The sequence below is a fragment of the Rosa chinensis genome, chromosome 2 (genome assembly GCF_002994745.2).
Source record: "Rosa chinensis cultivar Old Blush chromosome 2, RchiOBHm-V2, whole genome shotgun sequence".
Lineage (NCBI taxonomy): Eukaryota > Viridiplantae > Streptophyta > Magnoliopsida > Rosales > Rosaceae > Rosa > Rosa chinensis.
This window is the reverse complement of record NC_037089.1, coordinates 82,803,720-82,875,808: the sequence shown is the minus strand read 5'-3', so window position 1 is coordinate 82,875,808 and position 72,089 is coordinate 82,803,720. Positions and strand designations below refer to the sequence as shown.

Below are 72,089 nucleotides of genomic sequence, written 5' to 3'. Positions count from 1 at the left end.
CGATGAACCTCTATTTGCTCAGAGATCTTCACACTCACTCAGCCCCTAAATTCTACCTGCGTCTCTTACCCAAAACCTCACCTCCTTCTGATTAACCGCCGTCTCTGCCGCTAGGCCTTAGGGTTCTTTATTAGTCTACTTTGGTAGCCAACTAGCGATGAATCCAAATCCATACCAACCTACAGCACCTCCACCTCCTGGGCCTCGAATGCTGCCGCCTAGCCTTCCAATGATGCCACCAATGCTATGGTGCCGCCCAACCCTCCGGTGACGAGCACTTTCTGGGAGATCACAATTGTGCGTGATCAATTCAAGAACTTGCAGGACGCTCTTGGTGGGGTGAGGGGAAGGAGGGAGGAAGCAGAGGATGGAGGCGTACCAGCGGCGGAGGGAGGAGAGGCCTCGAAATCGTCGTCCAGCTTTAGAAGATGAACATGAATGGAGGATGAGGAATGGCCGTGCTAGCTTCTGTACTCTAGCAAATGCGCTGCTCAGAAAGAACTTAACTTTCCAGGTCTCTCTCTCTCTTCTTGTTTGGGTTCAAATTTGGTTTTTTTATGAAATGAAAGAGCCTCCAGATTTCTGGGTTTGCTTGTTTTTGTGCTTTTCTTTCATTTTGGTACATAAAGATCGATTCTTTGGTTGCTTTTTTTGTCAATATGTTACTTTTCTGGGTCCATATCAGTTGCTAAATTATAGTGATACAAAGATTATGTATTGGTTTAATCACCCAATGTTAAGATTCTTGTTTGGGTTCAAATTTGGTTTTTTATGAAATGAAAGAGCCTCAAGATTTCTGGGTTTGCTTGTTTTTGTGCTTTTCTTTCATTTTGGTACATAAAGATCGATTCTTTGGTTGTTTTTTTTGTCAAGCTGTTACTTTTCTGGGTCCATTTCAGTTGCTAAATTATAGTGATACAAAGATTATGTATTGGTTTAATCACCCAATGTTAAGATTCGAGTTATGTAATTATGTATGTTCTTTTATGCAGAAAAGGAATATGAAACAGAATGTTCGGCTTGTTTCAATCCCAATTTTGCCATGTATAATGCTCCTTCTCATCCATATTTTGGTCAACCATGAACTGGACAAGCCTAAGAATAGGTGTGGCTGTGTTTGTGTTGAAACTGACGGAGACGGCGAATGTGAGAAAGTTTGTGGATTGGAATACTCAACTGTGGATCAAGGGTTCACTTCTCTCCCAAAATGGGTCTGTCCAGCTTAAGAATATGAACATGAATGGGTTCAAGAACATGAACAATTGCTAGGAATTCTTTTGCTTTTTTTTTTTTGCTGGGTTTAAGAAGATGAACATGAAATTCCTAGGTTCAGATACTTATTGGATTGGGACTTTTTGTCTTTTTTAGAATGTATTTGATTGCGATCTTGATTAATAGAAGAAAGAAAAAAAAATATCAACTTTTATTTTTAATATAATAATTTATTCAGTTTTTATTTTGAATTTTGAATTTATTCTCTTTAATGTTTAATGGAGTGAAAAAGTCTTTTTTGCCCTCATTTTCAGCCTCACGTGCGTCACATGTGATCAAAATGGACGGAGGCATGGGGGAAAGTTGACGTAGGTACTACGTTGACAACCAATTATAAGTTCAGGTATCACATTGATAACATTCAGAGTTCAGGTATCATTGTGAAAGTCACCAAAATGTCCACACACCGTTGGTGAATTTTTCCCTACCTCTAAAAGCAGCAAGTTATGCAGTTGATCATTCTTACCTTGGTAGCAAACTCCAAGTTGTTGTGCTCCACAATTTCTTTCATATAACGCATGATGAAATAACCACAGGTGTTAGAATCAGTTTGCTCGAGAATACCCTAAAAATAATAAATTAAGATTAACCATCGGGAAATATACCATACCATATGAGGAAGTACGACTTAATGGAGACTACAAAAATTCCAACCAACTTACAGCAAGATTCTTCCATTAGATTATTTTCCTTCATTTCCTACTCTTTTGGGCATTGAAGATTTTAATGAAGCTTGAAAATGATGATCACAAAAATTATAATTAGTAAGTAGCAAGTTCAGTACGTGAAGAAACAACATCAACTGATCAATATAGTAAAAAAAAAATTGGAAAGCAGACTTACTTGTCGACAATAGTTTTCCATTCACCGGCACTTTCGTTTTTTTAGTGGATCTATGAAATGCATGACTTCTTCATCCGGGTTCACCACCAACAACATCCAATGAGCACTATAGGAAAAGATGTTAAAAAAAATTTTTTGAATAAGTCCATTAAATCTATACATAGAAGCTATCAACAAGCAATATAACATGCCTAACATAATACTGATTACATACCTTGAGTTATATAGAACCAAAAATATTTGCCCCGGTTTCCCTAACATGTACAGATTTGACATAGACCGTGCCCGTTCAGTGGGATTTCCACATCCAATTAAATCGGTGGGTGCAGGGTCGATAAAGCCAACCACATCCAATTCTATAACACAATGAAACATGTTAAACCATAACTATAAAATTTCAATAATTCATGTGCTTCCAGAACAGAAAGTTCACAAAATTAAAATGAAGAACGAACTCTGTGATGATTATAAATACTTACCTTCAATTTGTTTAAGTCAGAGCTAAGCCAATCATCTGCTTTCAACGCTAGCCTAATGAGCCTAACTCCAACCTTTCACTACACAGCACGAACAACAACAAAAAAAAACATGATCAACAGTATGTAGTATAAAACAAGTTCATATTGCACAAATAGAATAAAATAAAAAATGATGGACGTAACCTATGAAGCACGGATACATGAATTTGGCCTCGTATCCCGTACCGATACGGGATCCGGGTACGATACGCTCAGATATGTCCGGATACGCATATCTGGATTTGGATACGGTTTGGATACGTCCGTATCCTAAGCCGATACGTAAGTATGCAAATAAATCGGATACATAGGGGTAATGTTGACTTTTTACCCTGAAAAACAAAAAAATCAACCCAGATCGAGATGAACCTAATCTCAGATTTTCTCAAGCTCTGCGTTTCTTTTGTTCTGCTCTTCTTCTTGCTAAACCCATATCGAGACAACCTTCTCTGCTCAAGACTTCTTCTCTTTCTCATGCTTTGCGTCTGTTTTCTTCTGGTCTTCTTCGTAAATTGCAAGCCTTCTTGCTCAACCCAGATCGAGACGACCTTCTGCTGAAATTCACTTCGTTCTGCAGCCGATTCGGTTGGAGCTTGGAGCTTCAATTTGTTGCTGCTTCGGGTACGTTTGTTCTACATCTTCTGCTCTTCTTCTCATATTTGTTCTTCAGTTTCTAGCTGCATAGAGTTTCCTCTCAGTTCTCACATTTGTTGAAGCGGGTACATATTCTATACGGCATGTGCTTCATATTTGTTTGTTGCTTCGAACGTTTTGATTTCCAACCCGGAGACTCTTATTCGTGGTGGAGTGTGACTGCCAGCTGGAATGATAACGCGGTGCTAGTAATTTGCTATTTTATATATATATATATATATATATATATATTTTTTTAATTGACGTATCCTTCACGTACCCATATCCTATTACATTTAAGATTTGCCATATCCACGTATCCGCTCGTATCGTATCTGGATACCCATACCCATATCGGTGCTTCTTAGGACGTAACAAAATAGCTTAAGGGAAAGATATATTTTTATTTGGATATCCATATGAAAGGGAGAGCTAACTAGAAATTTTAAACATAAACCTTCGACCATTCTGGAAGGCCACAGGAGGTGTCTACGTTATTGTTACTTCATTTATTTACTTACAGGCCCTCAGATAGCCTGGCAAACTTTTCAAGGAGCGTCATAGAAATAGTACAAAGAGGCATTTTGCAGTTTGCAGTATGCATTACCTCTGTCTACACTGAAGATACTAGTATTAAACAGTATTATGGTACTGGACTACTAGATACATGAATTCAGCAAAAACTAGTTCGGCCTATACTAGGAAAGTAGTAGAGGACCAAACTTTATTGTTTTTGTATAAATGAATTGAGATATTTAATTTTGCTGCCCCTTACCTAGAAACTTTTGTAGTTATACAGATATATAGAACATTCCCATGCTTTGCATAAAAACATAGTAATAGCAAAAGCCAATATCAAAATGAAGCTAAAGACTCAACATTTGCATAAAAACCCATTATTAAAGAAATCCAACATATGAAACTTCACATTCTCCTACCTAGCATATGTGATAACTCATTCAAACCCAAAAAAGAGTATCAAACATACAAATCTGAGAACAGATTAGAAACGTGTCCCCTAGAAAGCTAGGATTGGAATAAGTTTCAACAGAATCTTTACTTCCTCTACTTGAGTCACAGTGCAAAGCCTCCAAGGACTTGGGTCTACACCGTTTTCCTTCAGCTGCAGAACTGCTTTGTCTAAACATCTATAATGCCGAAAAATGGGATTTAGCTTGGAGAGTTGGATATTAAAACTGATGTCACGTATATAATTCTAGAAGAGTAGTAAAATTTTAAAAAAGAGATACATAAAATCGTTCAGATTCGGAATGCAATTAGATTTGCCCAGAAGAAGAACCAGAAGTAACGAAGTATTGAACCAATGTAATTACAAAAAGAGCCAAACACGTTCATGTATACATGAAAAATGATAGAATAGAAAGACAAAGAAAAAAGAAAGACAAAGCATGACAGGAAAACACTCATAAAGCAATTCAAATATGATGACCCAGTTAGTTATGCCATTTAAGTACATTTATTTTCCAATTTCATATGTTCCACTGATTTGTTTGCAATTATAAATTGCCTCCTTTTACACACAACACAATGCACACATTGCTGAATAACAAGCTCTACCTAATTTACACTAATTTGAGACACCAATTAAAACTCATCTGTGTATATATGATAAAGTTAACTTCCTGATCCTAAATTTAGAATTCCAATTACTTGTCTTTCCACTTCGATACAACTGGAATAGGGGATATCCATTCAAAGTAACCCAGTGCACAAATAGGCTATACTTTCCACTCCACAATTTGACATGCAATTAAAACACAAGATAAACGAAGAGTAAAGAAGAAATAGCATACCATGATTCTCTTTTAGTTTTCTCTATCAAACCTCCATCAAACAGAAAAAGAACACCAGCAGATATCAGATGCAGCATCACAAATGCAGCTTTTAAACCCAAAGCAGACCTCCGAACTAAACCCACCAACCAAACACAAAAAGGAACAGTATTCCCATGTAAGAATAAAGTCAAGCTCTAGCAAAAAACAACAACACTAACAAAAAGAAACGATGTTTAGCTGAGTTGGGATTCAACAGAACTAAGAAACAGTAAAGATTACGTTTTAAATTTTTGGCTTTATGAAAAATCCAAAAAGGGTGTTGAAGAAAAAGCTCACTTGAATTGGAGAGGCAAGGAAGACACTGAAAACTGGAAAACATAATCTTTGAAACTTCACTTAATTAGCAAACTTTGTGATGCGCTCAAAGCAAGTGCATAATTTAACCCTAAAAATATCATAGTAGTATAAGCAAGTAGGGATCGTTCTATTCCGGGGATTGAGGGTACATCTGTCATTGTCAAACAATTAAACAATTAAAATTAAAACAAAGTATAATATTCACAAAGATATTCACAAGTATAAACATTATTTACGAAAAAGGGGGAATTTGTTTTTGGTTTTTTCGAAAATAAAACTAAGTTAACAAAATAATTAAAATGCAAAAACATAAAAATACAAATGGAGTGAGAGAACAAAGATCAAAAACCGAAACATATGATTAAAATTGATTCAAACCCTAATATTGTTCATCCAAGTCATGAGAGAGGAGTTGATCATGTGAAACGTTAAAAGCAAACAATTTCCCATATTTTACTTTTCAATGCTAATTAATCTAAGTGAAAGCACCTAGATTAATCCTATTAAACATGCAATCAAACCCTAGAAAGCTAGTCAATCATGTCATGTTTAACGCATTACACATAGAGAAAGGCTATCAACTCAAGTGTACAACTTAGTATGGAAAAGTCCACCTAATTGCAATCCTCTTTAATTAAATTCGGTCTTTGCACAAAACCTTTACTACTTTGATTCAAGTTTACACAAAACGAAAAGTCAATTTCATGTTCTTAAACCTAGCACCATTCATATCAAAACCCTACGTGTTTGCAACCACATAAGATTAAAATACAAAAGTTATCTATAACGCAAATTTAATTAAACAAACTCACATAAGCAACTCTCGAATCACAATATATGAATCTGAAAATTCTCAATTAATCATAAAGCAACATAAAAATCAACATATAGAAATCACAACTTTATCTCAAAACATATAAACGGGCTTTAAACTTTGCCCTTAACATTATTTGTTAACTAGAATTCATAGTTCTACAAATCTAAACAAAGAAAACCAAAAGAAATTACAAGGAAAAAGATAGAATTACACCATGAAGGGAGTGGATGATGAAGAGCTTGAGACATTGATCTTGAATCTTTAAAGCAAGACTTCACTATCACGGCACAAGGTGGATGATGACGGCTAGGAGGCTTCATGGCTTCTTCTTCTCTTCTTCTCTTTGCTTAAAAATGCAGAAACTTAAAACTAGATAATGGAGAGAAAAATGGAAAGGAAATGGAGAGACAAAGAAGATGAGATGGATGAAGGAAGATGTTTTAGAGTGAGAGCAGAATGTATTTATATAGGGAAGAGAAAGAAGAGTGAAATTGGAAAAGATGGAGTAAATTAGTGTGAGTAATGATGGAGAAAACATGATGATTACACCCTAAAATATGGAATGTTTTTGGGTGATGATGATGGTGGATTAGTGTGAGAAATGATGGAGAAAACATGATGATTACACCCTAAAACATGGAATGTTTTTGGGTGATGATGATGGTGGATTAGTGTGAGAAATGATGGAGAAAACATGATGATTACACCCTAAAACATGGAATGTTTTTGGGTGATGATGATGATGGATTTCCTACTCATTTACTTCAATTTTATCTCCACAGAAAGTTTAGATTCTGCCCAAGACTTCTTCATAACAAATATTCCCCCATGAATGTAGATTACTGTGGTAAAATTTCAGAATGTATTGCCATGTGGTTGGGCCGGAAATGCTGCTGGACCTCTTACAGGTCCAGTTTTCCAGTTTTGCTTCTGTAGAAAATTGGGCTGATTGTTTGAAGGCCTTCCACTCATAGTTTGCTCTGGCATTCTTCATAAGAAATGATCCTTGGGCTTTCTAGAATGAATCTGGAAAGTTTCAACTCATTTGAAGTTCGGATGGTTAGTCTGCCACTCCTCATTTCTTGTCTAGCTCGCTTTCTCATTGGCTCAATTTCTCCAAGACACACTTTCTCAGGCCAAAATGCTCATTTCATCATCATCTACTCCAATGTACCTAAAAAATAGAAATTGAGTTAAAAATCGATTCGTTAAGGAATTAACTAAGCAAAATGTGAGGAATTAACTATTAAAATACCGCATTAAAATGCTCCTATCACTTTGCAATCGACCTGAAAACTTAACATGAATAACTAGAGAATTTAACAACCTGACTAAACAAATTGAGATTCATATAAACCAAACTCGCAGGTATAATCCCAGACATTCAAATTGAATAAACAAGCTCACAGACTCGCATATATAATCCAAACAATTAAACAATCAACAATTGTTTAAGTAAAAGTCAAACAACCATCACTCCATTAACAAAGCATCAATTCCAAACAATAAGCAATTGCAGTAAGCCAGCAACCATCCAATCAATAAACCCAAACATAGATTTCATATACCCAATGTCCCAATCAATAAAAAGTAAAAATTTCAAAAAATCAAACAGAAAAAACGAGGAACTGAATCTCAGGCATCTGAGATAGAGCCATGGAGGCTGAAGATTGAGAGGGAGGAGCATTATTGGAAAGGAGTCAGAGCCTTAGATTCTGATTAACCATAAACCATCCCAAATCGAAATGAACCATAAACCATCCCCAAATCCATAAACCAGAATAAAACCCAATTCTATTTCAATCACCCCGTCTCTAAATCATTATCCCAAATCTAATTTCAAAGGAAACCCCCAATTCGATATCCCAAAGAAACCCTAAAACCCCAAATCGATATCCCAAGGAAGCCCTAAAAGCCAACACAAATCAAGATCGAAACCCTAAGACGAAGAATAAGACTTACCGTGAAATCATTTGTGAAATCGAAGAACTCCACCAACAGTGTGTTCTTGACCTATATCGGGGAGAGGTTGATGAGACTCTTCTGTGTAAAAAACCTAGATCAGGGAGAGAATAACCATAATTGGGAAAGGGAAAGAATGTCTCTGATCGGGTGACGAGAACCAAAATGGGGAGCTGCAGTTGCTCAAGGTCTAGCTTAGGGAGAGGGAAAGAAGGTTTCTGTTTTTTTTACCAAGTGTTGAGAAAACTAGGGGTACGTTCACATTAAGTTTTAGTTCAACCAAAAACAAGTTTTTGTCCAGATAAGGGTAAATAATTTTTAATCTGTTGTCTGAATTTTCTAAATTATAACAAACTTGAAAAAGTTGAATTGGTGTTGATTTTGATACCATTTAGACGACATAAATAGTTAAAACTGTTGTCTGAAGGCATTCAAAAAAATCAGACAACGGAAAAAACGTCTTCTATCGTCTAAGGGGTATGGTATGAAGCATTTTTTGACATAGTGCATGGTGTGATGGTTTCAGTGGGGTGACGACAAACGGAAGCCATCTGGACTGGTGCTTAGGTTTTAGGTGCGTGCAGCGGCACGCTTGGGTCTTTGTCTCTAAATTCTAGGGCTGGGATTTAGAACCGTAAAACCGACAAAACCGCACCAAACTGGACCAAAAAACTCAGTTCAGTTCGGTTCTCGAATATATTTACTTAAGTTTTTTTCGGTTCGGTTCTAGAAGAAGCAAGTTTGGTTCGGTTCCGGTTCTTTTTTTTTTTTTTTGCTGGGAACCGAAAGACATATGTCCTTGTATCATTGGAGGTTTGACCAAGCTTATTTCCCTAAAATAAACTCTGCTATAGGAGATCTCAGGCCTATTTTATATACAAAAATGAAAACTTTCTCTACTTTTCAGCTTTCTCATCCCTTTCTCTTCGATCAAGGTTCAGAACCCAAAAACTCCTCTCAAAACTCATCTCTCTCTCTCTCCAGATCGCAGCCTCCGCGACACAACCGCATCGGCTATGCCTTCTCACCGAAGAAAGAGCAGATCTTCATCCAACCGTCGCTAATCGCCCACGTCGGACAACACGGCATCGATTTGGTCCCCGTTGATGTCGTCAAGGCCTTGACCCAGCAGGGCCCATTCGACTGCATCATCCACAAGCTCTACGACGACGACTGAAATCAGCAATTGAAGGAATACTCGTCTCTCTATCCCCACACCGTCATCCTCTACCCGCCCAAGTCCATCACCCGCCTCCACAATCGGGTCTCAATGCTCAACATCATCAAAGCCGCTTTCAAAGCCCCGCGAGTCGAGAATGTCGGGGTCCCCAAGCAGGTCTCCAAATTAAGTTTCTGGGTTTTTTTTTCAACTTCATCAAGGAACCGTTGAAACCCGAAAACCGATCCGAAGGTTCTTGGTTCTGGTTCCCGTCGGTTCAGGCACTGTCAACTACAACAACCGAACCTAAGTTCATTCCCTTTCCGGTTTCAGTTCCGGTTCCGGAGAATTTTTGTATTTTCAGAACCGAATCCAGCCCTACTAAATTCTTTCTGACTCCTTTACCATCTTTATATTAGATAGTTGAATTACATGGTGAACAAAGGAAGTCGGCCAAATTGAAAAATATAGACATTACCACTTAAAATTAGGCAGCTTTCTGTCCAAAAACAAAAAACAAAAAACAAAAAAAAACCAAGCAGCTTGTGTATATGATCACATTTCACTTGATGATTATGCAACCAATTGTCGACAGTTGTTAACATCATTGTATTTGTAAAACCAGCAAGCCTAGATCAAGTAGCTAGAAACACGCAGTTCTATCGTGAAGACAATCAATGCGATGGTTTTGAGCTCATATTATGTCTGTCCCACTTCGAAAAGATAGATCGAGATGAGAAAAGAAAAGTTAATTAAGAGTAAATGTACATGTACTGATCTCTTTTTCATTTCCGAGTTCTGTTTTCTGCAGAAATAAGAGTACTGCAAAACCTCGTATATCCCCAAGATAATTTGCTGTAACCCTGAGCAAAAGCGGTGGCTCTTTTCAGTTTCTGAGATAGGGTTTCATTATAGAAAGGAAAATATAAATTAGGGTTTGTGCAACTAGTTAACAGTGCATTAGAATTAGCACTAATAAAGCGATAAATAAGGAATATCAAAGATAGAGATTGTTATAGAGATAGCCTCATATATACAAGGACCACTAAGTCACTGATGCATAAATCTTTATGCTGCAATTGCATATTATTGCGTGGTCCTTCATTGACGTGCAATAAGTGATTCAATTCTTTTTCAGATTACATCTGTTTTCCAATGCTTCTTCTTCTTCTTCCACCTAGCTTTATCTCGTTGTACACTTAATTATATAGGATGTTAAATGAACTATGAAAAGGATATTAACTAAATACTAGTGGTTTTCGGTTCGTTAAAAAGTTTAAAGGAAACAAAACCAAAAATCACATCATGATGGAGCTGGCGAATATATCTGCTTGCTAAGCTAATTGTGCTAATATCAAGCAAGTGGAGTGAAGGGTCTTTTTTTTTGTTGGATTATATATGATTAAAGGTTTGATAAGTTGCACATATTGCTTTCTTAGCCTCACTCTTCTACTCTTTTATTCTTTATTTTCCATGATCTTTGATCTTCGATCATATATTATATCCCTATAGAAAGGTATTTTGTTTAGCTGAGGATATGTTAGCCTCCAATCACCATCGATCCAATGGAAATAGAACATCATAAGCTTGGTAACAACTGTGCAACCACCACAACTTTCAAAATATTCCTCACGCTAGGACTGGGATCCCAAACCTCCGTCTTTTTATCTGATCGATCTCAAACTTACTTCTCCTCTCTCAATTATTATGTACTCTTATGTTTAGATTACTGCAAAATTTCTACAGTTGTACGTACTTAAAATTTGATTCCATTTCTTATCAAATTGTAAAAGCAAAATGTACATGTTGGCAGACCATTAATTTGAATGATTAATTTCAGTTTACCCCCTTAAACCCAAATTTGTAATCATGTCATCCCCTCTATTCTAAATTTTGAATTTTTACCCCCTAAGCTTTCCAATTTCAATCAGCCGTGTCCAATTTCTCCTAGGATATTGGATGTTAACTCTGACGATTGAACCCACTTTGATGGCTAAAATAGTCATTTCAAGACAAAAAAACTATATAAAAAATCTTTTTTTTTCCTTCTATTTTTTAGTTTTTTTTTTTTTAATTTTGACTTCAACCTATACACCACAAGTTATAATAGGTTTATAAAAACAAAAAGATACTCTAGGCAGTTGAAAGCCACTCGCTGGTCTACAATTAGAGGTGGCAAACGGGCCACAAAGCACGAGCACGGCACGGGCCCTGCACGCTTAAAAGCTGCCCGGCACGGCCCAAGTCTGTTAGTGGCCCGGCACAACCCAAGCACGTTAGAATAACGGGTCGGGCTGGCCTAAGAATATTGGCCCATTGGTCCGGCCCGAGCACGACATATTGTGGGCCAACCCGTTACAAACAAAAAATTTCATTTTTAATATTAAAAAACTACAATGATGAGATTTGAATATGAGACCTTTTTATTTAAAATCTCATGACAATTGTTTTTTCTCCTCTTTTTAAAAAAAAAAAGATGATCAAAGGGTTTCACTCCTGCTCCCATGGTGACTCGAACCCTGACTTCGTACATAGGTAGTACGTAGGTGCTCTAACCACTGAGTTAACACCACTTTTGTCAAAATCTCATGACAATTCCACCAATACTTTCTTTTATATTGTCAAATCTCATGACATAAGTATTTTTTCTAAATATTAAATATATGTTTATTAATAAAAACTAATCTCATAATAATACAACTATAGAATGAAGGAAAAAATAATAGATACTAAATCTTCATTATATTAATAAAAATTAATCTCACAATAATATACTAAAAACAATATATTTTGAGTTTTTTCTTTCTTTCTTTCTTATAGTGAAATATAAAAAATTATTACAAATCTAATCTTAAAAAGCTAAGATTAAGAAAAATGTTGTAGAACTTAATTTATTTTAATTTTCTAAATAGTTAAATAAAATTAATTTTTATTTGTTCAAATTAAGATTTTAAAATCGTGCTTTATAGTGGGTAGGCACGAGCACGGCCCGGCACGATATGGGCTCGGGCCATAGGCCGGGCCGGGCTTAATGTTTAAGTAAATAGGCCGGCACGAGCCCGGCACGATAATAAATGGGCCAGCCCAAGCACGGCACGAAGCACGACTAAGACCGCTTAAAATGAGCCGGGCCGACCCGTTTGCCACCTCTATCTATGATATTTGTTAGGGCTGGGCATCTGAACCCGAGAACCCAACCCTAACAGATCAAAAAAGCCATATTCGGTTCAGTTTTGTGTTGGAAAATTTCGGTTAGGTGCAAAGCCCGACCGAATTACAGTTTATCGGGTCGGTGTCGGGCTTGATATTTTTCGGGACTGAGAGACCGAGACAAACCGATTTCTCCTCCATCTCAGCCTCTCTCACTCTCCTCCCAAGCCAGCTCATCCTCCTCATGAACCTTTCCGGCATTTGCAAACCTAAATGCTCCAACGACTTGAAACAGCAACCCATCAACCACAGATGGTGGGTAAAAGAAGGTGATGGGTGGGTAAAAAATTTGGAAAATGAAAAGAAAAAATCTGGGCAACAACCACAGATTGCCATGGTACCGATTTGAAAAGGAAAAGAAAAAATCTAGGCAACAAGATCTGGAGATGAGAGATCGTGGGTAAAAGAAGGTGATGGGTGGTGAGGAATAGGTTAGAGAACATTTGGGACTAAGGTTCAGAAAGAAAATTAGGGCAAGATGGAAGGAGAAGGGAACGAGACGGAGAAAAAAAAAGATGAACCAAGAGGCAAAAGCCTCAGATCTGGGTTCTGTTTTAGTGTTTTGTAAGTTTTGTTTTACTTCTACCGCCTAGGACGAAATAAATATAAATTTTGGAGATAGTATGTTGAGAGTGTCTCGTGCCCCAGTGGTCGGGGAGCAAAGCTTTCGTGTAAGTGGTCGGGGGTTCAAATCTCGCCTCTTACCGAATTTTGACTGTATTTTGCATATTACTGGACTTAGAGCTGGGAAACTTGATTTTGGGCCCGAAAAGCCCGAAGACCGAACTGGCCTGTTTGGGCTCAGTTTCTGTTGGTTTCCATTTTTGAAAAAGCCCGAACCTGCCCCGACCGATTATTTCGGTCTCGGTTTTACCAAATTTCAGCCCGGCCAGACCCAAGCCCAACCTAATATTTGTCATATATCTCCGATAAAGTGAAGAATTTTAGGATATATCCTCAATAAAGTGAAGAAATATCTGTAAAAATCGATTTTACACTTTATCTGTAAATATCTGTAAAAAATGATTTTACACAGATAATTCTTTACTTTATTTGAGATATATCCTAAAATTCTTCATTTTTTACAAATATTTATTCATTTTATTGGGGATATATCCAAAAAAATTTCACTTTATCAGAGATATATCACAAATATCGTAGACTAACGAGCGGCTTTCAACCACCTAGAGTATCTTTTTATTTTTATAAACCTATTATAACTTGTGGTGTATAGGTTGAAGACAAAATAAAAAATAAAAATAAAACGAAGAAATAGAATTTTTTTTTTTTAGTTTTTTTTCTTGAAATGACTATTTTAGCCCTTAAAGTGGGTCCGATCGTCAGAGTTAACGTCCAATTTGGACGAAATATGAAAAATTGGACATGACTTATTGAAATTGGAAAGTTTGGGGGGTAAAAATTCAAAATTGAGAATAGAGAGATGACACCCCCAAACCTCAGGGGGTAAACTGAAATTAATCCTAATTTGAATTAAGTTAGTTTTTTTTTTTTAAATTAAGTACATGTAAATTACGAATCATCCTTGCGGTATAGTGTGGGTGCCATGAAATTACATGCTTGGTTATAAACTTATAATAGCTCATGGGTGAGTGCCTAGATTTTTTTTGCCCCAACGAGCTCACGTCAAATTTAAATCTCTAAGTGAGAGATAGGAGAAGTCGCAAATCATCTAGAATTTACAACACTACGCACACCTATGAAATATTAAGATTGGTAATGGCACTCACTCATGTGCATTATTATGATTTTCTTTTTACTGCACAACTAATATGTTAATCTCCCCAACATAGCAATGATTTGTACCTTTTTATTTTTTCTTTTTTTCTTTTCTCAAAGTTGATTTCATGGCTCTTAATCTTATAGCTAAAATAAGAGTTGTTTGGGAAGAAGTTTTGTGTAAATTTGAAAATCAAAAGAACTTGGTAGGCCTTCCTTAATTAGTTATTGGATCTTTCTTCAAAAGTGGCTTGCTGGTAATATCACCCCCTTTTTAGATTAGTTTCAATTCAAGACAGTGTCCACTAGTCTAGAGAGTCTATGGACAAAAGGCCCTATAATGACACAAAAAAAAAAACCTAATAACACTGAAAGGTACTCTACCAGAATCCAAGGGAAGATAGACTATGACTACACCATGAAGCCAAGATTGTGGCACTCTGAATTGGCATGCCTAATTTCCCAATATACAAGAGTTGAGATTAACACCATGTGAATCAATCTGTGGTTCTATGTGTTCCCCAGTTCCCTGTACTGTTGTCTCTCTTCACATGCTGCCCATATTATGCACATTGAAAATGTGCTTAAGCATCTAAATACTTCATCTTTCAATTCCAACACATGGGAGCTAGCTAGCATGATGTAGTTTGATACTAATTTGGGCAAAAGCAATAGAACAGTGTCATAATCACACCTTGGTTGGTTTTGCAATTAAGGGAAATAAGATTTAAAGGAGACGAGACATTGCATTATGACAGTGAAAGTAGAATGGTGGTTCTTGATTGTAAGAATCCTTTCCCGCCCCCACCAGTACTCCCCTTTTGCAATGATAGTAACATTTTGCTACTAGTTAGAGCAAGTCCACCCGTAGTTAAGAAATGTTAAGGTCGAAAAGTTAAGAATTTGCCCAGTCAAGTAATTGTTCACTGCCATTGGACATGGGTTTCCACCCGTTTTTTTTCTTGACCGGTTAAGACTGTTCATCGATTTAACTGTTCCCTTTTTAACTGTTCATTTTTACTATCCATTGATTTTTATGTATTTATAGAGGAAATTTTTGTATGCTTTTTAGAATTTTTTTTCTTCCCGTTTCTTACCGTTACAACCCTATATATACATATTAATTCCTAAATCGTCGGATTCTCAACATTAATTGAAACCAACGGCCCAGATTAAAGGACCGTTGGTTTCAAATTTTCTGAACAAAGCAACGGATACACGCCACTTGTCCCCTGTCGTCCTACTCACTATCGCTAGGCGACAAAAAACGGAAGCAGACGTGGTTGGCCACATGGCGCTCCCCCATTCGTTCGTGCTCTCCACGCATTACCTCTTCTGCGTCTCTCTCTGTGCGTCACCATATGACGTCAGCCACGTTCTCATGCGAGCCGAGCTGGCAGCCGGCCAAGCTTGGGTAAGAAAAATGTCATGGGCTTGGAATTTTTCTTGGCGTTGGTCAAGGAAAGCCAAGGTTTGGCTAGCTAAAATTGGGCCGGTGGAGGCAATATTTTCCCCTTGCCCAGTCAACACATCAGCAATCCCACATGGCAGCCAGTCAAAACTCCACCGGTGGAGTTGCTCTTAGTGATTAAGGAATCTTATCTCATTAATTCGTAACAATGTTTAAATTAACACTGACAGTTAAAAAAATCAAAATAGTTCACGCATAATTATAAAGTGTTTAACAAATTGTCTCAAATAAGTTAAGAATAATATAACCAAGCAATCAAAATAAGGCTTGTTTCGCTCATAAATAGAACAATTCATGAATCTGTCACTAGCTTCGTAGATAATCTTATCTATGAGGAACATAATATCTTTCTTCCCAAGCAATTCTGGGCTCCAACAAAGATAGAAACAATGCACTTGCACATAATATGCTCCATGTGATTTGGAGAAGTGGGTTCCAGTGTTCTAGGTTTCATACACAATCAAATATTTGCCTCAATCTTGTGTTAATCATATTGCGGGGTATATGAAACTGAATTTGGGGAAGTAGTAGTCTGCAATTAGTTTCTGGGTACAGTCTCTGACCAAACCCATGTTGTAATTAGTTTCAGAGTACACTCTCATTCACCAAACCCATGTGCCATATATTCTGATTCTGGCAAAAGCCTGACGTGAAAGATAAATTACTTGCTCACTTCAAAGTCTCAAATTTGAACTAAAAACTCCCTTTTGAGGCAAATATTACTTCTTCTTTTTTCGACAAGGGGCAATATTACTTGTAGTTACACCTATATATAACTCATTTTCTTCAATAAGCCTGAAATTTTACACCATATATTACTACCAGTTCATTGAAGAATTGTAGGTATTGCCTAAATAGGATGAAAATTGTTTCTCCTACCATTGAACTATGAAATTCCTATATATGAGATATTGGATTTTGTAAGTGGTTTTGATTATAGCATATGGTCCCAAACTTTTAGAGTGGTTGTATACGGGACAAATTGTATCTTAATTTTCGCATTAATCATTATTGGATCCTATATCATTTATGTCTCGGTTTATAATTATTTAATTTATAGCTATTTCGTGTATCTTTCCACTTTAGTGTCTTTGTAAATTGCTCATTATTCGGTAGGATATGCATTCTCTCGTTCAAGAAATTTATTTTGATTAAATGAGTTTAGGACACTTTCTTCTGAATCGTAAATACACAATGACATTATACGCCCTAGTTGGAGGTTCATTTTTCAAGATTTGGGTTACTCTAAATTGAAATGTCATTTTATATTACACATCATTTAGCAAGATATATTCAATAAATAGTTTCAAATGAAACGGTTGAAGACATTTTCTTTCTAAATCATAACTGCATACTTGCATTATATTGTCATATTGGCGTATTGCATTTCAAAGTTTGTGTATCTCTAGATCCAAATGTCATTGCATGTCTGGAAATTATTCTATGCACCGACGGTGTAAATGACCAAACACTTATAAGATGATCTCAACCCTTGATATTTATAATTAATATTTTTATTAATAACCTAAGAGTGTATTTAATATAATCTAACCATCCATTTATGTCGGTGCACTGAATCATCCCCCTTGCATGTCGTCCACCATTTAGTGAGAGATGTTTTTCTTGTTTAGGTAAAAGTCTTGATTAAACGGGTCGATGACCCCCTTTTTCAGAATTGTAATTGCGCACTCGGACTATATCTCCACATTAGAGGATCCATTTTCAAGGTTTGCATATCTCTAAATTCATATGTCACTTTATGTTGCACATCATTTGGCAATGTTTGATTTCTCTAATTCAGAAAAAGAGTTTGATAAAATGGGTCAAATAATTTTTCTTTCTAAACCGTAACTACGCAATCAATGCCCTTAATGGAGTATCACTTTTCGAGGTTTTTGCATCTGTAGATTGTACTATGTCGTCCACTATTTGGCAAGAGATGTTTCTCTTCTTCAAAAATAGTTTTAATCAAATCAGTCAAAGAAATTGTTTCCTTAGCCTTTTTTATGAGCATGGGAAACTAAATTTACTACTAATTTTCCTTCCAATGTTTGGGAATGTCAGGAAAGTAATTTGAAAATGTATTTTACTTTCCTTTCTAATGTTTGGTTTGTGCATGAATAGGAAAGTAAGCAACATCAAATTTTCAATAGTATCCTTAATATAAAAACATAAACACTTCAAAATTCAAAAATTTCTTCGATAAATTAGTAATAATAATCTTTAAAATAGCCAATTAATGTGTAATTAATGAAAAGAAAGTAGAAGGGAAAGTGAATCCCATGGGGTGTGGGAGGATCTACATTCCCCCTTATTTTTCCTTCATACAGAAAAGTTGTTTATTTCCTTGGCCGTGCCAAACACAGAAAAGGATAAAGTTATCATTCCCAAGCTTTCCATTCCGTAAACAAAACGAGGCCATATAGTTACGCAATCGCATTATATCCGATCCTCAAAGCGTTTGGTAATCCATATTTTCACATTAACATTTAGCGATATTTACAAAAAAATGATACACCGGCTGTGAGTCTAATACAAGATGTGAAGCATTTTAGTTTAGGACCAACAATTTTGTCCAAAATCCCCCATCCCCCATCCCCTATTCCCCATTCCCCATTCCCCACAAAAGGGTTTATAGGGTAATTGACCTAGTGAAAGACCCATACTAGGCAGTTGGATCCTGAAAGGCATGCAGTAAGGTCTAAGGACACGCCCCCACAAAAACAAGACTACTGACTTCATCCTTCATCCCATGACACCCCCAAAACCCCAAAAAACAAACCCACAGAAAACCACACACCATTTCTGGTGGAAAAGACGCTCCTTCTTAAATACCACTTTGGTCATCCTTCATCATCCATCTTATTAAACTAACTCATCAATTAACTTAATTAATCACCAACCTGATCTGCTTCTCTTAAAAGGTAAGTCATAAACCTAATTCCCTTATTAGGTTATGCTTATAATAGCATATTTAATATTAATCAAAGATTGAGTACTCCTTAATTATAGCCTACCATCCAAAGTACCAAACCAACCCAAAAAGGGTAACACATTCCCCATACTTTATTCTCAATATAAAAACCTAAAGCCATGATGGGATTTCACTTAGGACCATACTCCATTATTAATTATCCAAAATCTAAGCTAACCCAAAACTCCAATATTAAAAAAGCTTGTTTCTGAGATCTCTTATCCTTCTCCCTTTCATAATTAAAAGTGAAAAAAGAATTGCGTAAAGCTAATGGGATAAACTAGAATAATTAACAACCGCCACCAATCCCCCCCTTCTGTTTTTGCAACTCACTTTCTGCTTCTTTGTATCAGACACATGCATGATAAGAAAATCTCTAGCTATATGTGATGAGACAGTAGATTCAGAAACAACAACAAATCTTGTGCAAAAAGAAAAAGGAGCACCCTGCAGGCTTCAGCTAGCTTATTCTCATAGGAACGGGGACAATAAAATGGATTACTTTTCCATTAATTAGTTAATTAGTTAATTAATTAATTAATTAATGAAGAAGAAGAAGAAGAAGAAGAAGAAGAAGATGAAGAAGAAGAAGATTACGCAAATTAATCGATTAATTCCCTTTTGGATCATGAACCAAACTCTAGCTGCTCCCCAAGTTATATTATCCTCAGCATCAACAAAGTGATTATCTCATTGATTAAACTAAACAGAATGAGAAAAGAGAAAGAAAAGAAATTAAAGAAGCGAAACTGGTCTCTCTCTTAATTAATACGTACTGGCTTCTCTTACTCTATGATTCTCTAATTAAGTAGTCTCCTTATTAGTTATTCCTTGGAAAGGATCAAGAAGAAGATGACGACCCACCGTTAGTGACACCGTGCGGGTGATCGCCGCCAAGCTGGTAGTGATGGTGAATCGGGTTCGGAATGTTGCTCAGACTCCCACCACCGTTGTTGTTGTTGTTGTTGGGATGATCGTCGTCCTCGTCCTCTTCGTTGCTGGTGTTATTGTTGTTACCGTTCATGTTGTTGTGGATTTGGTCCAAAGTACTGTTGGGAAGTCTCGCGGCGGCGGTTGTGTTAATGCCATTACCAGCGCCACCGCTGCCGTCGCGCTTGGCGAAGGTGTTCTTGTTGTTGTGCATCCACACCTTGAGAACTCCTTTATCGACTCCGATTTCGTTGCAGAACTCATGGACGATGTCCTCGTCGCGCTTCTGCATCTTCCACCCAACTCTCTCCGCAAACTGGAACATCTTGTCCTTCTGCTCCTGGCTGAACTTGGTCCGGAACCGCTTCCTCGCATTAGGCCCGCCGGGGGACACAATTTGGCCGCCGTGGTGGTTGTTCGGGTTGTCAGAAATCCCGGTGGAGAGAGCCAGCAGCATGTGGGGAGCTGAAGGGTAGTAGGAGGAGGAGATCGGCGGAGGGGAAGCTGAATTGGGGCTCCTGTTCCCGATGAGTGGCGGCGGCGGGTGGTGGCGGTGGTGGGGCTGGTACTCGATGACGTGAGTTGCGGGGGCGACTGCCGGAATATTGTCCTCCGGCTCACGGCGGTGGAAATTGCGGTGGCATCCGCAGGCTGCGCATTTTAGCGAGGTGGGGTCGGTTGGGGTGGCGGTGGGGGAAGGCATGAACTCGCCGCAACCGTCGAGGGCGTGGCCGCCCAAGCTGGCGGCGTGGTTCTTGAGGCATTCTTTGTAGGTGACGACTACGGGAGTGACGGGGATGCTGCTGTTGTGGTGGTGGTGGTGGTGGGCGGGGTGGTGGCGCTTGAGGACCCCGTTGCTGAAGGAGATGGGCTTGGCGGGCTGGATCCGGGTCGGAGTGTCGCTGTCGGCTTCGGGGGATTTGGTGCTGGTGGTGGTCGTGGTCGTGGTGGTGATGGAAGGCGCTATATCCATCACTCAAAACATCTAACAGTCTCAGAAACCGAGACAAAACGGTGGATTAAAGAAGGACCAAATTATAAAGACTGGTAAAAGTAGTCTGCTGGCTGGTTTAAGGGGTTAGGGTTAGGAAGAGTCGTAGAGATTAGTGTAAACACGAGCCTTCATGGAAGCGAAAGCTATAGCTCTGGGTTGGTTTTGAAAGGCCAAAAGAAAAAAAATGTTTGAGGAGGAGAGAAATGGTTGGGTTTAGAAGAGAAGAGAAGAGAGAAGTTGAGATGAGGGCGATGATGATGAGCAGTGATGACTGTCGATAATAAAAATCTGGGTTTTGTGGTTGTCCCTTCTTAACCACTTGTTTCCTCCTCTTTTTTTAACCCTGGTTTTTTCCTAATCATCCCCCTGGTTAAGTAGGTGGGCCCCACACCCCCGTCCCTCCCGGGGTTAAGATTGTTGTGTAGTAATATTGTAATAAATACACCTTAGCACCACACTCTTGTGCCAGTTTTTTCCCATTATACAATTTAATTCACTAGAGTGGTCTCTCGAAGTCCCGACTGTAGGAGAAGGTCTTCGGTCGGACCGCCTGAGTAACAGTCTGATATACTTTACGAGTATGAAATGAAAGGATTTAGAGCACTCATGTGAACTTACACACACTAGAACATACGGCGGTATAAGATTACGTATATTTTAAGAGAATATTCAGTGTACTGACATGCACTTGTATAACAAGAGTTGACGGTTAGATAATATAAACTATATTTTTTTAGTTATTAAATAAAAAAATTTATAAATATCAACAGCTGAAATCTGTTTGATCTTCACTTGCACTGCTGGTGCATAAAATTTGTTAAATATTAATTATAAATATAAATGACTAAATTGTAATTATTTACACTGTCAGTGTATAAAAGAATTTTCAAATTATCAATTTTCTTTTTCTCATTGTTTTATCTATTTTTTTTTTCTCTCACTTATGTAACGCGTTTCTAAATTTTTAGACCAATATAATAATTAGGCAGCCTTACAAAAGAAGTCCGCCCTACTAAAGAGTAAAGAGTGACTAGGGCTATCCTTGGAAGGGATTTATGCGTATAATTATGACTCGGACGTAGGCCGGGTTGACCCGGAGAGAGTTAATGAGAAAATATAAATTAGGGTCCTGCAAATCTCAGACATTGACCGCAACCCCAGTTTTGTCAAGTAGCACAGTGAGAGGTCTGGACCGCTTTCGACAGTAAGCTTTTTCCCATTTGTTTTTTCATCACTCCCTACTTTGTGCTTAGCCACTCACAAAGACAATTCTACCCCTAATTTATAACCACAGTACCTACTGTTATTCCATTTCGGAACACGGGCAATGTTGGAATTTGGACTAATAAGAACGAATCTGTGAAAATCCAGGGTGTTTAGGACACCACGTCCCCCATAAATTAAAGGTATCTTTGTCGGCTTTAGAGAATTCTTCGGACGCAGCCCTTGAACCAAACGACAACGTTTTCAGGTGCTCTCCCGAAACCGTACCGTTATAACTGGGTCATTTCAGCGCTGAATTATCAGACTACTGCATGGAACGTAATCTTACTTAATGCGTAATAAAGCAGCTTGATTACGCGACACGTGTTAAGTTCTTCGTATGTGGCGACACGTGTGTGCTGAAGGGATGCCACGTTGCTTCGTAGCCCGGTTCGTATGCGAATAATTATTAAAGTCAATGGTCAGCCATAATAATCAAAAATTAGGAAAAGATAGAGGCAAAGGGAGGTGGTACAGTACGTGCGGGGGTTCTATAGCTTTAATGTGGGGGCGGGTAAGTTTGAGAAACCGTTAAGCGCACTGACTTCATTGTAAATATTTTGGTGAATTATTAGCGTACTTGTGGGCTTGTGGCGGATCGGGGAGTAATTAATTTTTAGGGGTTAACGGTGAAAAAGAGAGAGGGGGTGGGGGTGACGTTAGCGGGCCAATCATGGACCTGCTAAGGTTTAAGCATAGAATGGCGTGTTAACCCACATCCCCGTTGCGTCCACTTGCATCGAAACTCGCAACCCGTGAATTTATTAAGGATATTGTTGGTTTTTATTACAAATTTTAGTTTGCTATTTCCTTATCTGAAAGTTTTTAACCTTCACAAAGTCGCAGTAAAATTCTAGTCAACTTAAGAGTTAAGAAACAGGGTAAGTAGAGATATATTTTTTTTAAAAATCACTGTTGCTCCGTGTGAAAAATGCATGTCAGTTGTGAAAAGACTGTAAGTAAATAAGTTTTGCATGCATTATTTAAGAAATTGGTCGTGATTACAAGTTTATATTGGACAATTAATCTATGTAAAGTGATTTTTGTATATGATTTCTTAAAAACAGCTAGAATCTGTTTTAAGAAATTGGACGAATTTTCATATATATATTTTTTTCATTTAACGATCAATCAACTGTATACTTTTTCTTTATTATTGTAATCCAGCATTATATTTTTTTAGTTAAATATGCATTTATGTTGCTCGATCGTTCTTGGATATGTTCTAATCACTGTTACTGAATTATGAGGGTTAACCTTTTATTAATAACAAAGTCTATTCAAAAAACAACAACAACAACAACCACCACCACGACAACACCAAAAGGGTCCAGTTCCATTCTATGTGAAACTATGCTTTGGTTCATGGGTGGGGGTACAGAAGTCACATGGGAGTTCTAACTTAACTATCATTAGGGTACAGTTAAGCTGACCATTAATACGAATATAATGGTTTATGTCCACAAATACTCGATCAATTGCTAGCTTAGATAATGAAAAGAAGAAACAGATCGAGCTGTATGATGTATGAGCTCGATCTACGACTTTTGTCCCCAATATCCTGACACTTGTTCCCGGATTCAATGGTGGAACCCGGGTATGATCTCCGAACACTACATATGCATGGGACCCGATTTCGAATTGCAACTTCTGAGCCCATTCAAAAGCTCCCCGATCGATCGAGTCCTCCTGACCATGACCAGAGGCTTGAAAAGGGACATGCCACCTACACACCTACAGGTTTCCCATTCTTAGGGACAGTCCATCACATTTTATCATCCTCTGATAATTACCGCCCCTCTCTCTCTCTCTCGTTTTCAACGATCCATAACAGTTTGCTAGTAATTAGAAGAAAAGTAACGCAACCGAAAAACAATTTTACCTGAACTGTAGTAGGCTAGGTAGGGCTCAGTTTATTTCTACGTACTGGGGATCGGAATACAACAGCTGTGGAAGACTTCATCCTATTTTGACTTCCATAATTCTCATTACAGTTCTATATGTCAACAGAAGTTATATGTTTGCACAGTTAATTAGGTGACTAAATTCTCATTTATTTGATTCTTTATTTTTGCACATATGATTATAGGATAAAAACTCATAATTAATTAACGGCTTGAATCATTATATTATATTACATAATAAGCGAAATTAGTCGAAGTCTAAACCAATATATGTACTCGATTCCTCTCTAATACGAGCCTGTATGGAGGTTGAGGAAATGTAGAACATGAAATTATAGCAGAATAACCAAACTAATGATAATTTGATTGAAAGAACGGACGCAAGTTTCCTACAGGAGCAATAATAGTGCCTCTTGTTACCCAGCTTGCACAACCTGAAGATAGTGTGGCACAATGTTGAAAGCTCAACGACCCAAAATAAACTAATTATAGATCTTTGAAGGGAAACAACACACCTTCAATCATTAAATTTAACAATCAATCTAGCTAGCTAGACAGCCAGTGATGCATTTCGACCCTCAGACAATTCCCTACCATACCATCCAATAATGGTCATTTCACACACACACACACACATATCTATATATATACGCACCACAATCATTGAATACAAGTGTGAAGATGTTGATGTTACAAAGGTTATTAGTCTTAAGATTTCAACTCAAATTCTATCTATCCGGATTTTTTATTTTCGAAAGTTATGAATATATGAAATGACTTGATCAAGGTTTGTAATACAAATGCATGCACTATCATTATCTCAAAAGTAAGGAGAAGAGTACACAACATTCCTACTCTTCAGGTCAAACTAAATGGATTAGGGTGTTAACCAATGAATGGATCAGAGGAGCTTAACCAACTAATCCTAGGAATTAATATGTTTTGTCTTCATTTGGGTTTTTGCATATTAGTCAGCGTACGTAATCACAAAACCTTAGCTAACTAATTCAAACCACACAAGATAGACCCGCCTATTAATTGCTTTTCATTTTCTTTGGCACGAGTCATGTAGCTAGCTATATCTAGGCAAGGGTTTCCCTAAATTAAATAATTTGTACTAAAACCAGTTTGCTCAATTACCTAACCAACCCAATAATTGCATCAATTTTTGACCCTTTTTTCTCAGAAAATAAAAAAGAAGAAGAAAGAAAGTCGAGAACAGAAATAAAGTACTAGATATAGATAGAGTTCGAATACTAATTAGTAGGATCTCCTGTAGATCTAGTTTGGAACATGTATAGACTTAATAAACAAGTCTTAATAATAGATGTTGCATGCAATAATTAATAATATACAGTAGTCAAACATAGCAAAGATATATCTTCTTCTAGCTTCAAGAGGCCACTAGATTTAAGACATGAGGCGAAAATAAAAATGTAAAATGAACCCATATTTTTACACACACACACACATATAGAAAAAAACACATACTACAAATGTTACTACATGAGATTCTAGCTCTCAACTACTAACGAATATGTTTTGCCACCAAAACATACAGCATTTTACTATACATATAACATATTCGCACTGGAGTCAATTTTAAACTTAGACTATTTCCGACTTAAAAGGCGGTCATCTCTTCCGACTCACCTTAAGTTCATACCTGACTTCAAGTCCAACACTCCAACCCTAGGGCAAGTACTTGTACAAAAAAATAAATAAAACCCCAAGGACAAGTACTGAATTGAGAGTTTTATAATTTAGAGTTCGTACCTAGGATCCAAGGGGGAAGTTAGATATCACATTAACTCTAGTTTGGGTCATACGTGGTAAAAGCTGCCTACGTTGTCTCAGCTTAGACTGCTTTTTAACAACCTTCCATGTCTTTGGGTAGGGGAAATAAATGAGAGATTGGCAAAACCTTAGAACTGCAAATTAAGGACCATTGACTTAATTAGCTAGAATTATTTAAATTTATACCCAAGCCTACTTAAAATTTATAATTTATACCAATATACAGTTAAAAAGACATTTTTAGCAAGTAATTATGAACAATATACAACACAACACAAGACCTACGAGCTTTCCCTAGCTTACTTTCTTCTTTCTTCTTTCACCATGAATCATAGTCGAAGTCCAGTAATGCAATATTAGTGACTAATAAAAGTGTGTAGTTGACAGTGTAGTAGCAATTTAACCGATTTATAGATTAATATTTGTATAATGCAATAAGAAATCGTCATATGATACTTGTGATGCATATTCTACTTCATCGTATAACTCTTACTGCAATTCTTACCAGCAAGTTAGTAAATGAAATGTCCTTAATCATATATGCGCGCCTAAAATAAAATGATGTTCATATCGATTTTTTTATTTTATTTCAGTCATATTTATTATAACAAATTTCATAATGGGTTTGTAACAACATTAACATAAATAGTATAGATGGGACGGTTTGCACTTTTTTGCTTCCCATGTAAATGGGTTAAGGCAACAACCGGCCGGCATCACTTTTATAGAGCACTTGCACTTGCGTGTTTCTTCTCCAAGGTAGTATGACCTACATTGACATCGATTCCAATTAGGACCTTACCTTAACTCCAATTGGATCTAAAGCTTACGGATGAGATTCTCTCACAGATTATACACAAATCTTCTTTATACTTTAATCTTGCACATGTAAATCTTGACCATAAAGTGTTAATCTCTGGCAACAGTACTGCAATGGTTATTATGGAAATCGAAATTATTGCATAGCGGAGAGCCAGAGATATACCCTCAAAGACTGAAAGTGCATGATGACCTATGTTTCTATAAACACACAGTTCCTTGTGGATGGAGCTACCTTTAAGTTAGGGAAAATTATGAAAAATAACCAAAAAAAAAACACTGAACTTGATTGCTCGTGGTTTTTACAGAAGGCAATGATGCAGCAGTGCAGCTAGAGATAGATGAATTACCGAAGGGTTAAAACCGAATCAACTGATCGATCATTTAGCATTCGTCTTCGATCAGAGTAAGTTTCAATTATAAATGACCCAATCCTCTGAGCATAACCTATTACCTACCCGATATTAGAAGATGAAGATGACGGAGACCACACAGAAGAAGCCTGACCAGAGAGACAGCTTAAATACCCCATTAATGGCGTCTGACAAGTCTACCTATATATTGTTAAGTTGGTACAATTTGTATTACTTCTTCTCTGGAAGAGATCGAATCCAATACTTATTATGAAGTTTGTGCGGGAGTGGGATTAGGCCAATGATTCATCTTATACTGGGCTCACTCTAGCTAGGTTATTGCACTAACCCCCACCTTGGTTACCTTGTGGCCAACTTAACAAAGATGCATGGATTTTAGACTATTATATATTGTCCAATTCAATTGTAATGCTCCTATCCATGCCAATCTTGTATATATTGAAGAACAGTCAAGACATCACTGAACGAGTCAAGCCGAGCTGAGAAACTATATTCAAATTTGGGGTTCATGATCTAGATTGAGAGCCGGAGTATCAAAACTCCTGTATCAAAAACTTGAGCATACAAAAACTCATATTTCAATTTGAGCTCGATTAAATGAACTAGAAGTAAACCAAACTAAATCAAATACAAGTTGTCTGCCAGTTTTACGACCGGAGCATACAGAAAATCAGATTTAATTGTATTTGAGTTCAACAAACCAGAACCAAACTGAACCCAAGACATAGCTTGGTTTTACGGAGACAAATTCACAAACCCTGAGATACACATTGAAAGTGCATGTATTGCCCGAAAATAGTGACATTAATTATTAGCACTCTATTTCGATTTTCCCACGGATTGTTTGGGCCTGTTGTAATTTGGGCCTGTTTGCATTAGGTACAACCGTACAACTCCACACTAAAGGCTTGACTGTTTTACTCAATCAGGTCTTGTTTAGGATGACCGATCCTTCGTTTGAAGAAGATGTTGATATTGGTTAATGTCGACTTGTGTGAGACTAGCTCGATTGATATTCCTATATACCAGCAGCTGCCAATGGTATGTGAGAGTATGAGACAGAGCTGATCGATTCTTTTTGTTTGTTTTGAGAAAGATAGAAAATTCATTGAATCAATCGGAAAATATACATTAAGGGAGACACAAACCAAAACTTCAAGAAACCGCGGTTACAGGTACTATTAGACCAATGAGTCCTAACTCTAACCACAATACATCCCTTTTCAAGGCTACTTTAATCATATTATCCCGAATGACCCAGTAATACCTAGTAGTTGACAGCAAAAACAATGCGTCATCTTCAACACCGTGGCCAAAAAAGTAGCAGTAGGGGTCGTCAACGGGCCGGGCCGGGCCATTCATAGCGGGCTCGGGCCGGGCCTTGCCATATTTTTAAATAATTGCGGGCCGGGCCGGGCCGGGCTTTATTAAAAATCAAAGGATCCAAGCCCGTCCATATAAAGCGGGCCTTGCGGGCTTTTTCGGGCCAGGCCGGGCTTGGCCTTGCGGGCTTTTTTGGGCCGGGGCCTTGCGGGCTTTATTTATAAATAAATATTTAAAGACACAAGTTTTTTTTTTTAATCAAGCTTTGGAAATTCAATGGATAATGATCAAATACAACCAAAGATAATAGATCTATATAACTATATTGTACCAAAAAAAATCTATATTTATATATAGATACTAATTTATTGATAAATAAATTTTTAAAGACACTAATTTTTTATAAATATATATTTATATATCATACACTCCAAAGAGCAACCCCTATCAATTCAAAGAAAATGGAAAAACCGACCATTGGATGGGTTTATTACAATAAATTATGAGTATGGTAAAAAATTTAGCCAATTTCACCATATTTTCGAATCCGATCGGATTGGTCAACCGTAGTCACTTATATGTTTTATTGTTTGACCGATGGCGTGGCAACCGCGAAACGTGCTTATTTTTTCACATCACGTTTGTATATATTCCATCGATGGATGTGCGTGGACATAAGATAAAAAAATTAATTTTAATTACAAACACATTGGTGTATACCAATTTTATTCCTTTAGTTGTATGACTTATACATTGCATTTAAATTGTTTAGGTTCATTCTAAAGCAACCATGAAGTAGAAAATGAATTCGGAGAAACCAACCGCTCGATGGAGAGATTGTAATGTTTTATGGTGATTGTAGAAAATCTAGCCAATTTCGTTATTGTTTCGAATTCGATCAACTAGGTCAAACGTAGTTACTCTTATAAACCTATATTTATATATCATACACTCCAAAGAGCAACCCCTATCAATTCAAAGAAAATGAAAAAACCGACCGTTGGATGATTTTATTACAATAAATTATGAGTGTGGTAAAAAATTTAGCCAATTTCACCATATTTTCGAATCCGATCGGATAGGTCAACCGTAGTCACTTATATGTTTTATTGGTTGACCGATGGCGTGACAACCGCGAAACGTGCTTATTTTTTCACATCACGTTTGTATATATTCCATCGATGGATGTGTGTGGACATAAGATAAAAAAAATTAATTTTAATTACAAACACATTGGTGTATACCAATTTTATTCCTTTAGTTGTATGACTTATACATTGCATTTAAATTGTTTAGGTTCATTCTAAAGCAACCATGAAGTAGAAAATGAATTCGGAGAAACCAACCGCTCGATGGAGAGATTGTAATGTTTTATGGTGATTGTAGAAAATCTAGCCAATTTCGTTATTGTTTCGAATTCGATCAACTAGGTCAAACTTAGTTACTCTTATAAACCTATATTTATATATCATACACTCCAAAGAGCAACCCCTATCAATTCAAAGAAAATGAAAAAACCGACCGTTGGATGAGTTTATTACAATAAATTATGAGTGTGGTAAAAAATTTAGCCAATTTCACCATATTTTCGAATCCGATCGGATTGGTCAACCGTAGTCACTTATATATTTTATTGGTTGACCGATGGCGTGGCAACCGCGAAACGTGCTTATTTTTTCACATCACGTTTGTATATATTCCATCGATGGATGTGCGTGGACATAAGATAAAAAAAAATTAATTTTAATTACAAACACATTGGTGTATACCAATTTCATTCCTTTAGTTGTATGACTTATACATTGCATTTAAATTGTTTAGGTTCATTCTAAAGCAACCATGAAGTAGAAAATGAATTCGGAGAAACCAACCGCTCGATGGAGAGATTGTAATGTTTTATGGTGATTGTAGAAAATCTAGCCAATTTCGTTATTGTTTCGAATTCGATCAACTAGGTCAAACTTAGTTACTCTTATAAACCTATATTTATATATCATACACTCCAAAGAGCAACCCCTATCAATTCAAAGAAAATGGAAAAACCGACCGTTGGATGAGTTTATTACAATAAATTATGCGTGTGGTTAAAAATTTAGTCAATTTCACCATAGTTTTAAACCCGATCTAATTGGTCAACCGATTACCGATATGTAGAATATACATATATATGCACATATTCTATATAGAATAATAGAAGTATAAGAACTTCCACACACACACACACACACACACATATATATATATCTCTATATATATTATTATATTATATATATAAACACACACATATATAAATATATATACATATATATATATATATATAAACACACACACACATATATATATCTCTATATATATATTATATATATAAACAAACACACACACACATATATATATATATATATATATATCTATTTATATATCCTCTATATAAACACACACACACATATATATATATCTATATATATATTATATATAAACACACACACATATATAAATATATATATATATACATATATATAAACACACACACACACACATATATATATATCTCTATATATATATATATATTATATATATAAACACACACACTTATATAAATATATATATACATATATATAAACACACACACACATATATAAATATATATACATATATATAAACACACACACACACACACATATATATATATAAACACACACAAATATATATATATCTATGTGTGTGTGTGTGTGTATATATATTTATAAACACACACACACATAACTACAAATATATATATATATATATATATATAATATTTTACGGGCTTTTACGGGCCGGGCCGGGTTTTTGCGGGCTTTAGGCGGGCCGGCCCTCGGCCCACCAAGGCGGGCTTTTGCGGGTTTTTTTGACGGGCCGGGCCGGGCTAAAAGCCCTCCGGGCGTGCGGGCCTCCATCGGCCCACTTGATCCGCGGGCTTTTTGATGAGGCCTAAGTAGCAGACCCCGTGTAAAGGATCGCTTGTCAGCAGATCGCCTACAACAGTGAACTGAAGTTGAAACAAATTGTTCTAGGGAATGACACCATTTACATGACATAACATCTAAACCTAATCCTAGCTCAAAAGAGTAGGAATATAACCCTGACTCAAAGGAGTAGGGACTTATTAACCCTAACCAACAAACTAACTGAAAAAACAAAACCTTAACAAAAACTAAAAGGAAATCGTCGCTACCAACAATCCGCTGCCAAACAACAGTCGTTGGACAACCAATGACTGTCGCCCTTGCTAGATTGGTACATGCACCATCGCTCCACCCCACTGCAATTCTGTTTTGTGATGAGCCCCAACCAACAAAACTCAACCACCGCCATATCCATCCTCTATGCCAACAGACCCGACCGGTCCTGAAAATCCTCCTCCAAAAATCAATATGCCCAGCAGCCTCTCCCTGACCTCTATCACAGAAAGACATAATCAAATGTGATGAAGACCAACCCCGCCTTCCCACCTGCACCGAACTGTACTCCTGTTTTGGACAAAAATTTGCACAACCTGACATTGGAATTGTTGCCATCGTCGTGCACTCTTGGCCAGATCGAAACATCCATAAGATGAGCCGCCGACATCATCCAAGGTAGAGAAGAGTCGCTCGTAGCGACTTCGCCTCCAACCCTACGAAGAATCCAAATACCCGTTCGGCAACAACCACCAAGTACCAGCGAAGCCAGAGGATCGCACGACCAAATATAAGAAAACCCAAGGTATATGAGAAAACACTAAGAAGTCCGAGAAATTTGTAAAAAAACATCCTGAAATACAGAGCTGATGGATTCAGCTAGGGTTTAGGGTAGAAATTTGGAAAAGCTTAAGCTTAATAATAATAGGTCCTGCTTTGCCTCTACGAACTTTTAGTTAACTTGGTCACAAAAATGACCTTATAGTACTTTTTTTTTGTCACAAAAATGACCTTATAGTTGTACTTATATACATGCAGTTTTGTTATACGACGAGAGCCTAAATAGGCCCAATAAATGTTTGGAGATTTTGAATGGGCAGGGGAATGTAAGGGAGCTCAATCACACTCTGATTGCGCTAATACCTAAGATTGATAATCCAAAGAAGGTAACAGAATTTCGACCAATTAGCGTTCGCAATGTGATCTATAAATTGGTATAAAAAGTGTTAGCTAACAGGCTGAAGAGGATTTTACCGGATGTGATTTCAGAGTTTCAAAGTGTATTTGTCCCTAATAGATCGATCCATGATAATGTTATTGCGGCTTTTGAGATTCTTCATAATCTAAAATGTCTTGGAAAGAAAAGTAGGCAGAAGATAGCAGTGAAGTTGGATATGGCTAATGCGTACGATCGGGTGGAGTGGAATTTCTTAAGGAAGATTATGGAGGTTCTGGGTTTTCCAAATAGTTTTGTGGAGTTGATTATGTCATGTGTTCAAATGGTTACGTACTCGGTTCTTGTTCATGGTAAACCGTTTGGAAATGTGAGGCCAACCCGGGGAATTAGACAGGGAGACCCAATTTTTCCGTACTTGTTTCTAATTGTTGCTGAGGGTTTCTCTAATTCCCTCTTACGTATGGCTGTTTTGGATGGTTAGTTGCATGTAGTTGCAATTGCAAGAGGGGCTCCTTGTGTTTCTCATATGTTTTTCGCTGACGATAATCTGCTTTTCTGCAGCAAATTGTGTCAAGATGAGGGAGATTTTTGGGGTTTATGAATTAACGTCCAGTCATAAAATCAATACGGAGAAATCTACTGTATGTTTTAGCCCTAAGACTAACCAGGGGGTGAAGGATTAGTGCTACTCTATATTGGATATGAAGACAGTACCATGCCATTAGAGATATTTGGGCCTTCCCACGGTCATAGGTAGAGATAAGAAAAGGGACTTTTAGAGGTCTGGCAGATCGGGTTTGGAAGAGGGTCCAAGGTTGGGAAGGAAAAATTCTTTCAAAGGGTAGGAAGGAGGTTCTTATCAAGGTTGTTGCTTAATCTATTCCTACCTATATACTGAGCGTTTTCCAATTGCCGGTTGGTACATGTGAAGATATTAATAAACATATTGCAAGATTTTGGTGGGGAAAATCGAGTGGTCGAGGTATCCACTGGAGGAGTTGGGATAAGATGTGCTGGGTGAAGAGTGAAGGGGAACTTGGATTTAGAGAGATTCAGCAATTCAACAAAGCTTTCGTGGCAAACCAAGGGTGAAGATTATTGTGGGATCCAAATTCTCTTGTTGGGAAAATGTTGAAGGCCAGGTACTTTTAAGAATTGTGATTTTTTGGAGGCTGAAGTAGGGAAAAATGCATCCTCTGTTTGGCATGCATTTATGTGGGGGAAGGAGTTACTTCAGCAAGGTTTGAGGTGGAGAGTTGGGAATGGCCTTAATATTAAGGTCTTTCTTGATCCTTGGGTGCCGGGAGTGGATGGTTCTCGAGTTTCTTATAAGCCTAGGCTGAAAATGTCTATGGACGTAGCTGAGCTAATCACTGAAGATGGGAATTGGAACCTAACGTTGTTGAATCAAGTTGGGACTTCTTAAGAGGTGGAGGCAATCTTGGGAATTACTTTAGTTCGTAGTGGAGGCAGGGATCAACTTACTTAGAGTCCGAATCGTAATGGGAAGTATTCTGTCAAGAGTGGATATAGGGTAGCTTTAAAGGAGGGTAGAGCTTCAAGAGGTTCTTCTAATGGAGTTCCGACTGTTTCTGAATTTTGGAAACAACTTTGGAAGATTAAAGTCCCTCCAAAGATGTCCCATTTCCTTTGGAGGTGTGCTACAGGTTTTTTACCATGTAAGGCTTCTCTGTATTTGAGGAGATTGGTTACTGTAGATACCTCTACTAGCATGACAAGTTTGCTATCTCACCAAGCATAATTAACACCCTCTTTGGGACACCCACAAGCCATGGTGAGGCCCAACCGCTACTTGCATCTTGTAGCCCTATGTTCAAGCTACGCTACAGTATCCGGAAGTCGCAAATCCGTCGCCGGGAAGCCACCTTTCCGGCCTTGCAAAGTTGCCCTCACAAACTAGGCTTTCTACACTAGAATAGTTGTTTGCTTGTCCCACATCGAAAACCATGTAAAGGAGATGGCTTCCTTCACCTATAAAAGGAACTCTCCTCCCACTTAAACACAATTCAATCCAATCTCATTACACACTTTGTAATGCACTTGGGCCGCAAGGCTCAACACACTAGTACAACATTCAAGTGGACGTAGTTTCCCGCTAAGGCGGGAAACGAACCATTATACATCTTGTGTCAATATCTCTCTCTCTCTCTAAAGCTAACTAGAGATCCCATGGATCACTAACGTTAACATTGGCGCCGTCTGTGGGAAGCCAACACAAAGGCTTCGTCACCTACCACGAACTTTGACCTGAAAATGTCGAGTCAACGCTCATTCAACATCAAATTGGGGCTGGTCAACGCCCAACAAGGCTTGGCCAATGCTTGGTCAACGCTGGAGATGGTTGGTCAACGCTGACCAAGGTTAGTCAACGCTGGACTCCAAAAAAAAAAAAAAAAACTGGGCGGCCAAATTTTCTCTGGACACCCAGAAATCTTCTCTGGGCACCCCTCCAATTTTCAAATTTCCCGCCAGACTTCATCTCCGCTGCACTTCAACCTGCAGCTCCGCCGAACTCTTCGATCTCCACTGAGCTCAGGCACCGGCGAACTCCTCCGCCAAGCGGACACCACCGACCTTGCACCACCATCAGCGCCGCCGCACCGCCGCACTTCGTTCCTCCGCTGGCCTAGCTCTCCACCAAACTCCGCCAGCCACAAGCAGCGCTCCTGCTCGGCAACTCCTAGTTCCGCCAAACTGCGGTCGCCCACGCCGGGGACTTCTGCTCACCAGCCCCGAGCTCTGCAGCTCCGGTGCTCCGCCGGGAATAGCTCCGCCCAACCTCAACCGTCGAGCTCCAGTTCCCCGCTGAGCTCCGTGGTTTCCGCCAAACTGCGGTCGCCCACGCCGGGGACTTCCGCTCACCAGCCCCGAGCTCTGTAGCTCCGGTGCTCCGCCGGGAATAGCTCCGCCCAACCTCATCCGGCTAGCTCCAGTTCCCCGCTGAGCTCCGTGGTTTCCGCCAGACAACAACCACCGTTGCGAACCAGGTCCTCCAGACAAACAAGGCATCCGCCACCGTTGGTCGCCGGCACGAGCTCCGCCCACTGCAGGTCGGGGACTGCACTGTTGTTACCTTCCTCCGCCGGCCAAGTTCTGCTGAGCTGCTCCACTGCTAGCCATCAGCGCTCAGTTCCTCCGCTGAACCTTTTTTCCGCTGACTCGAGCTTCTTCCACCCGGCTTTGGCGACCGCAGCTCCTCGGCGCTCCGCTAGGAGACCCAAGCTCCGCTGGCAGCAGATGCCGAAACGCAACAACCAAGTGCTCCGCCTCTAGCTAGTCCTCCGCCGGACTGTGCTTCAGCGGCACACCTCCGCCGAACTTAGCCAACGGCTCCTCTCCGCTAGCCATCTCGGACGGCAATGCTCCGCTGCACACCCACTGCCTTCGAGCCACACAGACCGCCAGGCACCACTGCTGCCCATCTCTGCTAGCCGGCCTCCGCTCCCCTAATATCCATCAGCGGTGGTTTTTCCGCTAAGCTCCATCTACGGCCATCCACCCATTTTCACATTAACTCTGGTACCGGCCCTTTGAATCCGAGCAAAGGCCTCCAGCTAATTAATGACCTTCATCGATCACTCACTTTGCTCGAGCCAAAGACCAGCCAAGATAAGTCCACTGATTTACAACTCATACTTATCTGATATTCTGATCGACTGATCCTTACTCATAAGCAGACCACGTGCTTATTTGTGAGAAAGCATGGCTATTTTACTGCCACATATCAGCAGCATGATACACTATTTTCTGGCGGTGCACATGTAGCTCGGAAAACCACATATATGCCTCTGTTCTGCACAAACAAACTATTTGTCATGCGTGCAGCATGATACATAGCACAATACATTTATGTCCCTACACTTGCCATGCAATTACACATGCATTTAATTGTGACCTTGCTCTCCTTTATCTCTAAATGAAGTCAACACACTCTTTATCTGTGCTGCATGCTTCTTCTGTTCTGCACATAACAATTTATGAGCACATGCTGCATGGTACATAGCATACTTGACGTACACTTAGTCTATGCACTTGATCTATTCAAACATATGAAATTCCAATCATACACATGATATAATTCTTCATGCATATTGTTTCACTCAATGCCACCACTAATTACACTCCACATTATTGTGGTTTTACGGTCATTGATGGTTGATCAGTCAGACGAGTGCATCTTTGCATCACTTTTGACCAAATTGGTCCCTCTACCTTAAGATATCTCATAATCACAGTAGCATCACACTTCATTTTTTGGCGTCACCCAAATTCAAATGAAATTTAAGTGTGCGTCTACACATATTTACAAGGTATACACATGTATATATCAACAAAATTCATGGCCAAATAGCAACTCATCTTCGATTGCTTATACACTTTGCTTACAATTTTGTCAAAGTACATATGCAAAATACTAGTCTTGATTCTACATACTCATGAACTAATCACCTATTCTGTTATAAGGAAATTCAATTATTTCTATGGCGCATGCACTCTCCACTACGAGTCGACGGACATTATCTGAGTACTTTATCCGCCACAAGCAATGAACCTCAAATCGGCATAAGATAAGTGCCTTCCTCTTATCTTTTCGCTCTTACAATTTGAGCTACCGCCGATGCCATGACTATACATGTCTCCATGACCCTTAAGCATGCCTATAAAATGTTAATAGCAACTTTACTACAAGTACATGCTACACACATACATGCTTAAATTCAATTACTTGTGACATGCATCTAGAAGCTTGTGACACTTATGACTTAATTAAACAAGCTCGGATAAACGACTTGTTCGGGTTTCGACTCGCTTGGGTATCGAGTATGGCTACGACTTGCGCTTGGGCCACGCCTCGCATGCTCGCACAACGCCTACACACTCAACTACACCCAACTTGCTCGAACAACCCGACTTGCTCGATCATGTCCAACATGCTTTACTTAAGCCCCAAGTTCACAAACGCTTCATACGATGTCACCGGGACTACTCCCACAAATTTATATGGACACCCATTACACTTGCCACTATCTATTGTGCGTGTTATATGGCCATAAGATCCACATATACAACTACCAATATTTTACATGTTCATACACATTAATGGAATATTGAGTTTTTCTACCATTTGGTATTCGCTACAAATCGAATTCTTTTCGCATTCCATTAATACGAGCGGTAACCAATACAACAAGCATTCTACATATGCGCGTTTTTTCATTGTGTAGGTTAAAAGAGTCCCTTCTTGCTTACGGAGCTCGGGGACTTGTAGGGGCTCCGTACCTCCCGGTTACTTATGCTTGGTGACATCATGTGTATAACTCCCCAACCTAGAAGCTCCTCTTGCTTGCGGACTTCGGGGACTTGTAGATACCTCTACTAGCATGACAAGTTTGCTATCTCACCAAGCATAATTAACACCCTCTTTGGGACACCCACAAGCCATGGTGAGGCCCAACCGCTACTTGCATCTTGTAGCCCTATGTTCAAGCTACGCTACAGTATCCAGAAGTAGCAAATCCGTCTCCGGGAAGCCACCTTTCCGGCCTTGCAAAGTTGCCCTCACAAACTAGGCTTTCTACACTAGAATAGTTGTTTGCTTGTCCCACATTGAAAACCATGTAAAGGAGATGGCTTCCTTCACCTATAAAAGGAACTCTCCTCCCACTTAAACACAATTCAATCCAATCTCATTACACACTTTGTAATGCACTTGGGCCGCAAGGCTCAACACACTAGTACAACATTCAAGTGGACGTAGTTTCCCGCTAAGGCGGGAAACGAACCACTATACATCTTGTGTCAATATCTCTCTCTCTCTAAAGCTAACTAGAGATCCCACGGATCACTAACGTTAACAGTTACGGATTCTACATGCTCTCAGTGTCAACAAGCTTAGGAATCACCTTTACACGCAATATTTCAATGCTCATATAGTATTGCAGTGTTGGAAAAGGCGAACTTCTATTCCAAGTTGGGCCAAGGTACATGGAATTCTTTTATTGATTTTTGAGAGGATGCTAGGAAGGTGTTGACGGTGGATGAACTGAGGTTTATGGTGGTGTTGCTATGGAGTAATTGGAAGGAAAGAAATACGGTGCAATTTGGTGAGCATCCACGGCCTCCAGAGGTTATTTATACAATGAGTGAGGTAGTTTGGAATGGCACATTACAAAACCAGGTTTTGAATCAACCTGGAGGTAGTAACGTGCATGGTAATGCATCAAGTGGATGGGTGCCACCTATTGATGGCCAATTAAAGCTTAATTGTGATGCCTCAGTTATTCATAATGGCAACGATGTTGGAGTGGGCATTGTATGTAGGGGTATGTTAGTGGCTACCATGGGTGAGCGATTGATGAGTCGGCTTTGCCCGGTGGCAGCAGAGTTGATGGCAATATTGATGGGATTGGAGTGGAGCATGGATCAAGGATGGATAAGCGTGAGCGTCGAGACAGATTGTCTGGAAGCAGCCCATTTGATTAATGGAACTGAGGAATGTCTTGCTATTGGAGGATTGGTGGTAGATAGAATTCGTTTCTTAATGGGTTCTATGGGTATTCAAGGTATTCATTTTGTTCCTAGAAGGCTTAATATGGCAGCTCATGTAGTGGCAGGTTTTGTAGCTCGTAATAGTGGGCGACATGTTTGGTTAGGGGTTGGGCCCTCTTGGCTCATGCAAGTCATCGTTGGTGACGGACCTATAACTGGTTTATGTAGTAGGGATGTGAGTGGAGATTTCATGTCCGCCACCGGTTGCTCCAATTTTTTGTAATCTGGTTTCCTTTGAATAAATGAATCATTCATTTAAAAAAAAAAAAAAAACAGGCCCAATACATCTAATTGTTACCCTCGATAAAAAGAAAAAGTAAAATACTATAAACCCACTCTGTGACCTCTGTCACAGCCCAGTCGACCCGACCCGCCGAATAAACCGGGTTAAACCCTGGTTTCTTAAACCTCAGACGAAAGCTAAGGAGGATCGCTGCACATGAAAATTCGCGATCAGCGTATGGATTTCAGGAGGAATAAGAGGAAGCGAACCAATGAGGTATGTGAATTACATTCTTGTTCTTGTGTATTTCAATTGAAGAATTTACGAATTTGATTTACATTAATTAGGATTCTGGAGAAGTCTGTACAAGAGAAGCATTGAAGACGAGAGCATTGCAGAAAAGGAAGCTGAAGAAGTTGCAGGTGTGTGTGAGCGTCTGATTCGTCTTTGTGTTGTAATGTGTGACTCAGCTTAACTTGGGAATGGTTTGTGTTTTGCCAGGAGCAGAAGGAAAGAGAGCTGCTGTCGAAAAGCGTTGAGGCCTTGGAGTATGGACTCTAGTAGGTTTCTTTTCTTGATAATGGATTTGTATTTTTTACTCTGTTTTGTATCCGAGTCGTGTTTGATATGAAGTTTTGTTATGCATTATTTAGGAAGTATAAGATTCCAGAGGGTGCACATGCTCTCCTTCAGTCATCGCGGAACGTTGGCCAGGTTTGTATTTGTGGTTTTTTTTTTTTGTTGGTAAATGTAATGGAGTTTTTCTTGCATATCTTTATTCCAGTGTTTTCTTCGTTAAGGTTGAATGGTTAAATGTGGCAAAGCTGGATTTGGAGTTACCCGAGTGCTTGCTGTGAAAGTGAATCTGAGTTGGAAATAATTCAATCAAGGCAGGATCTTGACAGGAAGGATCAGGTGCAATGAACGATAGTAGAAAAACAAGTCGAGAAGAACACATCTATTTCTTTGCACTGCTCTCAGGGGCTAGTTTGTGGTAGAAGACTTGACATGAATGCCGGATGTGCAGCTGTCTCACTATCTGAAAATGATATTATTTACACGTATGACACGTCTCTACGGGAAAACACAAATATTTTGTGCACTTCAAGCGTGAATGATGACAGTGAAAGCACAAACTCAATGGTAAGCTTCAAAATAAATGAATTGATTATATCTGTAGGGATTACCCTCAGTGTAACGTAGGAATATGATTTATGAACTAATAGTCCTCATACTGTGATTCTACAAGGTTTTTTTTTTTTTTTTTTATCTGTTATATATATTTTTTTAACTTCAAGTCCTATCATATGTGGATTTTGGTAGGGTATTAAAGATTCAAAGAGTTGATGAGCTCAATCCAATCAAGATGCACATGCACTTCATGACTTTGTTTCACAAAGTGAAAACTATAAACAGTAGTGAGAACTGTAATCATACCAGTTTGTTAGATGTCTACCTTTCTTCTAACCGGCATGCATTTATATATGAATACTTAGAGCTGTTAGTGGATTGGGTTTCAATTCAAATCTGTTGTTACTAAAAAGAGAATGTTAGATGGTTCAAGTTGATATCTGAATCTGCTAAACCATTAAGTTAGCTAAACAAATATGAATTGAGTTGATCCAATCCAGTAATAATTGGATCCAATTACATATAATAAATAATATACAATTCATTTTTTATGTTATGTTTATATGAATACTTTGACCTGTCAGTAGATTGGGTTTCAATTCAAATCTGTTGTTACTAATAAGAGAATGTTAGATGGTTCAAGTTGATATCTGAATCTGCTAAACCATTAAGTTAGCTAAACAAATATGAATTAAGTTGATCCAATCCAGTAATAATTGGATCTAATTACATATAATACATAATATACAATTCATTTTTATGTTATGTTTACATTTAAGTATTATATATATGTTAGAGTGACTTGAATTCTTATTCTACATTCAAAACACTTCAATGGATTCGTTATGCATTACGTTAGCAGTAATCTGTGGGCTTATCAGATTTCCTTTATCAAATCGGATTTAGAGTGATTTGGTTCGTAAGTGAGCCATTGACAAGTCTATGAATATCATTACTCTATGAATATTGTTAGTTTGTTACTGACTACTTGGATATGCAGGTGCATATTGGACAGGATAAGATAAAAGAGAGTCCAAAGCCAAATACGAGCTGGGAAAATGAATTAGCAGATTTTCCTGCACTGAGTTTTCTGAAAGATTCAAAGAATGGGCGGCATATATCAAGACCTCGTGAAGTTATAGATGCAAGGAATGATATTCCCATAGTAATGATGGAGCAAGAGATAATGGAGGCTATAAATGAGCATTCCACTGTAATTATACGCGGAGAGACTGGATGTGGTAAAACAACCCAAGTTCCTCAGGTTGGTTTGCTTTTACCGTTATCGTTGTTGTTGGTCTGTGATCATAAATTTTTGCTTGATGTTTCTAACAATTATTCTTTTATATATCCATGATCTTAATTCCCCTTGAACCTCCTTTTCTCATATTCGGTTGACATTTTGTAGTTTCTTTATGAAGTTGGCATCGGTTCAAGCGGGTGCCCTCTTGGAAGTGGTATTATTGGTGTTACTCAACCCCGCTGCATTGCAGTCACTGCAACTGCTAAGCGTGTGGCATATGAGCTTGGCCTACAATTGGGTGAGGAGGTTGGATTTCAATATAGATATGACAAAAAGATTGGTGAAAGTTGCTCTATCAAATTCATGACAGATGGAATATTACTATGAGAAATCCAGGTTACGTTAAGCAATTGCGATTTTTAATATTTCATGTTTTGATCAGCTAAGCATAGAAATTATGGTTTGAATGCTAATTTATCTATTTGGGTTTTACTTAGCTTGGAATCTGTTTGTATGTTGAATTGCTGAAAAAGGCAGACCCATTAGACTGGTGGACTCTACCCCCTTCTGCATTTTCACTATGAATCCCAATCCAGTAAGCCCAGTGGCTAAACACATCTGCCTGAAACTTGGTCATGGTTTTGGGATTGTAGGGTTTTGCTCAAGGCCTCAGTTTGGAGCCTTGATCAGTGAAGCAGGTTTTGGGGTGTTCCCTGCGGTTAAAAAACCATGGAGATTGGTCTTGGAATCGATCTCCCAGAGGCAGTGCGTTTGCAAGAATATGCGGTGCCTTGACACCCATTATCATAGTCTAGCATGCACACTGCTAGTGTGGCAATATAGCTTTCAGCTTTGGGTGTTACAGAAAACTATATATATTTGACAATAGAAATCTTGCAGAAAATATATTGTCTTGCTTAAATATTAACACTCACAGGATAATATATTATTTGTAGTATGTATGGATATATGTTTAAAAAATCCTGAGTTTTAGTCAGTTACCCCTTGTAATGAGATTTTATGCAAAGTGCTTATTTAATTTGTTGAAGTAATTAAATAAAAACTCTTTATTGTGTAGGGTGATTTTTATTTGAAGAGATACTCTGTCATAATTCTTGATGAGGTCCATGAGCGGAGCTTGTGCACAGAGACGCTCATCGGAATGCTTTCAGCTATAATTGGTGTTCGTCAGGTGAAGCTCAATACTGGTATTGGTATAACTTGCTAGATCTTATATGAGTAAGGGTTTGTAATCCACTGTCATAATCATTTGCATGTCATTGGCAGAAATTATATGAAGATCAGCAGAAGAAATTGCGTCAAGGACTATCAATAGTTCGTGAGAAAAAGATTTTTCCATTGAAGCTTGTGCTCATGAGTGCTACCATGCCAGTGGAAGACTTTAGAAAGATGTTTCCAGATCCCCCACAAGTTATAAATGTTTCGTCCAGACAATTTAAAGTAAGCACTCAGTTCTCAGCGACAACTGAAGGTCATTATATTAATGAAGCATACAAAAAAGTCTTGGAAATTCATAAGACACTGCCTCATGGAGGCATACTTGTCTTTCTCACTGGGCATCGGGAAATAGAGGAATTGTGTCAAAAGCTACGCAGACATTCAAGGAAACTTATTAAAACATCAATTGGAAGTTGTGCCACTGAAGGTCGTGAAATAAACTCTGTTGAGGAAATAAATATGAAGAAAGAAATGGAAGCATTTGACAGTAATGGTAATTCAGCCTTCCATCAAACTGATGGATTTAGCTATAATGATGAAGATCATTGTGAGATAGAGATAGACAAGTATGAGTTGGATTCTATATATGATGCTGAAATAGAGAGTGAGCTAGAAACTATTGGTGATGATAGGGATTCATTATGCCAAGATAAACCAGAAGTTGATGGTAATGTTGCACAAGCTTTACGACAGAATCTGACCATTGCATCACTGAAGGCCTCTTTTGAAGCTTTGGCCAGAAAATCTTCTTCAGACTCTACTTCAGCTTGCAGAGAACCTATCTCATGTACTCTGGATTCTTGCTCCAACCAATCCAATCATAGTTGTAGCTTGGGGACAAAAGGTGGGGTTGAATACCCTGGAAAGCTAGGTTCACTGCGTGTTCTTCCTCTTTATTCCATGCTACCTGCAGCAGCTCAGCGTCATGTATTTGAAAAAGTCAAGGAGGGGGAACGACTTCTTGTTGTGGCGACTAATGTGGCTGAAACCTCTTTAACTATACCTGGGATAAAGTATGTAGTCGACACTGGAAAAGTGAAAGTGAAGGACTACAATTTCTCAAATGGCATGGAAACATATAAAGTACAGTGGATTAGTAAGGCATCAGCTATTTAACGCGAAGGAAGAGCTGGAAGAACAGGGCCTGGCCACTGTTTCCGCTTGTATTCTTCTGCAGTATATGACAATGAGTTTCTTGACTGTTCCGAAGCTGAAATATCCAAAGTCCCTGTTGATGGTGTTCTCCTTCTTATGAAGGCTATGAAAATACCGGTGGGTTAAAGAAGTATTTTTGTTATTGATCTTGTTCAATTGTAATAACTGAATAGTTTGTTGATTGAATTTATGTTCCTTGTTAAAATTGATCATTTTCAAGTTTTCTTTACTTTATTTTTAGTACGAGGATATGGGTTAACTCTGTGCATTCCCCTGGCTATTTCTAACTTCTTATCATTGACATTATATTGCCAATGCGGGTGAGATAGGGTTCAATAAACCCTGCTTTTCTGCTTTCGATGTGTCACTGTCTTGATTTTTGTTCATTCTTTCGGGTTTCAATAAGAATAATATGCCTTTTGCTTTCTCTTTTTACGTATGAACTGTTCTTGTAATTTGATATTTTTTTTTTCGTTTTCTGTGTTTCCTAGGTATCCAAATTTCAGTTTCCTACTCCTCCAAATGGTGATACTATTGATGAAGCAGAGGATCGTTTGAAGCTCCTCAAAGCACTTGATAGCAATGGAGAGGTGACACCTTTAGGGAAGGCCATGGCTTATTACCCCATAAATCCTCGCCAATCTAAGATGCTCCTTACGGTCATTGAAATCCTGAATATGAAGCAAAGTTATTCCCGAGCTAATTTAGTGCTAGCATATGCAGTTGCAGCAGCTGCAGCTTTGAGTGTGTCTAATCCTTTTGACAGTCCATTTGAAGATAGTCACATAAAAAACTGACTCAAGTCAGAATGGAAGTTATAGTGCTCCAGTTAACAGTGAGTATATGGATCAGCAAGAGATACTGATTAGCAGGAAGAAACTGAAAGTGTCTTCTGAAAATTTTCATAGTAGCGGCAGTGATGCTCTGTCAAGAGCTTATGCTTTGCGAGGCTATGAACTTTCCAAGAGCCAAATGGGTTTCTGCAAGGAAAATGCTCTACACCCGGAAACCATGGAGGAAATATCCAAGCTGAGAAAGCAGCTCCTCAAACTTGTCTTTAATCCAAATGGTGTTTCAGGAGGTGTGAAGGAATTTTCGTGGATCTATGGTAGTCAGAAAGATGTTGAAACTGTTTGGAGGGATGATGAGAAGCTTCTCTCAGTCAATGAGGAACAGCTCTTACACCAAGCTATCTGTGCTGGTTGGATAGATAGGGTTGCCAAACGCATTGAAGGAAGTGCATATCAGGCCTGCATGGTCAAAGAGACAGTGTTCCTCCACTGGCGGTCACCTGTTTCTAAAATTGCTCCTGAGTTTTTGGTGTACAGTGAGTTGATCCAGACAGAAACCTTTCATGTATGGCATTACTTGTGTCAGTCCAGATTGGCTCGTCAAGTATGGTCTGCTTGCTATGTATGATCAGCGCTTGTGCACTTTTTCAAAAGAAACTCCGCCTTACTATGACCGTCAAACTGACAAACTATTATACAGTGTCACTCCACCTTTGGTCGTGTTCAACGGTGGGAGCTTCCACAACATTCTTTGCCAATTAGTAATTTTGATCATACAGGCGCAGTTCAAGCTTTTGCTTTTGCTTTTGCTTTGCTCGATGGCAAGGTTTTGCATTGCCTTAGACCTCTGCGTGAGTCCATGGCAGAACGTCCTCACACTGTTTTAAGGCCAGAGACAGCAGGTCGAGAACGGGTTCATAATCTCTTGGCGAAGCTGGGGAAGAAAAAGATAGTCAGCCGTGCTATGTTGATAGAGGTGTGGAAGGAAAATCCCACTGAATTGTATCCGGAAATCCGGAGCTGGTTTAAGGAGAGTTTCCACCAGAAGTTTAGGGAAATTTGGGTCAAGATGCTTTATGAAGCCCTTTTGTAGTATATACATGAATCAGACAATGGCTGGTTTCGAAACTGTAACTTGCATACCTTCATTGATAATCAACAATATTTGCTTGTTGCTTATGATAACTACAACACCACTTCAAAATGCAGTGAACTGTGAACAGAAGGTTTACTGAATGGGGTATTTCTGTGTTTGATCTGAACTTCGAGAAGTTTAACAACTGAACTTGGGCGTGATGAAAAGTATGGTTTGTAATACAACGCTGAACGCTCTTATTTTGCCGGGATGTAATTTTTTGTAAGAGATTGATTATGGAAAGTTGACATGCTGATCACTTGATTGCTTGAAGGTATTAAATGTTGTTGCTTGTGCTGCAGATCATTTTGGTATTTTTTATGGTTTTTGAATCTTGGGAAATTCATGTCCAATTGTTTTAGGTATATACAAAGTCGACCCATCCACGAATCCCTGACCCTGAAACTTTGGACAATGGTGTTGCTATTGTAAAGTTCATCAGGAGGTCACCAGTCTAACAGGAGTATCGCAAAAAATCCTATATAATCCAAGGAGTAATGCTAGATGAACCACCTTTTGGAGAACCACTTACACTTAGAGCCCACCTTAGGTGACAGCTTATGTGGGGTATCCATATCATTAAAGCATAATTTCTTATTTTTATATATCTATGTTTTCTAAATTACAAAAATTCCTTTTTTTTTCCTTTTTTCTTTTTTACTTTCTTGATTTTATCTTTTAAACCCTGTTTTTTTTCTTTGTGATATTATCTGGGCAACGTCTTCTCTATCAGACGTTGTTTTCTTTTCTCCTCCTCTCACCCCTCCTTAACCCTCTCACCTCTTCTTCAATTGATCAACGCCTTTTTAATTTGATCTTGGTTTCCTCGCAAGTATCGTCAACAAACGCTCTGCCTAAACGTGGTCAGTTCTTTGTTTTTTTTTTCTCCTTCTTCGAAAGAAGAAGAATGAAAAAAAAAACTAACCACATTTAGGCAGAGCGTTTGTTGACGATACTTGCGAGGAAACTGAGAGCAAATTGAGAAAGCATTGATCAATTGAAGAAGAGGTGAGAGGGTTGAGGAGGGGTGAGAGGAGGAGAAAAGAAAACAAAGGCTGATAGAGAAGACGTTGCCCAGATAATATCACAAAGAAAAAAAAAAGGGTTTAAAAGATAAAATCAAGAAAGTAAATAAGAAAAAAAAAGAATTTTTGTAATTAAGAAAACATAGAAATATAAAAATAAGAAATTATGTTTTAATGATATGGATACGCCACAGAAGCGGCCACCTAAGGTGGGCTCTAGGTGGTTACCCAAAAGGTGGTTCACCTAGCATTTCTCTAATCCAAGTTCTCAACTACATAATCAAAAAAATCCTATATAATCCAAGTTCGCGACTACATTCGCACAATATTTTTGTTTGTTTTTCGACAATGGATCAGTAGATTCATAGAGGATTCGTAAACAATTTGAATCATCCATCCTACGTTGTCGTATGGTGGTAATGGTGGAGCTCAATTTAACACTAAAGCACCATTAAACAAGTTCCAATCACGATCACTCCTTCATTGAGAATTCCATTATCATTTGTTGGAAGATTTGGGAAAGCCAGAAATAATTACATCTTCAGGCAAGTCCCTCCTGTTTCAAATCTGGTGGTTCATCCAGCGGCCTCAAGTGGGAATAGCTACAGAATCCATAATCCCTCCACTTCCAAGTGTCATTCCAATTCCTATGATACAATCAGGTGGTACCAAATATACCAACATATTTTAAGACCAAAAAGAAGATATACCAAAATGTTAAGCAAGTGTAATAGAGGATGAAGCAAAGAAGGAAGATGGGTTTACTGAACTTTTGACAGAGGAGTCAAGTGGCTGGGCTCAAACTAAATATGTAGATAGACCCCCATGTGGAAGTCGGATCATGCTCACATGAAAGAACATGAGTAGTGCAATTAGGTATTACCTTTCTTCCTTCTTTCCTTGATGCACCGTGCAATCCACGACTCCATGTTTCTATATTGCAAATTGCTTAAGCTTCATCCTTTTCCATTTATGTGATAGTTGTTTTTTATAAGTGGATCATGAAAGAACTTTAATTTGCTTTCCTCAAGTCGGTGCCAAATAGCAAACTTGCCACTTCCAAACTTGGATAGTATGAAAGGCTAGTGTAGCAAATTAGAGAATGTCCTTGCTTTTTGAGAGAGGAATATGACTACATCTTCCCCATTCTACTTGTTCAACACATGCTCAATATCTGCGTACACCAGAAGCAATTGCTTGTATTGATTTAGTTAGTTTCACATGTATTTTAACTTATTTTTGGTCGATTTTTAGATAAGTCAAGATTTATCAATATAATAGCTGTCAAATATGATATCTAAATTTCAATTGTGGAAGGATCTTAGTTTCAACGCCTCCAATTCTTACGTTTCTTCATTTATGTATGACTTTACAAGAAATGTCATTGCATATCATTGTAGTGAGAAGAGTCGCTTGAAATTTATTTGAATTTATTAACTTTCATTCTTGATACTTATAATAATATCGAAAAAATATTTGATAAAATGCCTCATTCATGACTCCACTTGTGTAAAGAATTCACATCGTGACGGTTTACTTGGGAGGAGAAATGTCGGTGAAGCAGTTGAAGATCGGAGTTTGCATTGGGAGGGAGCAGAGAGCATTAACATAGGTAACATGCAAGCCATGAGAGGGTGTGATCGAGTGTCTACGGGATATTTGGACCAGAAAAACGAAAGGGATGGGAGGAGCGCAGGTTGGGCACTTTTGTCATATCGCCGCATCAACCGCAAGAGGAGGCCCCTCAGCAGCTTTGGGTCATGTGCTCTGCTCAGTGCAAGGCACATGGTGAGAGACAAAGAGCCTGCCTTTTCAACCGAAGCCTTTTCTTTTCCTGAATTTAGTACTCTATCTTATCTTGAATTTAATCATAGAGTCTATGGATTAAAAATTTTGCACCATTTTAGTTACCGGGCATATATTGTTACATTTGTGATAAAAATTTGCGGTCTTCAGTGTTTTCATAATAAAATTATAATTCGAGTTTTCACATTATTTGGTGTATTTTAGAATTTTTGAACTCTTAATGCAATTTGATATAAAAGTTTTGTTTTGAGTGATTTCTCCCAAAACGATAACCAAAGAGGACTTCTATAATGACATATGCTTTCAGCTGGAATCAAACTTCAGAGGTGAGACTTGAGGATACCAAAATTAAAAACTCGCCCAAGCTGAAGCTGAGTTTGCTATCTTAACCACACCTCAATACAATTTGATATAAAATTAGTTTTATAAGATAAAATCATACCGTTGATTGTAGCAAATAGACGATGAAAAAGAATATTAAGATACATTAATATTTTTTATTTTTTAAGATAATGTCGGTGAATTTCCGTAATGTAGATACCTCTCACTATGCATGGAGGATTTGCTACATCACCAAGCATAAGTAACACTCTCTTTGGGACACCCACAAGTCATGGTGAGGCCCAACCGAGACGTGCATCCCGTAGCCCTATGTTCAAGCTACGCTACGGTATCCGAAAGTGGCAAATACGTCGCCGGGAAGCCACCTTCCTGACCTTGCCAAGTTGCCCTCACAACATAGCTTTTCTATACTAGAATAGTGGTATTTGAGTCCCACATCGGAAACCATGTAAAGGAGATGACTTCCTTCACCTATAAAATGAATGCTTCCTCCCACAACTCAAGACATCCCATTACACACTTTGTAATACACACATAGTATAATAATCAAGTGGACGTAGTCTCCCGCTAAGACGGAGACGAACCACTATATTTCTTGTGTGTATGTGTGTGTCTCTCTCTCTCTCTCTCTATTTATCGTTAATTAGAGATCTCTATGGATCCAAACGTTAATATTTGCGCCGTCTGTGGAAAGCCAACACAAGGGCTTCGTCACTTACCACTGAGTTAAGACATTTTAACATATTCTTAGCGGCAACTTGTGCCATCGGCCAAGTCAACGCCGAACAAGTCTGGTCAACGCTGACGAGTTTGGTCAACAGTGGTCAAACAATGGTCAACGACCATCTCAAAAAAAAAATGGTGCAAATCTTCTCTGGACACCTAGAGATTTGCTTTGGACACTCTACGCTCCTTTCTCATATACACGCAGCTTGCATCTTCAGCGGCACCGCCGATCTCGATCAGCGGTAATACCAACCTTTCTCAGCAACACCCAGCGGCAGCGTAAAACTCCATTCAGCGATCCCTAACATCGATCAGCGCCATCCGCTAGGCTTCACCGCCAAACTTATTCAGCGGCATCGCCTGATCAAAGCCAGCTCCAGTCAGCATCACCCCCGAGCTCCAATCATGGCAGCACCGCAACGCCAAGAGCTCTCCGCCAAAGAACCATCTTTAGCACTAAAGCTCCGCCACCACTAGCTCCGCTGGCCAAACACCACAGCTAGCACCAGCAGCAGCAAGCACCCAGCAGTCCAGCGCCGGCACATTACCGCCAGCAAGCCTTGCTCTGCCAAACAAGCTCTTTCAAGCAACTTCAGTCGCACCGCTAGGCCAACGCCAACAGTGGATCCCATCTGCCAAGCACGACACAGCTAGCTCCAAGCGCTAACAAAGCCTTGACGGAGCATCAGTCTCCGGCCCTCCGCTGATGTTCCAAGGCCCCGCTGGGCAAGTTCCGCTAAACAACTCATCCGCCAAGCTTTCGTCGGCGGCACCGCCCAACTACAATCACAACACCGCTAGCTTCAGCAACGATCACCACTAGCCAAGAGCCTTTCTGCTAACCAAAGCCTAGGGGCCACTACCTGCCAGCGCTAGCATCAAGCTCCATCGGTGCGCTGCAATCGTAGCCACCACCATAGCTTACCATGCCAAGATTATCATCTTTTCTGGGCACCCATGTTCAATCCATCTTCTCTAGGCACCCCCCAGACCTCTCAGCACCGAGTAGTTCTTAATTCTCTCTCTACGCGCTCGAACACCCATCTTTGATTCTCCGCTGTACTTCAGCCCCGGCCATACCTCAATCAGAGTCAACACGACCCTCACTCAAAGCACGACGTCGCTGAATCTGTGAATCATGAAAAGCTAAGTCCTTTTCTCTATGCAGTTTTGTTTACCTTTCGGAGTCGCCGATATTCAAATATATATATGCTCTTCGACTTGCTCCGCATTCATACTTCGCATGTGCCGCTCAACAGTCTGCAATGGTGTTTGCATGTGCACACGTCCACTTAATTTGTTTTCAGTCCAGGTGTCCGCTGAACAAATTGTTAGACATGCACATATGATTCTATGCTAGACGCCTCAGTTAGCTTTATGCTAGTACGTACTGCATGCATGCAGCCATACACGTACAACTAGCTTAGCTAGCTTGCATAATTGTCAAACTGCCATTTACTTAGACATGACTTTGTGATGCATGTGAACATGTTATTAACTATCCCTCCAGTCGTATGTTAGCTGCATGTGCCTTGTTATCAACTTGTGGACACCTATGCATGCACTATTAAGGTAATTGTCACATCTTTGTCAGTTAAGTCCTGAGACTAGTACACCCAACTTGCTCGATCATGTCCAACATGCTTTACTTAAGCCCCAAGTTCCCAAACGCTTCATACTATGTCACCGGGACTACTCCCACAATTTTCTTTGGACACCCATTACACTTGCCACTATCTATTGTGCGTGTTATATGGCCATAAGATCCACATATACAAATACCAATATTTTACATGTTCATACACATTAATGGAATATTGAATTCTTCTACCATTTATCGCTTGCAACAAATCGAATTCTTTTCGCTTTCCATTAATACGAGCGGTAACCTATACAGCAAAGCATTCTACATATGCGCGTTTTTCGTCTCATTGTGCAGGTTAGACGAGTCCCTTCTTGCTTATGGAGTTCGGGGACTTGTAGGAGCTAGGTGCCTCTCGGACATTGTTTATGCTTGATGACTTCATGATTATAACTCCCCAACCAAGAAGCTCATTTTACTTGGGGACTTGTAGATACCTCTCACTATGCATGGAGGATTTACTACATCACCAAGCATAAGTAACACCCTCTTTGGGACACCCACAAGCCATGGTGAGGCCCAACCGAGACGTTCATCCCGTAGCCCTATGTTCAAGCTACGCTATGGTATCCGGAAGTGGCAAATACGTCGCCGGGAAGTCACCTTCCCGGCCTTGCCAAGTTTTGCCCTCATAACATAGCTTTTCTATACTAGAATAGTGGTATTTGAGTCCCACATCGGAAACCATGTAAAGGAAATAGCTTCCTTCAACTATAAAAGGAATGCCTCATCCCACAACTCAAGACATCCCATTACACACTTTGTAATCTCCTTTGAGCTGCAAGGCCCAAACACACATAGTACAATATTCAAGTGGACGTAGTCTCCCGTTAAAGCGGAGATTAACTACTATATTTATTGTGTGTGTGTCTCTCTCTCTCTATTTGTCGTTAATTAGTGCTTTCAGTTTCTAACTTTACGTAACAATTAATAATTTTTTTTTTCCACAACTGTTGTTGTTGGCCATTTAATATTTTTATCTCTTATTTTATTTTCTTTATAGATTAAATCGTCAAAATTAGTAAACAAAAGATTTCGTTTCATTAATCATCGAAAAAGATTTCGTTTAGTTGACTTGTTTGTCCACTCTGACCCTTTGGGGACCCTCACGTAACCACCTCTGCCTTCCTTCTTCAATGCACCGTCCGAACACTCTCTCAGTAACAGAAAATAAGGAAACGGTTAGTTCCCACTAGTACAACTAGAGTGGCCTTATTTTTGGGTTGTCTTCCCTTTTATAAGGCAGAGCTGCCCTTTATTCTTAATGACTTTCATTGTATCAACCAAACCAGTTCACCTGCAATGTTTTCTACCCATTATTGCTCACCATTTCTGTACCTTATACAATAACTACTGCATTGTTGCAGTTCTGGGTTTATTATCTCTTCTACGGGTAATGCTTTTGTTTCAAGTTTTGAACACAAAATGCATTCACTTCCGTCTAAAATAATTGAGGGTTGTTCTCATATTTATGTGCAGCAGTTTGGTAGTTGTTTTCAATTTTAATTGTGTCAAAAATTCTACTGCACATTGGAGTATTGGTACTTTGGAGGAGCCAGAAACTATTAATTTATAAATTGGAAAGTATTAGTTTATAAATTTTACAATGTGTTGAGTTTTAGTTCTAAAGTTAAATACTTTATACGGAGCATTATTGTACAAAATCAACAAAGAAACCAGTCACATTCTCAGGAGAGACAACATTTTCATCCCATACTAGTCAAAAAGAAAAACATTTTCATCCCATACTGTTCTTTTCTTAACAATTTTCATCTGTTCTTCTACCCAATGAGATTTTCTTCACATTTTAATATACCAATCCAGGACAGTGTTGCAGTTAGCCATGAACCTATGATAATTCATCTGCTCTATGGTCTCTATGCAATGATATTTTAATCTCACATCCCAAGTAAACTCAGGAAGATATTTTTCAGATTAATCATCACTAAATCTGACCAAAGTTGGATGATGTTACCCTCTTTTCCTTTTCAACTACATCCTAGCCGCTTGATCAATGTGCCTGGAAACGTGTCTTTTGATCCTGAGCTTCCCAAGTAGTACCCATGTGAGTCTTTCTACCCAACAAGTTTCCTACCCCATTGAATCATTGGGTATTCTGCTATTTATACCCCCCTAAACCACCAAGTACCATCCCACTCTAAATCTAACCCCTTCCACTCTCAGTTTCCATCTTCCTCTAGTTTTGAGGTTTTTGTTTTCCCATTTTAGGAGGGGTTAGGTTTGTCTGTAGCAATGGCGACGGTCAAGTTTGTTGCTGCTTTGATCTTGTCACTCCTTGCAATCTCCATGCTCCAAACCATGGTATGTTACTCTCACTCACTCTCTTCATTTGACAGAGAAAATGAACCAAACTTTGCTTGAATAAATTGAGATTTGACCCACATTCATAAATTTTAACATGTTTTGGTTCATTAATCTGCAGGTTATGGCAAACCATGGCCATGGAGGTCACCACAAAGGCAATGTAAGATCTCTCTCTTGAAAGCTTTTGTCTTTACCTTGTTTATGATTCAAATGGTAGCATTTTGCTTAAATTTTGGTACTTTTCTGTGATTTCAGAATCAATATGGACCAGGGAGTCTCAAGAGCTACCGTAAGTTCTAAATCTTCAGTGCCCATTTCTCTTTCTCTTCACTCAATTCAGATCTAAAACAAAAGCTTTACTCTTTTGGGGTTTTACAATGGGATTCCTAGTCAAAAGTTTTGACCACGGTCTTGGGGATGTGTTTGACAGTTTTGAAAAAGCAGAACGACTGATGTTAGTTTTCTTTCATTTGGAATGACCAGAATGCCCATCACAGTGCACGAGGAGGTGCAGCCAGACCCAATACCACAAGCCCTGCATGTTTTTCTGCCAGAAATGCTGCAGCAAGTGCCTCTGTGTGCCTCCAGGGTACTATGGAAACAAGGCTGTGTGCCCTTGCTACAACAACTGGAAGACCAAGGAAGGAGGACCAAAATGCCCTTGAAGCTTTTGAGCCCTCTTCCTTCTTATCTAGTCCACTCTACTACTAACTATATATATGATATGTATTCTCTTTGAGCTGGGTTTGTTTTTGTAGGGTTAAAAGGGACTAGATCAGAAATCTCTGTGATCTAATCACTGAGAAAGAGTTTACCTAAAATGTGGCTATGGCTATTATTAATCTATAGTCACTGATGCAATTTCAGGCTTTTACTTGCACCACCTTATAATTATGTCTTGTGGGTGTGGGGACACATTGTTATAATGTTTATGTCTGAGATCATGAAATGGGTTTCTGGAATTTGGATCCCAGCGAAATCTCTACAGAAACCAATGACTTGTACAAAAGCAAATAGTTTGGGGCACCCTACTTGTTCCCATAATGGCCTCTACTATACTGAAGACATATACCACTTTCTTGTGGAGACAAATTTTTATAGCGTTTATGTCTGAGAACGTGAAATGATGAAATGGGTTTCTGGAATTTGGATCCCAGCTAAAACTCTACAGAAACCAATGACTTATACAAAAGCAAATAGTTTAGGGTACCCTACTTGTTCCCATAATGGCCTACTGAAGCCATGTTACCATTTTCTTTTGAACTCAGATCCATCATGAATCTCTTAGTTTTACAACTGTAGTCATCTCATAATAGAAAGGGGGAAATAATTTCAAGAACAAAATTAGAGTTTGAATTGACCTACCTTTTTTAAGCCTAACATGGTTCATGATGGAAGTCCCCTGTTGTGCATCTAAATGCCGATTTTCCAATGCACAAAGTTCTCAAGTGGACATGTATTTCGTGAAACAAATAGTGCAGTTAATATGTTGGCTTATTTGGCTAGTCTAGATCATTTTATTAATGTGTTTAAAGGAGGATTTTGGTTTTCTTTAGGATGTCCTCTACGATGATTTGTGTAATGTCAAAAGGCATGCTCGGGGTTCATGTATTACGTCTCAGGTGCAATAAAATATAAAAAATAATAAAATAGGCGTGAGGATCAGCCTCTCAGCTTGACTGAGTTTCAAAGTCAATTATTCAAAACAAAAGTCAAGAGTCCCAGCCCAAAAGACAGATGGGCCACCGAGGCCCAAAACAACAACTGTACTGGAAAAACCCTCTCCAGTCTTATACATTTCTTAAATTAGCCCAATCAAATCCCAGCGCAAGGACTCGAGATTGACAAGATGACCCAGAACAGAACCGAGACATTCACAATGGCAGTGCTCTTTTAGAGCCAGAAACGCAGGGCACTGCAAGACAATAGATGGATGAGTTGCAGAGTAACATATACTGGAGTCCAGAGTGTACAAATATGTAGAAAAATATATAGAACACATACAGATGGACAATAATTAAATAAAGAGAAATAGTTGAAATTAATTTTTTATGCTTAATGCATCCGCTAACCTTGCACTAATACTTTTCATGAATTATTGAGGAGGTCATGGATCCGGATCTGGGGGCTGGGGTGAAGGTGAAGATGGTCGAAAGTCCAGGAGGCCGGTTATAAGAGCCACCATGAAAATAATGTACATAGCAGCACGCTACAAACACACAAAAAATCACATAAAATGTTATATTTTGTCCACTTGGTCAAGTTTGAGTTAACAAGTTGGATACTTGGATGGCTGCATGGCTTGCAAGGATAGAAGAAATTCGGCATACAAGACTTTCACCAACAGCGGCGTTATTCAAATCCGGCAGTATAGCCTATATAAAGGATTACAATGCATAGAATCTCAATCATACATAAACAAACATAAACAAAGTTTTAATTTATATAAAGAGGCCCCTATTATCAATGAGAATACACAGCGATTTCCTCTCAATTTCTGATTCCCTAAAATACGTTATCAGCACGAAGCCCTAACCCTGAAAACCCTAGTATCGTAACCCTCAAAATCCTGCAACCACCGCCCCACATATCAAAGCCCTAGTCCCAAGGAGCCCAAAACCGACGGCGGAACCACCGGAACCAGCCGAAATCTACCTGAACTAGCCATCAGAAAAACTGAACCAGCCTCTGTCCCTGCCGAGCCCTGTGCCTGCCCTCCGCAAATCTGCTGAGCCCCTGCCTAGATCTGCCGAGTAGCTGCTGAACCCCTGCCTAGATCTGCCGAGTAGCTGCTGAACCCATGTCGAGGATCTGCCGAAGCATCCGCGAGACCTTCCGAGAAGCTGCTGAGCAGCCCTGCATAAGCCCTGCGAGCACCTGCCGAGAGCCCTACGCGCACCTGCCGAGAGCCCCGCACACCTGACGACAGCCTTCCGCACACCTGCCAACACCTGCGCGCAGCCCCTACAAGCCCTCGCCCACACCTGCCGAACACCCCTGCACAACCCTTGCAGTAGCCCCCGCAACTACCCTGAACCGCTCTGCCTAGCTCCGGCCACCACCTTTGGCCACCAGTTCCTGGCCACTTTTCCGGTGACCTCCGACGACCTTTTTCCGGCCATCTTCAACAACTTTTCTAGTCAAGATTTCCGGCTATTTTTCAAGGTAAACTTTTCTAAAAGTTTTCGTTTTTTAAGTTTTTCAATTTCTTCTTCGAGGACTTCCAACCTCCCTTCTTCTACCCCCCTTTCTTCTTCATAAGGGAGACCAAATTAAGCCGAAATGTGGGGGTTCGTGTCACTCCAAGCTTGGAGCTTGTAGAGTTCTCCAAACTTAGAGTTTGTTAAGATAAAACGATTAACCGCAAACATCATTGTTTCGATCTAATCCAACCCCTCTTGGAATCGAATTTCTTAGAAGCGACTACGCTCGGAAATTCCTAATTTCTTGGAAGCGACTACGCCCAGAAATTTTATTTGTTTTCGTGGTAGCCTTTTTCACTCCAAAACTAACTCTAATTTCTTGTTCTCTTTCAGGATGAGTAACCTGAACAAATTGGACTTTGCTCCATTGGGACCAACTGGCTCTGAATATCACAGGTGGGTTCATGATATCCGCCAGCATCTCAAGGCAGATGGAATCTTGGATACGATTCTCGAGCCTATCCAGGACGTGCTAACTGTGGAGCAAGCTCAAGATTTGGAAGTAAATAGAGCAGCCTTAGAGGCAAATAAGGCGAAAGCCATCATCTTAATGGCTCGCCATATGGATGATTCGCTCCAGTACGAGTGTATGAATGAAGAAGACCCCAGAAGGCTGTGAGTCTCACTCGAAGATAGATTTGGCAACGTCCTTAACTCCCTGCTTCCTGAACTAAAAGTGAGATGGCATAGCCTCCGCTTATGTGATTTCAAGTCAGTTCTTGACTACAACTCGGAAGCACTTTTCATTAAATCCTTAATGGATTATGTGGTAAAGAGATCACAAATGCGATGTTGATTGAGAAGACTCTCTCTACCTTCCCCATCTCTGCATTGATGGTTGCTAAGAACTATCGAATTGATGTTACTGCAGGACTGATCACAAGGTTTCATGAGCTCATTGGAGGTATGAATGTCGCTGAAAAGCATGACAACATCCTTGTGAAGAACTATAATTCGAGATCAGTGAAAATAGAGCATATTCCGGAATCCAATTATAGTCGCGCCCCTAAGAGAAGGCGCCAAGAGCAAAACCCTAACCTTAGGAATAAATTTGGATGTTCTGGTCCATATAATCGCTCTACTTGAGAAGGTAATCGCCAAAATAGGCGAACGCCGAACCGAAGAGGTCAACGTGGAAAGAGAGAGGGAGGCAACGCCTTTGGCCATGTTGGTGGCACCACCAACACTAAGAGCCATCTAAATGACGGTTTCAAAGCGCCTCAATCAATGGAGTTTGAGCAAAGAGATGTATGTTCTCGATGTGGAGTGTCTGATCATTAGGCACACATTTGTAGAGCTCGTGAATAAATTGTCACCGCCTACAAAGCATATTGTGAAGCAAGAGAAGCTCACTATATGGAATAAGAAGATCAAGAAGATGATCTAGAGTGAAGGGTTGAAGACTACAAATCTGTCTGGGATCAATAGATCGTCAATTCTGTTTAAGTCTTTATTTTTCCAAGAGATGTAATAGGCAATTGCCATATATTTTTGTAGTAAATGCCAATGGTTTAGCTTTTCTTCAAAGTAGGCTCAATCAAAGTAAGTGTGATGTCTAGGAAGGTTATGAGATTAGTGGTACTTAAGCGAGCCTTGCTCCATTGACATCTCTCTACTCACCTGGTCATATTTATTTTGGAATTACCGAAAGAAGTTAGACAACTACCATTGTATTGCATTAGCTATCATTTTGGATTAGATTTTGTTTAGTCAAAGAGACAATTATGTAACTCCGTTGGCTTATGAATAAAATTTCGAGTTCTTTATGACTCCATTTTGATTATGAGCATATGACTTTTGTGACTACGATGGCTGGGCCATCAGTATTAATTCCAGGACATGGAATAGCCCAAGTTCCACTTGCCCAATGGCACCTTAATCACTATCACAGAAACTCTCTACGCTTCTAGACGAATCACACATATGAATAGCCAACGGATTCCATACGAAAACGCATGTAGAGAACGTAAATGAGTTCCTTTGGAATACCTCTAATGATTGCAAACAAAGGCGCATCTTAAAAAAGTTTATGTGTCTCTCTAGTGGACTTTATGTCACTATTTGAGCTGTTAAATCCAATAAAGTTACGAGAGAAGATCTCTTGGATTTAGACACATATTGGCTTTGTCATGACAGGATAGGTCATCCTAGTCATGATATGATGATCCATCTACTAAAGACTTCACATGGACATCCTTTTTCTTGAGCGCCAAGAAGGATGAATCAAAAGTTGATTCCTGGACTAAGTGTGACCGACGTTGCTGCCTAGGGCACTGCCTCCTTCCACCACCAGCCTAGGGCTGGCGCAGTCTCTATCCATAACTCCATGGATGGCGTCCATCATGATGATGGCGCCCCAGGTGATTCTGCAATCACCAACTTGCTTCAAAATAGCGTTTCAGATGCTCAGGCCTAACCAAAATTCTCATTGGTTACTTTTAAAGCCTCTCGCTCGTTTTAAAAGCTCGTTCCTTAGGGAAGTTAGAACTGAGACCGTCTTATGCAAAAGATATGAAACTACTCATTATGTTCTTACATAGAACCCATGGGGATTCTATGGACTAATTCAACCAACTTGCAGACGTTTAAATATCTCATGATGTTGGTTGACATGCAAACACGCTGGTCACGTGTTTTGGCCATTGTCCACTTGTAATGCTGCTTATGCTACACTTCTAGCACATATCATATGACAACGGACTCACTCCCCGGATCATGCTCTTCCATCAATTTGATTTGACTATGCTAGAGAGTTTACATCGAAGACTTTCGATGGTTATTGCATTGGGACTGATGTTGGACATCACATTCCCATGTACACACCCAAATGGTCTTGCAGAAACGATTACGATGGTAGTCCAGACATTGGTAATGCCCACCAATCTCCTTATATTCGCTTGGGGTGATGCAATATCGCATGCAGCTATGCTAATTCGTCTACGACCCACCGCCACTCGATGTACCTCTGCGTTACAGCTAGTGACTAGGTACAAGTATCGTACTTACGCATATTTGAGTGAGTCATTTATGTGCCAATTGCACCGCCATAGCTCTCTATAATGGGTCCTTACATATGAATGGGCAACTACGTTGGATTTGAGACTCCAACAATAGTCCGCCACTTAATGCCCTTGCAAGGCGATCTCATTACCTCTAGATTTGCAGGTTGTCACTTTGATGAGACAGTCTTCCCGTCGTAAAGGGGGAGATAAGAATACGAATGTTCAGCAGGCACGACAGAAATTGTCGTGGCCTGTCCCCACTATGTCTCATCTCGATCCCTATTAAAGTGACGAGATCACACAAATATGCTGCAAACATGCCTGCAAGGAAGGACGTAGCGCCACCCTCCACGGAGGTAGGCATGGTGCCAATTCCAAAGAGAGTGGCACTCTGGCGTTACAGGCTATGGCCCCAGCTAGGATGCTTGGGAGGCCCGTGGGTTCGAAGGACACTTTGGCACATTCCAATCCTTTGATCATCAAGACTCAAAATCTGTCTCATGAGAATCTTTTGGGTTAGGGTTATCGTTGGGGGACGCCTCAACGTCAGAACCTATTCCTGAGAATATAGAGCTCTATGAAACTTACACTAGTGTACATGAGACGGGGATAGAAACTCCATCATAATTGGTGATGTAGTTGCGCATTTCATTGCGCATGAGTTTGTTGAGCCAGATGATATCGAACCACGCTCCGTTGATGAATGAATGCCAACGTAGAGAAATTTGGCCTAAATGGAAAGATGCAATCCAGGTTAAGATGGATACTCTAACGAAGTGGAAGGTTTTCGAGCTAGTGATGCCAACACCTCCTAACATAAAACCTATTGACTAATGGGTTTTCGTTAGAAAGCATGATGAGAAAAAGAGATGGCAATCTCGCCTTATGGTGCAAGGCTTCTCACAAAACGCGCTGGAATTGACTACGATGAGACATATTCTCTTGTAATGGATGTCATTGCACTCCACTACCCTGTCAGTTTGGTAGTTTCCAAATAACTGAACATGCAGCTTACAAATGTGATCACTACGTATCTCTATAGGGATCTATATACGGAATATACATGAAGGTTCATTGTGAACTTCATTTACCCAAGTCAAGTGGCTCTAGACCACGGAGCGCATTTACAAAGAGGTTGAAACGCTCGCTAAAATGACTACTTGATTGGGAAGGGATATGCCCACGCGTTTCCATAACAAGTTTCGGATTCTATCGATGTTCATGTTGGACATGATCTTCATTGCAAGCCCTTAAAGAGTTAAGGGAAACTGCTGAACACTTGAAATTCGATTTTGAGATGAAGGATTATGAGAGAACACGATTATGTCTCTGTTTGGAACTTGAGCATCGTGTTGATAGATGCTTAGGCATTTTGATAAGATCAAACCTTTAAGCACCCCCATGATCGTCCTTAGTCTTGATCCTGAAAAGGATTCTCTTCGTCTGAAGGATGATGACGAAGATGTGCTAGAGGCAGAAGTGTCTTACTTGAGTATAATAGGCACATTATTGTACTTAGCTCAATGCACAGGACCAGACATCTCATTTGCAGTGAACTTGTTAGCTAAGGTATAGCTCTGCGCCAACGCGACACCATTTTGATTGGTGTAAAAGACATCTTTCAGTACTTGAGATGTACGATTGATATGAACTTGTTCTATCTCTATAGTGAGATGATAGATTTGGACCCATCACACACCAGAAACGCCGCCAACGCTGGCCTGCGTTCTCTATCCCCATCCCAAAACGATATAAGTGTTTTGGAAGGTTTTGCTGATGCTCGGTACCTCTCTGACTCACACAAAAGTCACTCCCAAATTGGTTAAGTGTTCACCATGGGAAAAGACCGTGATATGTTGGAGGTCTACAGAACAGACCGTAGTCGCTATATCTTCGAACCATGCAGAGATTATTGCTTTTCATGAAGTGGTTCGTGAATGTTTATGGACTGGATCCATAATTACGCATGTTCGAACAATTGTAGTTTGAAGTCTACCACAAAATAAGCCTACGAGCATTTAGGATAATGCTGTTCGTTTTGAACGAATGAAGTAAGGCTACATCAAAAATGACAACACCAAGAATAATCAGCAACAACAGACTCTCCTCAAATACTAAAGTGAACTAGGTTCGATCTGAGGATAATGTGGCAGACTTGTTTACTAAGTCATTGCCCAAATCCACGTTCGAGAAACATGCGGCAAGAATTGGCTTGCGGAAATTATCTGAACTCCAATGATCGTAGTCATCAGGGAGAGACGCAGACATCAAGGGGAGATGTCTACATGTTCACCGCGAAACATGAATGGTGTGTTGTGCTCTTTTTCTCCTTCGACCGAGGTTATTTTTGTCCCACTGGGTTTTTGCTACTCGGCAAGATTTTTAACGAGGCAACGAGAGAAGCACCGCATTTGGGCAACACAAGGGGGAGTGTTCAAGTAAAACTCTAATTTGTGTTTGGCCCAAACTCTAGGTTACTTGCCCTAGTGGTAATATGGTTAAATTAGAAGGATCTAGATTCCTATTCAATGTACGATTACTTTCCTTGTATGATTGAGATTCTATGCATTGTAATCCTCTATATAAAGAGGCCCATATTATCAATGAGAATACACAGCGATTTCCTCTCAATTTCTGATTCCCTAAAACAATTTATTTATTTTTGAGTTTTTCTAATTATATATATATAAATATATTTAATTGACGTATCCGTATTATATTATATTTAAGATTTGCCGTATTCATGTATCCGATCGTATCGTATCCGGATACTCGTACTCGTATCGGTGCTTCTTAGATGTGGTATAATTAATTAATTACCTTAAGAGTACCACTGCAATGACAAGGGGATTCCAGTTTGTCTATGAACTGATCTGTCAGGTACAGATTTTACATTCTGCACTTGATGATGGTGGTGGTTCTACTGGTCCCTTAATCCCAACTGCTAAGTCATCAAGAATATTAACCCCTTCCTCTTGGTCTTCTTTCTTGTTTTTCCGATCCATGCTCTCAAAGAGAGATAATAGACACCTCCTGTAATTCAATTCGCCATTAAATATGTGTTTGATGTCAAGCTCAACTGTGTACTAATACCTGCACCAGGAATAAACTCATATAAGAAAGAAGATCTTGTCATATTCAAAGTTCAGCCGCGTACACGCAAAAGAAAACTAAAAACCCTACAGCCCTCAAATTCATACTCAAATTGCAAGATGGTTAGTTGTAAAACTTTTTATGACTGTTTTACAAATTATTTTGAAATTGTTGAAGAGCAATTTGCAAGTGATGAGCAGAGACCAGCTGAGACGACGGTTCATGTCTAAAGAATTATTGTGGACTTGATGATTTTCCATGTTTCATATCGAGAGACTATTAATTACTATATATTGTTCAACATTTTTGTACCAAATATTATTAACAGCATTCTTGTTGTGAAGAAGATGGTTAACAATCTATGTAGCTACAATGCTACATAAAAGAGGTAGTCTTATGTTTTCTACTAATATAGCAGAGCCGAAAACAAAAACATTACACATTAAATTTACAAACCATATCTCGATTTACTAGCTATGTAACTGGTTACATTAAGCGAGGGACTCCGATAGCCTGATCCACCCATTGAGCTCTGGCACGCAAATTAACATTTCAATTCGCATAATTTTTGTGAAAATATGGATTTCATCGCCTTAGATTTCCAAGCGGGAGATGGAGCGGGAGCTGCAACGACGGCGGAGAGCCACAACTATGCTAGGCGGCCGGAGATAAATGAGAAAAGTGCAACTATCGATTGACAAAATTGAGATAGAGCCGCTGAGATAGGAAATAAGATTGAAGATGGAGGACGGCTAGTCTCATGGACGGCTAGCCAGGACCTTGGTCTGAACCTGGCATGTAGATGAGGTGCACGACATGGCTGCTGCTTAGAGTTATTTTTGTTGTCACAATTACAGTTGGAACTGCATCTTTCAAAATAGGAATCAAGATCGTGACCAATCATTTGGTTCATGATGACTGAAGTAAAGGATGTACATACATGTGCATTTGCAAGCATAATTAGCTATAATGAGCCACGCTCATTGTACCGCCAGGGGTACCAACGCCCACCATATAGGTGACTGGCGTAAAGACAGCTAGCCAGGTTACCGCCTGAGCCCCGGAGCAACCCCAAAGCACCGCTGACGCGCCGCCACGCGCCGTGTCAAGATAGCATCAGAAGCTACTGAAACTGGGAACTGAAGCACATCAGTCCCACATCGAAAACAAGGAGAAGATCATCCTCTTCCTCACCTATAAAAGGTCCTCTCCTCTCTCCTCATTTATTACGCATTCAATACTTACCTACTGTTACTTTGTCAAAATAAATACATTGACTAACTTAGGCATCGGAGAGTTGAAGACCGCCCAGCGCGGTCTCCCTCTGACGCCCATTGTATTTTACTTGACAGGTAACGGGAACTACAATAACAACACAAGTATCGGTCCGCCCACCGGATCAGCGTTAACTAAGGTCCAGCTACCGCTAGACTTTTAGACATTAACATTGGCGCCGTCTGTGGGAATCCTTGAACGGAAGGTCATCCCATCACAATTACCATGACTAACGGTAGCGGGGAAAATGTCGGGGAGCAGGCAGACCAGTCCGCCGTTCCCCAACCCGCCCACCCAGCGGTAGGCATCAACCGCGCACTATTCAACACCCCGGTCAACCCAGGCGGTGAAACAAATCCAAGCAGCAGCCGTCCCCCAGGTCAGGACCTCACCGCCTTGTATGAGCTGGCGCTCGCGGACCTCCACAAGGCAAATAGGGAACGCGAGCAGGAACGCAAGGAGAAGGCGGAAGCCCAACACCAGGTGGCCACACTAATGACACGCTTCGACGAACTAAGGCGGACGCTGGACGCAAACGCCAACCCCACACGAAGTGAGCATTCACACAGCACCAGACACAGCCGGCCTACCGCTGGTATGGGACCCATCGTGCAAATGCAGGTACCGCCAAACCCACCTGAGCTGGCGGGAATGGGACCACCTCCTGTCCCACAACTGCTGGAGCAGGAGGCGGAGTCGTCGTTGCGCACCCACCGCTCGAGGACTAGAGCACGGACTGAGGGCAATCTACCCATTCCCGGGCGGGGGTTAGTTCCGCGGAACGCCCGAGTGGGCCCCGCCGGCGACGCAACCACCCAAATTTTGGAGAGGATGCAGCAATTAGAACGGAGACTAATCCTGGCAGAGGCAGGCACCCCGGCGCCAGCCCCAAACCCACTCTTCGCGTCCAGGCCAGGCCCATTCACCGCTACAATTTTGCAAGCCGTCAGACCAGCGTTTGCAAAGACCCCAAAAATGTCACATTATAGCGGTAAGACCGATCCCTTCGTCCACATGGACACGTTCAAAAAGGTCACCAACAACAAGGGATTCGATGACGCCACCCTGTGCCACTTGTTCAGCGAAACGCTGGATAGTGAGGCAATGAGTTGGTTTTTCGAGTGTCCGCCAGGGTCTATCGACTCATTCCACGCATTATCTCATGCTTTCCTCTCTCGATTCATCTTATTATCCGCCGGTCATCACAACACGAGCCAGTTGTTTGGCGTCAGGCAGGGAGGGGACGAATCATTGAAGGCATTCGTCACAAGATGGCGAGCGGCAGCATCTCAGTGCCGCGATCTCGACAAAACGATGGCTTCGGCGGCTTTCAAGCAGGGACTCCTCAAGGGACCATTCCTCTATCACCTCAACTACAATCATCCCAATGCGGCGTATGATCACCTTATGAGTGAGGCGGTCATTCATGCCCAGGCAGAATTTATCACATATGGAGAAACCCCACCGCCACCAGCAACACCAACAAAGTCATCTCAACCCTCCTCCAGCCATCAGGAGACCGCCAGCAAAGCCCCCACCGCACCGCCAGATGACAAAAAGAGGGAGTGGCAACAGGGCAGTTATCAAAGCAAGAGGCAGAAAGACAACCACTACAAGGGCAACCGCCCATCCCATGGGGACAATCGCAACAAGCAGGCGGAATCCTCTCAGCGGTATGCAGTATTCACCGTCCTCACGGCCTCGTACGAGGAAATTTACAATCAGTGTAAGGATCAAATACCACCGCCACCCCCGCCGAAGTTCCCCAAAAAGGGTAAGCCAAGAAACACCGGCATGTGGTGCAAATACCACGAGGACAGCGGTCACAATACCAACAGTTGCAACGCTCTCAAAACGGCCATTGAGACCATGTACCGTGACGGCAAGATGGATCAGTTTAAGGTGCGCAAACCGCCACCTGTGATTGCCAACATTGAGCCATTGGGCCGCATCAACACCATCGATGGCGGGGCTCCAATCACCAACATGTCTCACAGGGCAAGAAAGCGATATGCCCGCGCCAATCACCCAAGGGAAGTCTGCAACATCCACTACGAGAGATCGGTCAAACTCCCAAAGTCTGGTTGGGAGCCCATCACCTTCTCAGAGGAGGAGGAGCGCGGAGTACATCTACCCCATGACGACCCATTTCTGATCGATGCCATTCTCGACAGATGGTCAGTAGGAAGAATCCTGGTGGACAGCGGATCTGCTGTCAATGTCATATTCAGCGGTTGTTACAACAACCTTAAGCGGAACAAGAAACTGCTACAAGACCATGAGCCACTGCTCAGTTTCTCCGGCGATATCACTCAGCCGCTGGGTTCTGACTACATGCGGTTAACCGTCGGTTTCAGTCCATGTATGGCACAGGTACATACTGAGTTTATAATTGTGGACTGTTTCAGTTCGTATAATGCCATCATAGGACGGCCGGCACTCAACAAGCTCAAATGCATCATCGCCGGATACATGCTTCTCATGAAGTTCCCCACACCCAACGGCACGGGCTGCGTGAGGGGAAGCCAACAGCTGGCACGAGAATGCTATTCAACAACTGTAGCACGGTCAACGCACCGCCATGAAATCCTGACAGTGGGTAATGACCCACCACCACCGAATATCTTTGAGGATCCTAGGGATGAGGAGAAGAAGTATGTAATGAAGGAGCCGGTCAACCCAGACACGTCGCTGAAGGTCGTCTGCGTCTCAGACGAGCATCCCGAAAGGACGGTCCGCATAGGCGCACAGCTAGACCCAGAAGTAGAGGCAGAACTCACTCAATTCCTACGTGACAACGCCACCGTCTTTGCATGGTCCTATGCGGACATGTCTGGCATCTCCACTGAAATAATCACCCATAAGCTGACCATCAAACCTTCCTTCTATCCCATCAAACAGAAGCGGAGGGCTTTTGATGAAGAAAAATACCGGGCAATCGGACAGGAGGTCGCCAAACTACGGGACATTGGATTCATCCGCCAGGTCATCTACCCTCAATGGATCTCAAATCTGGTAATGGTGAAGAAGCCCAGCGGCAAGTGGCGGATGTGCGTCGACTTCAAAAACCTAAACAAGGCATGCCCAAAGGATAGTTTCCCGCTACCTCGTATCGATCAGCTGGTCGATGCAACCGCCGGACACGAACTCCTCAGCATGATGGATGCCTTCTCCGGATACAATCAGATCAGAATGGACCCCAGCGACCAAGAATGCACCACCTTCACCACCGACAAAGGCCTCTACTGCTACAATGTCATGCCTTTTGGTCTGAAGAACGCCGGTGCAACTTATCAGCGGTTGATGAACGCTATGTTCGCTGAGCATCTGGGAAAAATTATCGAGGTCTATGTGGATGACATGCTAGTTAAGAGCACAAAGGCCAGCGGACATGTCACAAACCTCAGGATCATAATAACCATCCTCCTGGCCTATGGTATGCGCCTCAACCCAGAAAAATGTTTCTTTGCAGTCACCGCTAGCAAATTTCTGGGCTACATCGTCAGCGAGCGAGGTATAGAGGCTAACCCAGATAAGGTACAGGCCATCCTTAGCCTGTCGGACCCCAAGTATAAGGTAGACGTCCAGTGTCTCCAAGGCAAGTTAACCGCCCTTTCTCGATTCATCTCTCGACTTACTGACAAGTGCGCCCCATTCTTCAAACTCCTCAAAACAACTCACAAGAAGGTCATCGACTGGAACCCAGAGTGTCAGGCGGCGTTCCAGAGCCTAAAAGAATATCTAGCAGCAGTCCCTCTCCTTTCTGTTCCTGTGCAAGGAGAGACATTATTCATATACTTGGCGGTCTCGGCAACGGAAATAAGTTGCGCCATTGTTCGGCGGGAAGACCAGGATGAACTCCCGGTATTCTACGCCGGCAGAGGCATGAACGGAGCAGAAACAAGATATGCACCGTTGGAACAGCTAGCCCTCGCACTTATCGTTGCCGCCAGACGCCTCAGGCAATATTTTCAAGCGCACACAATCCATGTGCTGACCAATAAACCACTGAGACAGGTGATGCAGAACCCTGAACATTCAGGGCGCCTCAGCAAGTGGGCCATCGAGCTCAGTGAATTTGACATAGATTACAAGCCAAGAACCGCCATGAAGGGCCAGGCGGTAGCGGACTTCATCGCCGAGCTCACCGAGCGTCAGCCCAGTCCCAGCACGGAGAATGAGCCTGGGACGGAGTTGGTCACCGCTAAGGAGCCAGCTCCCCTACAATCAGATTGGAACCTGCATGTGGACGGCTCCGCCAGGGCCAAGGCCAGCGGCGCCGGAGTCATCCTCACAGGACCTGGGGGCTGAATGTCGAATACGCGCTAAAATTCAACTTCAAAGCTTCCAACAATATGGCGGAGTACGAAGCACTCATTGCCGGCTTACTCCTCGCCATCGATTCAGGGGCTGACAGTGTCAACATCTTCAGTGATTCCCAATTGGTCGTTAACCAGGTCAATGACAGCTTCCAGGCCAAGGACCAGCAGTTAGCGGCATACTTGGGGTACGTTAAGACACTCCTCAAGAAATTCAAATTTCATAACATCACGCAAATCCCCAGGGAAAAGAACGCCAAGGCTGATTCACTTGCAAGGCTGGCAACCGCCCAACCACATCAGAGTCCAGCGGACACAAGAGTGGAGTGTCTTGACAAGCCAAGTATCACAAAAACCCTGGCGGAGATCTTCAACATTGAGGTCAATACCAGCTGGATGGACGAAGTCATTGAATACAAGCGCAACGGCACATTGCCGGAAGACAAGGTTAAGGCGCGGCAACTCCAGCGGAGGGCAACCCGCTACAACATCCAAAACGGCAAATTGTACCGCCAGGGATTCACCCATCCCAACCTCCGCTGCTTAACCCCAGAGGAGGGAAAGGTCGTTCTAACAGCAATTCATAGCGGGGAATGCGGAAACCACTCAGGCGCCAGATCCTTAGCCAATCGCATAATGCGACAAGGCTATTTTTGGCCTACTCTCGGCGACGATGCCCGCCAGATATCAAGATCATGCCACAAGTGCCAACAATTTGCTGACATCCCGCATGCACCGGCGGAACCACTATCGGTCATCGTCGCTCCATGGATCCACTCAACTTGGGGCCTGGATCTGATGGGAAAATTTCAAACCGCCAAAGGTCAGTTCAAGTACATCATAGTGGCTATCGACTACGACAGCAAATGGATAGAGGCGGAACCACTAACAGCAATAACTACCGCCAAGGTAATTCACTTCCTCAGGAAGAACATCTACTGCCGCTACGGTGTCCCACACACGATAATCACCGACAATGGCACACAATTCAACAACAAGGAGCTCATCTCTTTCACCGCCAACTTGGGTACTAAGATGAGTTTTGCATCTGTCGCTCACCCCCAGACCAACGGTCAGGTCGAAGCAGCAAACAAGATAATCAAAAAACTGCTGAAGAAAAAACTCGACAAAGCAAAGGGTCTATGGGCGGAGAAACTCCCGGAAGTTCTATGGGCCATCAGAACGACCCCAACTTCCGCAACTGGTGAAACTCCTTTTTGCATGATGTTCGGAACGGAGGCTGTCCTGCCTATTGAGGTCTCTCAACCCACCGCCAGAGTCGAGGGCTACCGCCCAGAGACCAACACTGACGGCATCAACCTGGACAAGGACCTCCTGGAGGAAAAGCGACACAAGGCCCACCTGTGCAACCTGCAAAACAAGCAGCGGGTATCGCGTTTCTACAACGCCAGAGTCAAAGCCCGGAACCTCCAACTGGGGGACTGGGTAATGAAGGAAGTCATTCCACCGCCAACAAAGCTTCGCCCAACTTGGGAAGGTCCATACAAAATTGTGGAAGTCGTTAGCCCAGGCACCTTCTACCTAATGGACAGGGATGGCGTCACAACGACCCACCCTTGGAATACCGAACACCTTCGGTATTATTACAAATAGTCATGCCGATACCCAAGAGCATCTTGACTTAGCTAAATTTTTGTTCAATATTTAGCTAAGGGAAGCTACCCAACGGGTACTACCCCTCTTTTGTAAACGCTGATCAGTCAGCTATCAATGAAACGAGGAATTATTCAAACCATTGTTCCCAAGTCTGGCACTGAGGGCAACTGGCAACGCCAGCGATCGTCAGCGGACCAAGTCCGCTACGTAGTGCACTTGGACCAATCTTAATTCCTTTAATGTTCCATTGATCGACAAAAGAAAAATATAGCTCAAAACGCTACACACACATTGTACCAAACAAAGTCAGAAATTTACTTTATTCCACAACAGTCTTTACAAACAAAGATGCCCCAGCGGTCACAAAAAAAAAAAAAAAAAAAAACAAACTTTGGTGGAATTCTCAGATAGGTTCAGCGGTTGGCGTCGACCTCGGCAGCTTCAGCGATTGGCGGCGCGACCGATCGGCTCGCTTGATCAGAACCTCGGGCGGTCGGACTGGGGGTCTCTATGGTGCCGTCGGCCCGGGTGTGTGCCTCCAGAAATCCGGCACGTGACACCTCCGACGGAGTCTGCTGGGGAGTTTGCTGCGACCCTTCCGGCGGATGTGAGCCACTTTCCCCGCTGCCCGAGTGAGTACCTACAGCTGGGGCAGGCACGACCTCTGTCTCCGCGCGGACACTATCGACCGGCGGCACGTCAGGCTGCGACGCCTTTACAAAGTCAATGGCACCCTTCCGCTTCAACATATCTATATTGGCCCGGGCCCCAGACTTCGCCGCTTCGGTTAGTGTCTTCTTAAACTCCGCCGACTGCTTGAATGATTCAACAGCAGCGGCCGCAGCGGCGATTCCCTCAGCTCTCAAACGGGTAACCTCACCCCCCAGCCGCTTCAGTTCAGCCATCCTTTCGGCGGACTCCCGCTGCACTATAATAAGCTTCTTGTCCTTGGCGGCTATCTTCTCCTTCAGCAGCCCAATCTCCTGCTCCAACTTGGAGACATGTTCATTCCTCTCCAGATCCCGCCGAATAGCCGCATTAAGCTTGCCGCGGGCGTCCGCATAATCACACTCCGCCTTGGCTAGTCCCCGCTCGAGCTCCGCCAGTCTCTCCTTGGCCTCCGCCAGCTCCCTCTGGAGATCTCCAATTTCTCCCTTGAGCTCCTCCTCAACCCGGGGCTGCTTGGACGCTGCCAAGAACATATCGTGTAACCCCGCCGATATTTGACCAAACGCCGAGCTGAAGGGCGATTGGTCAATTGCCGTCGGGCGCGATATGCCCGCCAGACCCCCGAATCCCAGCCGCTCGCACAGATGAAATAGGAACTCCCGCTCCCCTTCTGTCATGAATGGCGCGTACTCGGCGAAGGAGTCCAGATCGCTGACGGCGACGGCGGGCGCCTCACCCTCCACCGCCACCGTTTTTGCAGGAGCTGGCCGGGCCTTCTTCTGTCGGCGGGCACCAACCACCTCCACCTCCTCTCCCTCTTCCTCGTCAGGAGACTCAACCGTCCGGCGCTTTTTCTCTAGCGCCCTCTGGCCCCCAGCGGTGGCCCTCGTCGCCCTGACTGGCGGTTCCTCCCTCATCACAATGACTTCTCCCGCCGGCCGAACCGCCTGAGAACCACGCCTCTGGGCAGGCATCCGCTCCTTCTAAGGCCCGGCCGCAACACTTCCCCTCTGCTCCCCGCCGGCCGTCTGGGTCCCCGCCTGCACCACAGGCAGACCATCTTCACCAAGGTGGGACTGGTGCGGCATCGCCATCACCACCGGAACCTCGGACTGGCTCAACGCCAACGTCTCCGGGTTCACTAGAGTCTGCTGGGCCGCCAGCCCCTCGGCGTACATGGCCTCCAAAAAATTTTCTATCTCCGCCCGGTCCATGGCTTTCTCAAACGCGTCGCGACTTGATTTGTTACCCGGCGGAGTTTCTAAAAAAAAAAAAAAGGAGGAAAGACA

At 40.9% G+C, this 72,089-nt stretch overlaps 2 protein-coding genes, 1 long non-coding RNA gene and 1 pseudogene across 14 annotated transcripts in view; 2 read left to right on the top strand and 2 right to left on the bottom strand.

Moving 5' to 3' along the window:
* The window catches only part of LOC121051531, a 7,431-nt gene extending 925 nt beyond the window's left edge, over positions 1–6,506 (bottom strand). For 4 of the 12 annotated variants that reach the window (XR_005806003.1, XR_005806000.1, XR_005806002.1 and 1 more), the window contains exons 1-6: positions 4,327–5,596; positions 2,595–2,672; positions 2,330–2,471; positions 2,116–2,221; positions 1,935–2,004; positions 1,739–1,837 (exon numbers count right to left, since the gene is read on the bottom strand). This is a non-coding gene — a long non-coding RNA (uncharacterized LOC121051531). Of the gene's footprint in view, positions 1–1,738; positions 1,838–1,934; positions 2,005–2,115; positions 2,222–2,329; positions 2,472–2,594; positions 2,673–4,326; positions 5,597–6,449 lie in introns of those variants that run through there. The other 8 variants (XR_005806011.1, XR_005806006.1, XR_005806009.1 and 5 more) reach the window with 8 other exon arrangements.
* Positions 6,507–19,378: 12,872 nt separating this feature from the next.
* On the bottom strand, positions 19,379–20,963 carry LOC112188940 (zinc-finger homeodomain protein 9). The gene has a single exon (XM_024328182.2). It carries the CDS (start codon positions 20,650–20,652, stop codon positions 19,591–19,593), a length of 1,062 nt encoding a protein of 353 aa, XP_024183950.1. The 5' UTR covers positions 20,653–20,963; the 3' UTR covers positions 19,379–19,590.
* Positions 20,964–39,209: 18,246 nt separating this feature from the next.
* LOC112185848 lies at positions 39,210–46,015 on the top strand (annotated as a pseudogene).
* Positions 46,016–53,446: 7,431 nt separating this feature from the next.
* Positions 53,447–54,569, top strand: LOC112183898 (gibberellin-regulated protein 6). Its single transcript, XM_024322216.2, has 4 exons — positions 53,447–53,619; positions 53,741–53,782; positions 53,878–53,911; positions 54,106–54,569. Exons 1-4 carry the CDS (start codon positions 53,551–53,553, stop codon positions 54,285–54,287), a joined length of 327 nt encoding a protein of 108 aa, XP_024177984.1. The 5' UTR covers positions 53,447–53,550; the 3' UTR covers positions 54,288–54,569.
* Positions 54,570–72,089: the final 17,520 nt, after the last annotated feature.

Excerpts from the sequence above, each read along its gene's own strand:
- LOC112188940 (XM_024328182.2), bottom strand. The coding sequence starts at position 20,652 with ATGGATATAGCGCCTTCCATCACCACCACGACCACGACCACCACCAGC.
- LOC112183898 (XM_024322216.2), top strand. The coding sequence starts at position 53,551 with ATGGCGACGGTCAAGTTTGTTGCTGCTTTGATCTTGTCACTCCTTGCA. Across the intron at positions 53,620-53,740 it reads TCTCCATGCTCCAAACCATG|GTTATGGCAAACCATGGCCA; the intron begins GTATGTTACTCT and ends ATTAATCTGCAG. Across the intron at positions 53,912-54,105 it reads AGGGAGTCTCAAGAGCTACC|AATGCCCATCACAGTGCACG; the intron begins GTAAGTTCTAAA and ends TGGAATGACCAG.